Source organism: Peromyscus maniculatus, chromosome 16 (assembly GCF_049852395.1).
Source record: "Peromyscus maniculatus bairdii isolate BWxNUB_F1_BW_parent chromosome 16, HU_Pman_BW_mat_3.1, whole genome shotgun sequence".
NCBI lineage: Eukaryota > Metazoa > Chordata > Mammalia > Rodentia > Cricetidae > Peromyscus > Peromyscus maniculatus.
The window spans coordinates 6,697,935-6,770,023 of NC_134867.1; the positions used below are offsets into that span (position 1 = coordinate 6,697,935).

Consider the following 72,089-nt stretch of genomic DNA (forward strand, 5'->3'; position numbering starts at 1 on the left):
TTGACTCTTTTGGGTGTCTAATGACCCTTTCATGGGGGTCACATATCAGATATACTACATAGCAGATATTTACATTACAGATCATAACAGTAATAAAATTGTAGTTATGAAGAAGCAAGGGAATAATTTTATGGTGTGGTTCTCTACAATATGAGGAACTATATTAAAGGATTTCAGCATTTAAAAGTTTGAGCAACACTACCCTAGTCATTCCTGTAGACACCAGTACCAGGGCAGTGGACATGGCTTCATACAAACACAGGAAACAGGGTGAAACTGCTGACATAGAACAGAGTCAGTCCTGGCACAAGAATAAAATGAGCTACACACCATGAAGGTGTGTCCATCCCTGTCAGGTCCACTGCAACACGGCAATAATGTTGATAAAATGGTCTTAAACCACTTAGATTTTAAGATATTGTCCCAAGTATTTGAGGTGAAATTTATATACTTTATATTTAATTTTTTTGTACTAAAAATTAAAAAGTCATAATTTTTTTACAAGGAGTAACTGGGGCTAGATTTGCCCTTCATTAAACATTAATCACTAGGGGGAAAATGAATGCACTTGCCGACTGCAGAGAACTGACATTTGACAATGACTAGATGTGTTCTCTGAGAAAAGAGAAAGAAGGTGGAGGCTTCTATTTCCCCAGAATTATACCTGAATTATACAGACTGCACGGGGAAGGAACCCAGCAGGAAAGGGTGTTCTCATCCAGCAGAGGTCATTGAGCCAGTTCAAGGAGGTGTAGATGCACAGATTTCTGAAGCAGAATGTGAACGGGACAAAAGGAAACAGCTCAGAGGTTCCCTTGAACTCCACTCATGAGAGGTCAGAGGTCAGCTTCACAAGTGTGAAGAGCATCTTCAGGGGGCACCAAAGTGACAGCAAAGAGCCCATAAAGAGCAACTGGAGGGCTCCACCCACAGAATTGTAATTCTATCAACAAGAGTTTGGAATAATTTGAGAATACCTACTCAAAAGTAGTGTGGCTAATTTGCCTAACAAAGTTTAAAAAAATATTTTTTTCCTGTTTCATGGATACTGTACATAGTGTGTCAATTAGCAGAGGAGTGAAGACATTGCCACACCCTAGTCTCCTACGGCAGTGTGTCCAGCAGTGGACCTGCTAGGTGCATGCTGGCTCCATCTTTAACTCCATACTTCCCTCCTCCATGTCTGTCAGGTCTCTAATTTTACACCGTTTCTAAGGACAAAAATTGTGGACTGTGGATTCAAAATCGATGTGAGTGGAAGTGTACAGCATCTGACTTACTACAGTAGACTCGCTTCTCTTGTCCTTCGATATCATCTTCTCCCTCTTTGTCCATCTCTAACGCTCTCTAAGGACAGATTATAGTCCAATAAAGAACAAGAAAAAAAGCCTACCAACAGTTACATCAATGAGGTTCCTTTGTTGAGTTCCAGATGAATTCATAGTCCCATTTGGTACTTTACCACATTGTTAAAGACCTTGAGCTGAAGAGACCCAGGTAGATTATTCCTATTAGGTAAGTCAAAGGATACTTGTGGATACATAAGATATAAGATGAAGCTCATGTTCCTTTTTCTGTCTAGATATAAAACACATATCTGTTTGTATGTATTAAAAATAACAGGTTTTATTGAATTCTTCAATGCATTTAAGTCCAGGGTGTATAATTAGGAATATGGAGGAAGATAGAGTCCTACATGAAGAATAGTACTTCAGTATTTGCTTGCCTTGGAAACATGTTGATAAAAGTCGTATGAAACAGTAAGAAAGTTCAGATATTCATTAATGAGAAATTCCTAAGCATCAAGTGTGGACAAGTGTCAAGGTGTTGGGTCTCTGTGGGTGGCAGACATATGGGATTCATGAGCTCCTTTGTTCTTTTCCTCTATGAACATTACTTGACTTCACAGGGAAGCTGTGTGAGCATCTGTTGAAGGAGCTGTGAGAAGCATGTAAAAACTTCTAAAGCTCCACCCCGCAGCATCTCCTTTGCCTCTGATACTGCATGCAAACTTGCTTTGTAGAAAGAAGTATGACAAAAGGTATGATATGAGATTACAGGTGTGTCCTGGCTAGTCTTACATCAACTTGACACAAGCTGAAATCATCTGAAAGGAGGGAATCTCAATGGAGAAAATGCCCCCATAAGATAGGCTGTAGGCATTTTCTTAGTGACCCATTGCAAGTGGTGCCATCCCTGGGCTGGTGGTGCTGGATTCTATAAGAAAGCAGGCTAAGCAAGCCATGATGACAAAGTCAGTAAACAGCCCTCCTCCATGGCCACTGCATCAGCTCCTGCCCTTAAATTCTGGCCCTGTTTGAGTTCCTGCCTTGTCTTCCTTCAACAATGAACTATAATGGCAGAAGTATAAGCAAAATAAATCCTTTCCTACCAAAGTTGCTTTTGGGTCATGGCATTTCATCACATCGATAGAAGCCCTAACTAAGACAAGATGGAACTGGACTGTAGCTGGACCTAGAGAGTTGTACTGTTTCTCCAAACCCTCTCAGACCCACCTTCTCCACTCCTACTAAGGAAAAAAGAACTTATCTGTAAGAGAAGGAAATAAAATGATACAAGTCCATCAGAACTGAGGAAAGGAAGGGATATGAAATCCCTAAAAGATGAAGCAAAAAAAAAAAATGGTGAGGGGTGCTGGAGAGATGGCTCAGAGGTTAAGAGCATTTGTTGCTCTTCCAAAGGTCCTGAGTTCAATTCCCAGCAACCACATGGTGACTCACAACCATCTGTAATGAGATCTGGTGCCCTCTTCTGGCCTGCAGGGATATGTGCAGACAGAACACTGCATACATAATAAATAAAATCTTTAAAAAATGGGAAGCTTATCATTATATTCAGAGCAAACAAAGAAAGGTGTGTGAGACTGGACAGATTGCTCAGCAATCAAGAGGACTTAATGCTTATAGAGAGGACCCAGGTTTGGTTCCCAGCACCTACATCAGGCAGTTTTCAGGGAACCTGATATTGTTTGGTAAATACAGACACCTGCAGAAACATAGGGCACATAAATTCGTGCAGGCACACACACATAAAATAAATAAGAAGACTTGTCAGGGTCACAATTCTGAGATATACATGGTACTTCTCTAAGAGTGAGGGACTTCATCAGAGTTTGACAGAGTGTCCCCAGCCTTTCTGGGCCTACTGTGCTAACTCACATAAAAATCAACTGTGGAATACAATGGAGTGCTGCTTTCTGGGGGAAGCATAAGTAAAAATCAACAGTGGAATACAATGGAGTGCTGCTTTCTGGGAGAAGCCTAAACAAAGGGCTCAGGTGGAGAGGAGACATTAGGAAAACTCCTCTGAAATTTTCCCAGCTTAAATTCAGACCTTGAGTGAAGAAGGATTTGTAGGCTTTGATGCACTGCAGTGAATAAACTTCAAACTCAGCTCTTAACCAGATCAGCATAAACCATTACAGTGAAGGTCTAGTAGGACAGATGTGCTTATCTCTATGCACAAACTGTGTTTATTCATTATTATTTTATTTTTTGTGATAGAATCTAGGTACATAGCCCTGGATGACCAGAAACTTGAAGCCATTCTCTTGCCTTTGCCTAGAGAGTGCTCCCCTGAATAACTCTTAAAGCTGTATTATGTTAATTACATAAAGTCCATCTTCCTTTTCTTCTAAAGAGAATTTTCTTATTACTCACATTTCCCCACATCCGGCATATTCTAATTTAACACTGACCATTGAGTATACTACATTTCAACTATGGATTTTGTCTTCCCTTGACAGCTGTGGAGTTCGTGGGTCTGACATTTCTGAGTTCCGCTCACTATCTAGCTGATCTCATTCTGGGACTCCTTAAAATTGACAGGTCATCAGAGAGCAGTGGTTACTCTTGCCTAATAACACATAGAAAATTCTGAAACCTGGTCATGCCCAAGATAGTCAACTTGCCCCTCGGCTGTGCCAATCTGTGACTCATACATCTCAGCCCTGGCCAGTCCTGAACAGCCCTACAGCTGCTGTTCTCACCCTTGCTCTGTTTCAGCTGTCTGTCCTGGGCAGGACCACCACACACATCTTCAGACTACACTCAGAGACTCAGGTTGGCCACCTGTGGATTCACATTGTATCCATGGAAGTTCTTCCTCTCTAATATCCTTTCCCTCAAATTCAAGTGGGCTCTGAAACCAGATTCAACCCCAGCCTTGCTAGTCACACTGTGTTATTGCTCTCTCTCCCCACTTTATCTTCTCTTTAAGAAAAAACCTGGGACACACCTCCAAGAACAACATGGAAGTAACTCATCCAGTTTTTTATCATTGTCTTCTGGAAAAATCATATTCTAATGTTTTACGCTTCATTTGTAGGATTTAGTTATTCATTCTCAGAGGCTATACCCAATATCAGGTATCAGTAGAAGCAGAATTTCACTGCTGAATGTTCTGAATGTTAAATTCTGTAATAGTATTTCTTCCTAAAATTTCAATTCTTAAAGTAACTGCTGTGATTTATTTTTTATATCCTTTTTCCTGTAGATATGTTCACAGTTTAGTCTCCTGTTTTCAAATAAAATTTTCCATTCTAGTTACTAGGGGAAGGAGACAACATCAATAGAGAACTGTGCCTGCCAATGCCTTTTCTGTATTTATGGTGTCTTCCATGCTTGCAGAATTAGTTCCTCTGCCTGCTGCTGATTTAACTTGGCATGTGATTTCTGAGACTTTCCGTTCTCTAGGACACTAATAGATTTCTTCAGATATGATTCATGTTTATGCCAAAAAAGATGTAGAGGAAGTATTAACCCAAGTCCATCTAAGTTACATTGAAGGGTTGAGGTTTCATTGATGAGAATTTGATGTAAATTATGTGCACAAATCTGTGGGGTATCATTTAGAGTACTAGTGCCAGGATAACCCCTGGGAACTCATGCACACCTCAGCACACAGGTGATTTCTTTATTTACACTTCCACAGAGGCAGGGGAATTAGTTTTCTCTCTGGACCACCTCACACCTCAAACTGCTTCTCTTTTGTCTTCTTTTCTCAATAGCCCCTGGAGTTCTGTGAACCCCAGCTTAAATTCCCTAGATTTTGCAATTATATTCAAATCTAAAGCTTAATTTCTGGTTTTCTCTTTGGCTCCTTGTTTTCACTGACAGTTTTTTCTATATCACATTACCAGCTTGTACTTAAGGTCTCGGGAAAAAAACGCATTTTGCTTGACTCCAGGATATATATATATATATATATATATATATATATATATGTGTGTGTGTGTGTGTGTGTGTGTGTGTGTGTGTGTGTGTGTGTGTGTATGTATACATATATATTGGTTTTTCGAGACAGGGTTTCTCTGTGTAGCTTTGCGCCTTTCCTGGATCTCGCTCTGTAGACCAGGCTGGCCTCGAACTCACAAAGATCCACCTGGCTCTGCCTTCCAAGTGCAGGGATTAAAGGCATGCGCCACCACTGCCCGGCAAGAGTATTTTTTTTCTGAGATGCTTTTATATAATAAAACATAGCAAATGTTTTGCCTCATACTTTGGAGATTCATTTAGAACATAGAAGTTGCAGCATGAATGAAAACATCAAGTTTCAACTCATAATGAATTACTGTGGGAGTGTGCTTCTTTATGATATGGGAATATAGTCTACAGAACAAAGGATAGAGAGAAGTTAAGATATCTTACCTATATTCCCAATACTGTTGAATATGACATTAGTTGAAAGAAGGAATATTTAAAATGCAGAAAGATCATAAAAATAAAGAACCCAAAGTACTTTGGTTTCAAAAAAAAAGTGGTGACATTTAGGAGAATATAACAAATCTTGGAGAGATATGAGTATCCTAATAAAAAACACACTCAGATAATAAGAAAAAAATATTTAAAACCATAGAGGGTGTGCTCTCAGGACCAGGTTCTGGGTGAAGAGGCACGTTGAACACCAAAAGTGTATTGCAGGAGTAAAGCAGAGGAATTAAATACATTTTATAATTGATTGATACAGAAAATTGAAATGGTGTAGATTTAGTTAAAATCACTATTAATTAAATAATAACCATAAATAACCCTTAAGATTTTCAAAAAGGGGAAATATAAGCATGTTGAAAAATTAATGCTATTAATCATAAGGCCCAATTTTAATTACATTCAAACTTTTTGAAATCAAAGACATTTATAAAGCTAATAAACAGCCAAAATATGAATGTCAAGTAAATACTAGGATTTGGAATTATAACAATTACACATAATTTGGACATATAAAACATGTATAAAATTTACGCATGCATATCTACATACATTTTGAAAAATTACATACCCAGTAATGTAATTGCTTCTATATAAAAATTGCATAAAATTTGACATCATGAGATTAAAACACACAAAAATAAGTAGTCTTTTGATAAATTACTTAAACATAAATGTTGACTTAATGAAAACAAAATCCTGTCTTCACCACATATTGAGATTCTGAGTACTTAAGGAAGAAGTTTGGATAATCCGAAAATCTACTGAAGAAAGCTAAACAAACCAAAAGGTAAAGAATTTATTAACTCATTACCACATATATAGTCCTCCATCTAAATTGACAAGAACTTGTGGGTTTATTTTAAGATGTCTATTCAGAAATAACAATGAAAGAAACCAATGTGGGTCACTGTGCTACTACTTAGGACACATAATTTTAGAGTAACCGTCTTGTGAACTCAAAATAAAAATGAAAATATTTAGCATAATTTAGATATGGGGTAGCATTGCACACTCAAGGTGAACAAAAACTAACCATGATTCAATGCTAACTTTTCTTTCAACTTTCTTCTCTCACTCTTTATCATATAATTCTAAGGTTAAAAACTTAAATTTACTTTTACAGCAAAGATAAACAATTACAAAAATGTAGGCATAAGTATAAGCTGAAAATATAGCTAAAATATTAGAATATTACAGATACAAGAAGCAACACAAAATATATACATCAATATGGAAAAGTATATCTTCAGTTTAGAAACCTCTTCACTGTGCACTGTACTATAAAATCTCTGAGTAATGTCCTATTGAAAAGGATCCAGACACAAAATTTCAAAGAAAGGCTAAAAGTAAGATGACAAGGACAGATTTACAAAACCAATGTTAAGCAGCAAATAGGTGTGGTAAAATCAGTATCGGGAAGAATAAAGGAGAACGCAAAGGGAATGTACTGGGATGCAGAAGAATAGTTTCCTATTGACGAAAAGATACAAACCCACAAAAAGCCTGCAACGATCATGAACCTTTAGCTGACAAATTACATTTCATGAGTGTTGTATAAAGCAAAATCTATTAGAAGCAAAAAAGGAAATTGATAAAAACACAATTGTCATCAGAGATTTTAGCACACCATTACAGATCCATGGCAGTTCAACTCATCCTAAAGTAGAAGTACACCACTTCAGAATGAGATAATAAATGATGTTACAATAATTCCAAATGTTTTCTTCCCACAAAAGCCTCCCGAGGAGAGTTTGTTGTGTAAGCACCACACTAAACGTGAAGCAGCATTGCTGAAGCAAGGCTGGCACCATGGCATCTCCTCCTCTGCCTCTTTGTTCTTACCAGAGAGGGGAAAATGTGTAATCCTACAAAGGAACGGCATGACAGCTGATAGAGTGTCTGCTCAGCTCATGACCCCAACTTCTTTAAAATTACCATTAGAAAGGGCCAGCCCCTAGCTACAGAAAAATTGCATGACCGTCTACCTAACAGTTGACTGCTTTATACTTGCCCCCAATGATAAGATATGGGAAGCCAGGTGCACTGGCTCATACCTGCTCTTAGCCATGAATGTCCAGGGGAATATGCCAATGATCTCCAACACTTTCCCAGTGTTATGAATCTAGATAAAACTGATCCACTGCTGTTAGCATGGGCTTTAAAGTCCAGCTCCTGAGCTGTATTCAGATTCCAACACTCAGTTGTGTGTGTGCATACACACATACATGTATGCAAACCCGTAGATACATGTATGTGACCATAAGCATGAACACCCCCCCCACACACACACACGCATACACATGCTGACCCTATTTGATATTCAATATTTCTCTTCTTAACTCACTAGAATTTTCCTCCCCTTTAAATATCATTAGAGGAGTGGATAAATGGCTAAGCATTTAAAACATGCACTCCTCTTGCCATGGTCATGAGTTCAGTTCACAGCACCCATTGCAGGAAGCTTACAATGACTTGTAATTCCAATGTCAGGCAATTCTCACATTCTATTCTGGCCTGAACTGGCACCTGCACTCATGTACACATACCCCCACACAGACACAGACACATAATTAAAAAATAACAATAAATTTGAAAATCTTTATGAAAAATACTTTAAATTCAACATAATTAAACATGCTTCCATAGATTTTTTCTTATGTATTATGTTGTACATAATTTGAGTCACACCAAATGAAAGTTTGCATGTGCACAGTTGTTTTCATTTGGTAGTGAGTAAATTATGAATAAATTATGAATTGCACTTGAAATTCATTTTTGTTTATGCTAAGCTAACCCTAATTTTCTTTCTTAGCAGTACTATGATATAAACTCTATAAATATTATTTAGATATTTTGCAACAGGATGTATTTATTTAAAAAAGTGTGAGCTCCAGTAACACCATTGTCTTCATTGAAGATTGTACTTCTCAGTCAGTCATTACCAGATTCATAACCTTTCACTCCTTTGGTTCTATCTACATTAGAAGGATTCATGTACTTTCAGTTCAGTTTGCCTAAGAAATTTCCTATAGTTCTTTTATTAATTTTTTTTGGTTGTTAACAATATGCTTATGTGTCCAATATGTACAGATAGATAATTGATGGATGATACATAGATAGATGATAGATCTTACGTTATTTGTGTGTATGTGTGTTTGTGTAGTGCATGTATGTGTGCTGAAAGTATGGAAGCATGCAGGTGCACATGGTTGGGTTATTCTAGGCCAGTGCAAGATGCTAAGTGTCATCACCAATTACCCCACCTTATTGTCTTAAGACATGGTCTCTTACTGAACCAGAAACTCTTCTTTTTGTCTAGGCTGTATAGCAAGTTGTAGGGATACAGTGTTACTGTCCCCAGTGGTTAAATATTAGTGTGGGTCCTGGGAATCTGAATTCAGCCCCTCATCATGCTTGCGGAATAAGTGCTCTTGCTACTGAGCCATCTCGCCAGCACTCAGTTGTTAATGGAATGATCAACCCTGTATTCCTGAACTGACACTAGAATTTCACTCTAAGTTGAAAGTCTGCCTTTGTGTTTAATGTGCTAATGAAGTTCATCTCATTATATACCATTAATTAGAACATACTGATCACTACTTTTATTTGACTTGATTCTGTTTCCTCTAAATCTATTTATTCAATTAATGTCTCTCTGAAAGCATTCTATATCATGATTCTACTTCAATCAATTTCTGAATGTCTCTAAATGATGACTATCTTGGTGGTTAAACACAACATGATAGGACTAAAGGTGAGTACGCAAGAATCACTTTTTATTGGAAAAATTTGCAATACATTGTAGTTTTATCTCTACTGATTTCCCTTTCCCCTCCTCAATCAGAGCCCTGCATGTTTCCATCACTTTTTCTTTTATTATCAGTTGATTCCTGCTGTCCCCCACTCTAGCAGCACCCATGAAAACGGTTTACTGTCTCGGCTTCTGTAGTTATTTCAGGCTGTATATTCATAACTGAATACTTGGATTTAGGAACCACAGATGAGAGAGAATAAGTGATGTTTGTCTTTCTGGGTGTGGATGACCTCACTAATATAATATTTTTTTATTCCACTCTGCAAATTTTACTTTATTTTTCTTGACAGCTGAATAGTATTCCGCAGTTCATATGTACCATATTTTCATTATCTCTTCATTTGTAGACGGACACATGTACTTTAGACAAGGACTCAGGGAGCAGAGCAGGATCTGACCTGATAGCTTCCTCCCTGAGGACCAGATTTTACAGTACTGGAAGCTGCTTTGCAATCTTCCAAGGGAGGAAAGCAACCAATGGTATCACCCAACTGTGAAACCGATGAACCACGACAACACTACCCAGCATGGCAAGCTTTGCCTAAGAGTGCAATAACATCATTGATAGCTTGACAATAACCCACAACTGTCTAGTTGCACTTAATACATGCTCAACAGGAGAGAAATTATCCTGGTACTGGAAACTTCATCAAATACCCAGGGCTAGTGATTTCATGGATCACAGAGGAGAATCTACTACCATCAATTTACTAAACCAGCATGATTCCTAACTGCATACTAAATATTTGTCCTGATACCCACATGTAACTATAGTCTTCAACACTCATGAAAAAGGCTTCTGTTTGCAACAGACAGAGACCATCACAAAGCAACAAGAAATTCACCACAACTGGTCAAAATGTGGAGAAAATGGATTACGTGGTACCCAGCACCAGTGGATACAACTAGAAAACAATCCCTACCTCTAAGACTCAAGGAACGTCATGGAAAGGGGGAGGAGTTAAAATTGTAAGAGCCAGAAGATCAAGAAATCTGTAAGAGGGTGTCTTCTAAAAATGACAGTGAAGCTCTGTCAATAATAGCTCAAAAGTATGCCTGCCTAAACAATCACTGGACAAGGACAACATGGATATTCAACATTGACATACAAACATGGAAGGGGAAAAGCTCACAGAGCCCCACCCCATGAGCTAAAGGCAAAGAAAATACGCTGAAAGTGGAAGGAGTAGTCTTCCCACTGAGGAGCGTTTGAATTGGTTAACCAATACCAAGCGTCAGTCCTGAAATCATGCACATTCAACACTAAAAGGACTCATCAGCTTATACCCATATATCTATGTGTATATATACAGATACATATTATAGATACACATATTACATGTACATGTATGTACACATAACAGATAAGAGAAGGCCATGAGTTTGGAAGGGGATGGGGCATAAGAAAATTGGATTAAGCCAAGCAGTAATGGCACATGTTGTTAATCCCAGCACATGGGAAGCAGAGGCCAGCCTAGTCTGCAGAGATAGATCCAGGACAGGCACCAAAATAACACAGAGAAACCCTGTCTTGAAAAACCAAAAAAAAAAAAAAAAAAGAGAGAGAGAGAGAGAAAGAGATAGAGAGAGAGAGAAAATTGGATTAAAAAAGGGAGAGAAAGAAATGTTGTATTTTGCGTATATATAAATATGTATGAATATATATTTGAAATTGTAAATTAATTGCATTTCTCCCTTCCCTTTCCTCTTTCAAACCCTCCCACATACCCCTCCCTGATCTTCTTAAAATTCTTGGCATGTTTCCTCATCAATTATTATTGCATGTACATACTTGTATATGTATATACAATCCTAAATATGACCTGTTGAGTCAATGCAATGTTACTTGTATTATGTTTCCAGAACTGACCCTTTGGTGCTGGACAGTACATTAGTGCACTCCCCCCTGGAGAACATCACCTTTAACTCTACTTTATTCAGTTGCCTGTGGTTCTTCGTGTAGGGTTTTGGCCTTGTGGACTTCTTCCTGTCTGTTTTGACATTTTTGTTGGTGTCACCCTTGTTCAGCTCATTATTGGGAAGTTATGGGGGTGACAATTTATAGGAATAGCTTCTTATGTTACTATGAGACACAATCTCACAGAAAATTTAATACAAATGTTGGTTATAAAACTCTTAAAAATACATCTTATCTAATGATTTACTGATCCCCAGGAATAGTATGTGAATACACGTTTTTTTCTTCTTTTCTTTGTGTGTTTATCAGTAGATGGACATTTGGCTAATTTCTACCTTTGTCTGTCATGACTAATGCTCTTCTAAACTCTCATGCATAAGTGTTTGTTTCAATGTGCTTGACTAAACATCTGTGAGTAATGTTGTTCCACCATAAAGCAATGCTTGTCTAACACTGTCAAGAACTGTCACACTATTTTCCAGACTGGTTGCAAAATTTCAACTATCTTAACATTTCATAGACTTCTAAATTCCCCAGATTGTTTTCTATTTTTCTCATTTACAGCTAATGTAGCAAAGGGTTTCCCTTTGCATTTGCCTAATAGCTAATGATGTTAAACATTTTTCATATGATTACTACTAAATGTATGTCTTCCCTGAAATTCTACTTTATTCTTTGACTCAATTTTAAATTAAGTGAATTGGTTTTTCTTGTTGAATTGCAAGAATTCTTTATATAATGTGGATATTCAATTCTTTCATTTATATGATGTGCAAACATTTTCCTATGGTACATGGTTATCTTCTGAATTGATTAGTATTGCCCATTGATGAACAAAGGAGTTTAATTTTAGTGAAGAACAATATATGCATCTTTGTTTTATAGCTTGTATAAGTAGTAGCATTTCATTTTTTGCTGTTGTTACCATTGTTTCCTTTTGTTTTTTTTTTAAGTTCTACTCCTCAAACTAAAGTCATGAAGTTTTTCTCCAATAAGTTTTACATATATAGCTATTGCAAGATTTTGAGTTAAGTTTTTCATGTTTTCAAGTTTTTCATGAGGTAAGGGTCCAAATGCATTCTGTCACCATGGGAGTCCAGTTGTACCAACACCGTTGACTCCTTTTTCACAATGAATAATCTTTAAGACCTATTTTGAAAATTATGAATTATTGAATTTTGGCCTTCCTCCTTATCTCTTGATCTCATTGTTCTATGCAATAGTTCACTGTTAAGGTTTGAGAATAGTTCTAAAGTAGGTATGGTCCTGTTACAGGAGGTGTATCACCAGGACCAGGCTTTGAAGTTTCAAAAGGCCCATGGCATCTCCCATTATCTCTCCATGCTTGTGATTTAAGACTCAAACAGACTCTGTCTTCTGTAAGGTGCTGGTGCCTTGGTCTCAGTGTTACACAGTAATAGAAATGTAACTGAGACATCCACATTGCTTCCCCACGTTTTCAATTAATGCAAATATGCAACAAGATTTGAAATCAGATGGTGAGGTTTTTCCCAACTTCGGTTTTCCATTTCAATATTCTTCTTGATAGAATAATTGAAATTCAGTGTAAACCTTAATCAGTTTTTCCATATCTTAAAAAGGACAGCTTTTTGATGGGGATTAAAGATATTTTAGTATCAGTGATCTTGATAAACACATGATGGATTTCCTTTTACTGAGGACTTTAAACTTTTCAACAATGTTTTCTTCTTGTTAATGTATAAACCTTATAGTTCCTTAAATTACATATTTCTCTTTCTTCTCCTCCTCCTCCTTCTTCTTCCTCTTCTTCTACTACTACTTCTTCTTCCTTTTTGTTTTTTTTGAGACAGGGTTTCTCTGTATAGCTTTAGAGCCTGTCCTGGAACTCACTCTGTAGACCAGGCTGGCCTCAAACTCATAGAGATCCACCTGCCTCTGCCCCCCAAGTGCTGGGATTAAAGGCCAGAGCCACCACTGCCCATCTTTTTCTTCATTTTGATTTCATTATAAATTAAAATTGCTTATTTTATTTATAGATTGGTCATTGATAATCTACAGAAATATAAAAAGAACTTTCATGTTGAATTTATATCCTGCAGCTTTATTAGATTTATAGATCTATTTTTTTTTAATTTTTGCTTTTGTTGATTCTTTGTGAATTCTCGTATCATGCATTTTGATCCCACTTATATCCCTGCCCCTGACATCTGCCTTCTGTCCTTCCAGCCTCCCTTCAAATCAAAATCAATTTAAAAAATCGAATTGAAAAAAACCAAAACCAAATTTAAAAAAAAAAAAAAAAAAAAAGCTAAACAAAACAAAACAGGAAAAAAAAAAGAAAAGAAAGAAAGAGACAGATTCTTGTCATGGAAGCCGTGAAGTTGCTAGTTGAGAGACAGTTTACTCTTTAGTCCATTCATCTTTACCTGCAAGTGTCCATTGCCGAGTCAGAGTCATCGGTCTGGTTCGAGGCCTTGGTTCAGGCTACACCACTGCAGCTCCTCTCGGATATCCTGTTGCTGTCCTGTGTCATGGAGATCCTGCTGCTTTGGATTTGTAGGTTTGTCCCCTTCACACGCTCCAGTAGATCATAGATGAGGTGGATGCTGAGGTGGGCCAACTCATAGCCCTGGCTCTGAGCCTGGGTGGTAGCTGGGTTGGTCAGCTTGCCACCTTTCACTGGTGGGCTGAGCTCTCCAGCACTGCCTCTGTTAACTCACCCAATGCAGCCCACAGCAAGGAGAGGGACCAGTTCTCCTGCTCTCGGATCCGGGTCGCCCCCCAACCCCACCCCGCGCCCCCCACTCATACCACCACACCAGCTCCACTGCTTTGCCCAGGCAATGTGTAGAGTCCTCTCTTCCGATTGCTGTAGGAGGCATAGGAGGGCAGATAGGGGCAGCTCTCCTGCTCTCAGCTCCCCTGTGCTGGCTCAGCTGCACCCCTGACAATAGTCAGCTGTAGTGTGCTGCCTAAGTGGAGGGCAGGATCCACTCTCCTGTGTGCTGCAGCTGGTGCGGGGCAGAGCTAGTTCACCTCACTCTCATGACCCCAAGGCTTGCCTGCCACAAGTAGCAAGGGGCAGAGGGGGGAGGGCAGCTTCCCCTCACCCATGTCACCACACATGGCAAACAAGGTGGGGAGTTGGGCCAGCTCTGTTGTTCTCATGCCCTCAGAGCAGGCTCTCCTGTGTCTTCTACGGGGCAGCATGACGCCCAGGTGTCAGCAGGGTCCCAGGTGGCTGGCCAGACCCGGAGCATCTACAGAGCAACTGGAGCCACGGACACCATCTCAGAACCCAGCTTCCACAAGGCCACAGACCCAGACATGGCCCTAGGCAGGGCTAGTGCCTGGATGTCTCTATGGCTCCAGATGGCAATACATGCCACCCAGATCAGCATGACCCTGGGAGCAGTATAGTCCTTGGACACCGATATGATCCAAGGTGGCCGACCAGACCCTGGTCATCAACATGGCCCTTGGTGACAACAGGAACCCAGAACATCAACTCAGACCCAAACATGGCCCTCTGCAGCAGCCCTGGCCCGGATGACCCCATGGCCCCAGGTGACAGTGCATGCCACTTAGATCAGGATGTTCCTAGTGACAGCATGGCCCTCAGATGCCCTCATGGCCACAGGTTGCAGCCCAGTTCCCTAGGCATCTATGTCGCCTTTCGTGGTAATACAGGTCACGGACATGAATACAGACCCTGGCTGTGGTGGAATCACAGACCCAGACATGGGCCCTGATGTTACTTACCATGGTCCTGGGTGGCATTCCAGACTCCTGTCATTCGCATGGTTTTTGATGGTATCAGGAGCTGCAGAACCAAAAGTCTAGGGGTGGGGGAGAGCACAATCTGTGTCCACTGCTGATTCAGACATGATCTAAATTTTAAAAAATATTTTATGTCAATTTACATACATGTTAGAGCGAGTTTTGCCTTTCTTTGAGTTTATATGGTAATTTTTTCTTAATGCTTTCCTGTCAGATCTCCCAGATGGAAAGGAGTGAGAGCAACTTAACCTTTTCTATTATTAGGGATACTTGTTATCAGGTTTTAATGTTAAATATGGAATATAATAGTTTTCATGCAAAATTTCATATTTCTTAGAATATTTCTTCCTAATCCTATTGCTAAGTGTTCATCACAAAGATTGTTCATTTGGTCAAATGTTTTTATATGCTTATTGAATTTTTTAATTGCTCGTTGTTTTTGAAAACATGACATCACACTGTAGGTGAGGCTGTCCTGAACCTCACTATGCAGCTCAGGCTGACCTTGAACTCTTGACAGTCCTGTTACTCTAACCTTCTGAGTATGGGTTGCAATTAAAACATTTGTGTGAACTTCATTGTCCTTATGTAATCAATGATAATGACTGATTTTCTTATTTTGAACTATTACTCTGTGGCTACAACATGTGATCATTTTAATTTATTGATGTGTTCAGCATACTAGTATCTGATGAAAACTTTGCACTTGTTTTTATAAAGTATATTACCTGTAGTTTTTATGATATGGTTTTCTGTTATTAGAAAAAAATTAATCTGAAACAATAAATTAGGCAGTATCCTTGTTAATGATTTTCAACTAGAGGCACAGGTAGTAATTCTTCATTAAATGTTTGTAGAATCAACCAGATAATAATTAGCAGGATTTTTCTGGTCTTTGTCTTGCTTTAAGATCAGTTAATTTTTGTTGTTGTTGTCAATAATAATATTGTTATTCTTAATTATTACTATTTGTTTTTTTTTTAAGTAGGGCCTCATTATGTAGCCCTCACTGGCCTGCAGATTACTGTGCAAACCAGGCTTGTTACCACTATAAGGAAGGTATAACCTGGGAGAATAGAACCCATAAATGAGGCAACTAAATTCTCATGCAATACCCAACTTTATTTAGAGCATCAGACAGTTTGTACTCGGAGGGTTAAGAGAAATCACTTGAGTAAAGTTCTCATGAGTTCAAGCTGTATACAATCACAAGGACAAGATGCATGTGGCAAAAAACATGTTTTTCCATAGAGGCATATTGAATAATAACAGCAACAATAATGAGTAATCTGAAGTAGACTCACTCCTATCCACTGCATCTAGGAGAAATGAAAAAACACATTCCAAAAACAATTCCATGTTTTGAAGAAACTGAGCTCTCAACACTCTTGTCTTATTTTCTTGGAATGTTCCCACAAGCACTAGGAATTCTCCTCACATGACTCCATTCTTAGAATGTGTTCTGACACAGGCTGACCTTGAACTGTGGCAGTATGTCTGCCTCTTCCTTCCACATGCTGGAAGAGTAGATGTGCTCTAGACCACATCTGGCATTCTTATTCCTTTTATTTTGTTATTGTATTTTATTTAATTTAATGAATCTATTTGATATAGAAGATTCTGAGCATACATATTTTTTCAGTTGTGTCTGGGCTTGCTTCAAAATCCTAGAGCAAGTAGTGAACTTGAAATTACATTATCAAATATTCTTTGACTGCTAATTTCTTCCTCTCCAAACCTTAATGGACAAATGTAAAACTGGTGAACTTTACTGAAAAATAGTTGGGAATTCTTTTATATACACACATACACTGAAGAATTTAGGCAAGGAAAGGCAAATATCAAATGAAGTTACTCACTTCCAGAACATAAAAATTATAAATTTGATCTAACAGAGGTTGAAAGCAGAATTGCAGTTACCAGAAGCTACAAGTGGGAACAAATGATTGTGAAAGACAGGACAACAGGGACAAAGTTCCAGGTAGACAAAAGTCAAGTATTGTGTTTGCTACATATTAGAATGAATTGGCTAATGATGCTGAATTGCACATTTCAAGATAGACATGGGAAGGGAAACTTGCATGCGTCTACTGCAAGGAAACTGTGGGAGTAATTGGTTTGCTAACTGCCCTGGATTGTTCATCTTATAATGCATGCATATACTGAAACCTACACGTGGTATGCTTCGCAGAATGAAACATACTGTGGTACATTTCAAAATATGTGTAAGAATTAAGTGTCAACTGTAATGAAAACTTACCTGTTGTGGACTTTATTCTGGTTTATTTGGCCAGTTAACTCACAGTTTTATTTGAAGAAGTGAGAGAGAGATGAAAAAAAATATTTCAAAGTGAAGTGGTTGTTATCTCTGTTGTGCTGGTAAATGGTGGTTTGGTAAAGAGCAGGGAGGAAATTCACAGCATTATAGTACCTTATCAGTATTTATTTGGACAAAGGCCAGTGGCAGGCAGTAATGGATTAGTTTTACCACTGTTCTCTCCTTTGAAAGCAACTTCTATGGGATCATTAATTTTATAATTTAAATTGTTTGTCTCCAGACATTGCTACATAAAACATACAGCAAATGCTCAAGGCCCAGAACATAACTTCTGGCTTGACAAAATGTTATATGAACTTCATTTGGCTAAATAAATTAGGTAGAAATTGCCATATTGCTGTTCTATTCTTAGACCTCAAGATAGTTTTTTGGTTTTGCTCCTCCTTTAAGTATGTCAGTGACCTTTGATGAGAAACATCCAGCTTAGCGTAGAGTGCTGACTACCCAATTAATCTACAGATGGGTAGCATAGTTAAGTAACAGACACCCAGTGGTTCATTAAACTCAACTAGTTACCAGAGCCAATAGGGACATTATATGTACTAACCTATACAGAGATAACCTAAAATAGAAAACAACAACAATAGAATCAAACCAAACAAACAAAAATGTGAATCACATGCTAGGTGTGTGTGTGTGTGTGTGTGTGTGTGTGTGTGTGTGTGTGTGTGTGTGTGTGTCATACAGAATCATAACCGAAAAAGTTAGGCAACAAGGCAAGCAACTGCAACCTGATACTCAAAATAATTAACAAAAGGAAATTGAAATACAAAATTGGAAAAAGAGATAATGGTGGCTCAGATGTAGCTCATTTCAGAAAGGACATCATTGGAATGAAGAGGACAGAAAAAAACAGCATGAACAGCTGAATGAGGTGGTGCAAGCCAGAAATGCTGGGTTTCTACACACTGAGGCAGGAGGATTGGATGGCTCATGTCAGTCAAGGCTACACTGTGGGATCAAGTTCACCAAAAATACAAAAAGAATAATAAATCAAAATCAACAAAGAAATTATAAGTAGAAAAGATTATATATTGTACATAAGGATGACACACAGATGATGATAAAGATGAGTATCTGGATAATAATATAAATGATGCCACTTTGAGATAATAACCCAGAAAGTAAAATAAATATAGTTCTATACTAATGTGAATAAAAGGTTAAAAATCAGTAAAGTATAGAAGGAGCTGGAGAGATGGTTCAGCAGTAAAGATTGAGTAATGCTCTTGCAGAGGACACAAATTCAGTTCTTAAAACACATGTTGGTTGGCTCACACCTGCCTGTAACTCTAGCTCTAGGGGATCTGACCACCTCTTCAGGCATGTGTACTCATACACATACACACTGATTTCCTCTCTGTGTCTCTCTCTCTCTCTCTGTCTCTCTCTCTCTCTGTCTCTCTCTCTGTCTCTCTCTCTCTCTCTGTCTCTCTCTCTCTCTCTCACACACACACACACACTCACATACTTATATACATACTCAAGCTCACTCACATATGATTTAAACATAGTACAAATGAACCTTAAAGAAAGGTACATAAAAGCTTTAATGAGTACAGAAAAGAAGAAAAAAAATAACCAATGACCAGTTAATGTTACAATAATTGTTGAAACCCATACCAAAGGTGAGTGTGAATTCTAATTAGGATATAATCTGAGAAGAAACACAGTACTTTCATGTCTCAATGTATGTATACCAAAGTATTACATTCAAAGCTAAAATTAAAATTTACTGTTGAAGAAATCTGGTAGGCTTTGCTTTAAGTAAATGATGAAGGTCCATCATCAACAATGGGGCCATTAACATCATATGTAGATACAATGGGTAAAGAAGGGCACACTATCTGAGTGCTAATCTTGTCAAAAATACATACCACAAACTTAATAAAATAATAGTATATGAAGAGACAATTCTGGAGAAAATAGAGTCAAACAAATGTTGACTTATGACATTAAGTTGAACCATCAATATAAATGAAGTTATGTTTACAATAACAATCATGTAGAACAAAACATAATGACAGGAAATCTGCAGTTTATAAGAAATAATTACCAGAAGCATGCACAGCTGCAATGTTAGAGGTGAGGAAAGAAAGCCAAGCTTAACCCTGGCCTTTGGGTCCATTTCTTCCCAAGACTCTGCAAAGCTTTAAGAGCTGGCTGAGAGAGTGAGCCACTAATTGAAGTATTCTGCAAAGATGTGCATCTCGAAAGACAGAGGCAAACAGTGCAGTGTTCAGCATATGAGAGGAAGGGAAGCTCACAAACAAACAGGCTTTGAAGGAAACATAAAAGCTTTTGTTCTCAGAAAAGTGTGAATTGGAAATGGGCTGGCTCTCACAGGGTGAGAAGCCCAGCTTTGTATGATTTAATCATCAATGTTCTGGGTTTATTAACTCCTCCAACTCATCTGGTGGTGATAGATGAATGGTACTTTTACACAATGTAGTGTGTCGCCACAGATCTCAAGTTCCTTCTAAATTTTTAAATATGCATTGTTTGGAGCCCATCCAAAGAGGGCAAGTTCTAAAGGACACAGATAACATGATAGAGAATAAAGGTAACAGGCCTGAGAGCTGTCAGTCATGAATGAAACATTGCTTAAACTGATGTGTGGACAACAATAATCGATGAGTTTGAAAATGTCTTAAAGTGCAGATATAGTCTAGAATTAATCTAGTTGCAATAATTTCAATTATTAGCTCCCATTACCTTGAAAATACCTTATATTTAGGTATGCCAAGGCTTCCTCTCTGTGAGCTCCTTTTGTGCTGGTTTTCCTTTTGCACTCACCTCAGTCGGCTTCACACAGATCTCAGCGGTATTCTGCTGTTGTTTTGACTGGACACTGAAGAGTATGACTTCTGTGTTGATGGTTTGCGGTGACTGACACTCTTCACTGCTGTTCCTTTCCTTCTTTTAGCCATGGCTGTGACACTACCACCTATTACCACTCCTCATGTAAGTGGTTTTGTTGTTTGAATATTTCCATTTTCACTGCTATCAGTCATGTTGGGAGACATTAACACTTCTGTCACAGTTACTGATAGGAAACTGGTGTGTATGGTAGGATGGTAATTAGAAAATACAAAGCTCTGAATAGCACAATAAAGACTCTCAACCTAACTGAAATAGAAAACACTCAGCACAAACATAATGCTTCTTTTCAAGTATGTTTTAAACATTTACTGACATAAATCCTTAGGGTGGGTTGTAAGCAAGCTTCCACCAACTTTCAAAAGAAACAGATTCATGCAGAGAACTAGGTAAGTCACAAGTACAATTATTTGGAAAATATTTTAGTAGGATAAAACTCAATCTAGATGATGAGAATTTATATGAAAAAACTAATGGTCTATTAAAACTTATTTCCTACACAGATGTTTTATATCTAAAATCTAAAATATGTCTATATCTAAAAATGTTTTCAATATATATGACAAAATATATTTCACATACTAGAATTCAAAGACATTTAAAATCATTCTTTTGCTGTTGTTGTTTTTCCCTTTAAACCACAGTTCATATCCACCTTTTAAACCAGGAGCCTGAGTGTTCTCAATACAACTAGTGGAACAAGTGCAGTGGAACATGGCTATAGACTTGTCAACCTCCCTTCCTGTACTGCAGTCACAGCTGAAATGGTTGTATTCTTTCTATCTCCCTCCCTTCCTCCCTCCCCACTCCCTCCCTCTCGCCTCTCCCCCAACTCTGTAAATTCTTGTATTCTCAAAGCAATTGGAGGACATTATGCTTGGTACAAAGGGAATTTCAAGCAAATAGCTTGGGATTCATTTCATTTAACTAGAAAAACATATTCTAGAGCTCCCTGAAAGACATTTGTGGTTCTGTGTTATTTTTTCTTGTTTTAATTTTGTATTTTGAGACACGGTCTTACTGTGTAGCCCAGTTTATCCTGAAGCTATTGAGTCTTCTGCTTCCAACATCTAAGTACAGGGATTACAGGTGTGCCCAACATGCCAGACTGAAGACACAATTAATTTTATTCTGACACAGAATTTACCATTTCAGAAGGAAAACATGTTAAAACTGCTAAACAAGAGATAGTTTGCATTTGATGTGGAATTATCTCCTCTCTTATTAGAAGTTTAGGTAGATAAGTGAATAACTTCCAAATCCATACATGCGCCAATTTTGTATTTATGATGCAAGTTCTGGCGAGTTTCCATAAATTACTTAAAACATTAAGAATATGGATGACTGTGAGATGCTTTAAATTAACAAAGACCACACAAGCATTTGGAAAAAACCTCACTTTAATTCTAGTTCATATGAAGCAATAAAAGCCTATTTTAATTCCTGTAGTTGAATTTTGAAGATCACAATATTTGACTGAGTTTTCCAAAGACTCACTTTAAAAATAACTCTTTGCTTATTTGAAAACAACATCTCAAACTTACCTACTTGTAAAGCTATTCTTTTCAATATAATAACAAACTAAGAACAAGTTACAAAAGCTCTGCAGCATCCATTTCTGACACTCATTTGATTGAAGAGCCTGGCACAACAGGATTTTTAATAGAAGTCTTGGATATTTTTTTCTCTTTGAAGAAGAACATACTATCAGCAATGTAACAATCAGAAAAATACAGTGGTGCCTCCCTAATAAAAAGATAAACCATTCATACCCATCCTTCAGTAAATACAGTGAAGAGGTGTTCTTCTATAATTTTCAAAAGAATTACACAATTTATTGATTTTCATTTTAGAAAACATAGCAGTGATTGAAAAGCAAATTCCTTAGGCTGTGGTGTGTGAGAAAATAAACAAAATTAAAATAAATGTGTAAGAACTCAAAGTTTGTCACATAAATGAATAGTGACTTCTACTTAGGAATGACTATATGATTAAAAACATAAGGATGAGTATCTTGCTTTACAAATTATCACATCAATAACCAATGCCAGTCTTTCTGTAATTATCTAAGCAGTTAAGAAAATGTACTGATAAATTAAGGGCATAAATTTATTCAAATATATCTTAAAATCGTCTTAAAAATTGGTGCTTATTTTAAGCATGAGAAATTTAAAAAATAATAGTAGATACTATTAAATAAACTGTATTTCTTCACATAAAGCACCACTGATGAAACTTAATAGCTACCTTGTATTTAATACAGTCTAAAACATGAAAAATTAGTATAGGTTTAACATCCTTAATAATTTTAAATGCACTTCAAGTTCAGTGTTTAGCTTATTATCTCAATTACTTTCTTTCACATATTATATTGAAAATGAAGAAAAATTAATCAAAGTACTCACCTGAATATTGTAAATGTTTGTAATTCTCTGAATGATCCAGAACAGTTTCTGAAAGAAGTCAGAATTAGGCAGATCACAGGAACACTCACCTTGGTGGTAATGAAGGAAATCTGAGAGATAACTAAATAAATATCACTAACAGAATTGCAGATGGAATCCAATGTTCGCAAATAAGCTTGTGTTACCAAGCCTACTTTGTAATTGTTGGAAGTGTCTGTTTCCCAGATCATTGAGGGCGCCGCTAATTGCAGCAAGAGGTTATGTGAAGAACAGATAGATCTAAGTACATCCTATCACCACTTTTCGATGAAACTAGAAATTTGAAGACATTTCAGAGACCAAAATCACATATCCAGTGAGATAGAGAAAAACCAATATTTTTATTTAAAGCAGGTTAATTATAAATATGATCTCTTTCTAAAGAAGATAAGGGGATAGTATAGAGGTAATAGGATAAAAGGGTAGATTAATGAACCTACTTTTAAAGAGCAACAACTTGTTTAGAAATGTTTTACATTGGTATAGATTTTAGTTTATTGATACAAGTTTAAACTTAATTTTGTTATACTGTATATATATTTCTACTCTCATTTGAGGTATTATGTTTATGTAACTCATTTGGATTGTAAAGGATAATTAAGAAATGCAGATTAACAATTAGTCTTCTATGATAGTCAAACTTATAGTCATGTTCAGTTTTCTAGATATACATAGATATAATTCAATTAGGTAGGTAATCTTCAAACACTTCGAAGACCTACAGAATATGACATTTAAAATGTTTTAAAAATTTAGACTTTCTGGACAGTGAGACATGTCTGTTCCTGGCAGCACTGATTTACTTCAGAGAGGAGGATGGGCATTGAAGACACTCTATATGGAGTTTATCTTCTTCTTGGCAAAAATAGCCATTTGGGCAAGAAACTGTTCTTGCCTGGACTGCTTGATTGACTGGACATGCAGGACCCATAGTAAAGTGACCACTGAATTTTACTTGGCAAAATGGTCCTTCAGGTTCCTGCTTCACAGAGGAAACTGCCAGACATTCTACAAGACACAGAGAGAAGTGACTGAGAGACTCTAGGCCTGTAGGCTGAAGACAGATGCCCCAACTTTACAGAGGAACTCTGGATGACTGTCAAGGCTGCCAGCTGTCTCTGTCTACTCTCGCAAGACTCCCAAAAGTTGCTTGCATCCTTCTGCCATTTCTCAGGTAATACTATATTCTTCTGAGATCTTTGATGTAGTTGAAGACTAGATAGTTATAATTTCCTTAGTTATAATAAAAGGTAAATTAGATATAAAACCTTAGACTCACAAATATATGACAGATAGGATATCTTCTTTAATTTTGCCAAATACAAATAGACTAGATATTATAACTATAATTCTTGCTTGATAATTGTTTTGTTATATGTAATTTTACTGTGTTAAAGTTAAAACCTTCCTTTTTTAAAAAATAAAAGGGGATGTGCTGGGGATATCTTTCTGTATGCTGTGAATGTGTTGCTCTGAATGATGGATAAATAAAACACTGATTGGTCAGTAGCCAGGCAGAAAGTATAGTATAGGCAGGATAAGCAGAGAGGAGAATTCTGGGAATTGGAAGGCTGAGTCAAGAGACGCTGCCAGCTGCCGCCACCATGAGAAGCAAGATGTAAAGATACCGGTAAGCCATGAGCCATGTGGCAAGGTGTAGATTTATAGAAATGGGTTAATTTAAGATATAAGAACTAGATAGCAAGAAGCCTGCCACAGCCATACAATTTATAATTAATATAAGTCTCTCTGTGTTTACTTGGGTCTGAGCAGCTGCAGGAGCTGGGTAGACACAGGAAAGCTCCAGCTACAATCCTGAAAAGCAAAGATGCTAAGACTAGCCATAAACTTGTCAGTCCTAAATATTAAACTGTGAAATAAGTTTGTGAAGAATTGAACAAATAATGGCTTTAAACATAGAAATTATGCTTATTCAAATTATAGTTTAAATTGACCATGCATACATATTTTCAGGTTTAATATATACTTTTGTTGGAGTTTTCTTCAGTCCTGCTTGGGCCTGTAGGTCTTTGAAGTGTTTAAAGATTACCTACCTAATTGAATTATATCTATGTATACCTAGAAAACTTAACATGATCTTAAGTTTGACTATCATAGAAGACTAATTATTAATCTGTATTTTTTAATTGTCCATTACAATCCAAAGTGAGTTACATAAATATAATACCTCAAACGAGATTAAAAATATATATATAGTATCACAAAATTAAGTTTAAACTTGTATTAATAAACTAAAATCCATAGCAATGTAAAACATTTCTAAACAAGTTGTTGCTCTTTAAAAGTAGGTTCATTAATCTACCTTTTCATCCTACTATCTCTATACTATCCCCTTTTCTTCTTTAGAAGGAGATTAGATTTATAATTAACCTGCTTTAAATAAAAATATTGTTTTTTCTCTGTCCTACACCAGAGGGCTCTTCTGATATGAGACAGAAAAATCTCTCAATTTTTTTTTTTTTTTTTTTTTAGCAATATGCTTGGGTTTAGAGAAGAAGTGAGCCAATTTCATCTCCAAAGCCAGCTTGGTATATTTGGGAATATACTACTTCTTGCGAAATGAGGGTGCTGTATTCTTATGGGGACACAAAGAAAATTTTAGGATTATGGAGTATTCCCTGAGGGTGTATTGTCTAAGCCAGATGCCTTGAAATCATTCTGGATGTTGGATCATTTGGGCCATGGTGTCATTGGAGACCTTTCAGAGGGTCTTGGTTGCTCAAACCTGATGTATGTTAATCTGGAACAAATCCATAGCCTCTGGCTTTCTGTGGAAACAAAAGCAGAGCCTCCTTTCCAAAGCAACATATCCTTAGATCCAAATTTTGAAGTCAAGATACCTTTAAAATATACATTAACTTATCTTAACTCACCCGCCTTTACAATCAAATGTCTCTTTGTAGTTAAAATTCCAGATTCTCTATATGATATCCATCTTTACGTGGCTTATTTTTTATATATTACTTTTACTTTCTCTTTAAAGACTTTATTTTTTAAAACTATCTATTTCTTTATATAACTGCATATATTACTCTTTTTTCTCTTCCAAGTCTATGTACATTTTTACACACAGTGTAAACCATTTAAAGTCTTGTTCCATCTGAATTTGTCCTATTGTGAACCTATTGCTTTAAACTGCAGTGGTTAGTACTGAATGACTCCGCCCACCTCAGATTCCCAACATGGAGGTAGTATGTCTACTGCCAGCTCTGGATCTGGGAGCTGTGTATACCATCAACTCTCAGAAGCAGTGGGTCTAAGCCTATATCAAAGCAGCATATAGCCCAGAATTTTTTTTTTTTTTTTTTTACTAGCAAAAGTTAAATCTGCTAGTAGTGTTCTGTGCAGCTCGCAGAAACCTCTGTGTACGCGGCAAGAATGTGCCATGCTGTAGCTCCAGCCTCCACATCACCATGAACCCGCTATAGAGTAGCTCAAGCCTGCATGCTGTGGTGTCTAGCTGCCCACATGAGACATGAAGCAGAATCTGGTTTTGGCTCCATTTAGAATTGGTTATTAAATATTCTCAGGTTTCAGGTGGAAACTTGAGCCGTTGGGTGCCATTTGTCCTTGGAGTTTTTTCCAGTCCTGCCTGGCCCACAGCCGCTCAGACCCAAGTAAACACAGAGAGACTTGTATTACTTATAAATTGTGTGGGTGTGGCAGGCTCCTGCTATCTAGTTCTTATATCTCAAATTAAGCCATTTCTATTAATCTATACCTTGCCACATGGCTTGTGGCTTACTGGTACTTTTCATTTAACTTCTCATAGCTGTGGCTGGCAAGTGTGTCCTGACTCAGCCTTTCACTTCCCAGAATTCTTCTCTCTACTTATCCCATCTATACTATACTTCCTACCTGGCTACTGGCCAATCACTGTTTTATTCATCAATCAAGCAGAGCAACACATTCACAGCATACAGAAAGACATTCCCAGCATACTTTAATTAATTTAGCTTTAAGGACCATTATTTTGGATTTTGTTTTTTTTTGTTTGTTTGTTTTTGTTTTTTGAGACAGGGTTTCTCTGTGTAGCTTTGCGCCTTTCCTGGGACTCACTTGGTAGACCAGGCTGGCCTCAAACTCACAGAGATCTGCCTGGCTCTGCCTCCCGAGTGCTGGGATTAAAGGTTTGCGCCACCACTGCCTGGCTTATTTTGGATTTTTAAGATTAAATATATATATAGTCTTCTTACAATGAAGTGAAAGATTATCAAAGGCACAGAAAATATAAGGCAGATAAACAGAGGTTTGGGAAATGTTAAATATTTCCCAATTATGTCGATAGTTGCTGGAGATGGCATGGTCATCAAGCCTACCTGAAAGCTCAGAATGCTGAATGAACCCCATCTATAACAGCTGCTGCCAAGTGCAAATAGTGAGGAATAGTGAGGACAGAGCTGCCTCAGAACTGCTTATTTCAGCTGACCATTTAAGGTTTTTTAGTTTAACAATGACAGCATGTCCTAAAGCCTTCAGAGGGAAAGAAAAATATTTTGTCAACCATTTTTTGTATGGGAGTTTTAAGTTATGAATTTTTAAAACTGATGTAACTTTAAAAACAATATACTACTTTTATTAATTCTTGGGGAATGCAATACAACTTACTTTGATATTGCTCAGCCCCTACTCCTCTCAGATCTACACCTCCTCCCTACCCTCTCTCCATTCCTCCTATTCTTTATTTTTTTCATTATTGAGAATTTCATATATTATATTTTGAGAGTATTCTTCCTCTCCCAGATTCCTCCCAGAACCCTCCCTACCTAAAATCTTACCTTTAATTGAAAAACTTGACAAAATGGTTTTTTGATTTTGATACCCATTGAAACAAAGTTTAATGAGAAAGGAAATTATACCAATAGATATCTAAAATTGTGAAAAACATATTAAAAATCTAATGCATAAAAGCAAAGGCATATAGTCAAAGCAGTTTGGGAAAAATTCATTATTTAACTATACTCTGTTTAAAATAATGTAAGTAAAGATTTAACTTACCCTAAATTAATGGCATTATATAATATTTATACTGGACCTAAAATTATTTTTATATTTATTTGTCTTATTTCATGTGTATGAACTTTTGCTAGCATATATACCTGTGTAGCATATGTGTGACTGGTATCCACAGAAGTCAGAAGATGGCATCAGACACCCTAAAAGTAGAATTATGAATTGTTTTCATCTGCCATGTTGGTGCTGGAAATTGAACCTGCATTCTCTGTAAGAAAAACAAATACTTTTAACCATTAATCTAGGTCTCCAGACTAAAATCTAAAAAAAATAAACATTATCTTTCCTTATTTCTAAGAAGTGTATGAGTCTAGGAAGCATTATTGATTTGATTAACTTCTCTTGGAAGAAAGACAAAATAACAAAACCATGCATTAGATAGGTATACAAATGGAATATGGACTCAAATTGCATTAGAATATGGAAAGAAGTGGTTTCAATGGGAAGAAATTATCCACTCTCTTGAAGCTCAGAAAAAAAGTTGAGAATCTTCTGTTTCTACACACTGTTGTAATAAGTATCAAGGCTGGAAAATAGTAATTGATTCTCACATTCACAAACACACTAACTATGTTTTTGACAATGAATCTGTAAAAGTTCAATAAATGGTTTTTGAATCAAAAGGAATAATGTTGCTATATAACGGACATAGATACATGGCATATAATAAAACCCTTAGTTCTACATCTTTAAAAAAGATTAAAACTAAATAATAATAAGGGTTTGATTGGAGGTATTCTGCATGATTGTATAGATTACTCTCAGAAATCAGAGGGTGTTGAGTGAAATTTTTAGTGCCATGGCTACCATCCTGTGAGTGGTCACAGAGGCTCTTGAGGCATATCAAACAATACAGGCAATTGGCATTGGTGTTTGTTGCCACCAGAACTAGATGGTAGGACTATACTATTAAAGACGCCACACAACCTGGCCACAGACATAGAGACATCATCTGGACCTAGGGCAGATGCTCTATGAAAACTGTTAATACATCAATACTCATACTCAGCTATGGACCCTGTGAACTGTAGAGGACATAAAGATCTTGTGCTCATAGACAAGTAGTATGGACACCAGGAAGTTAAACATCAAAGGTTGTCTCTTCAAAGAAAAAGATGTATAATTTGTTTTCCACACAAAAGGCTGGGAACAGACATGGTTAATAGCCTGGTGAATTCAGCTATTGGTATTGTAGGGTAAAAGGGCCACCCAAAGAAATGCACCCTGATTCTGAAACCAGAGCCTGTGAAAAAAACACTTTGGCCTTGAAACTAGAATCAAAGAAACTTTGGCCCTGGAACCAGAACCAGTGAAAGAAACTCACCCTGGCCCTGGAACTAGAGCCAAAAGGCTAAAAATTGCCAGTGAAAGAAACAGACTTTGGCCCTGAAACCAGAGCCAACTCTGCCCTTGACCAACTAAATATGAAACTTTGAACCATTTCCTAAGCAGGAAAACCAATCAATCCCTGAACACAAAATCTAGCCATTCTGAGCTCAAGGGTATCAAAGTCTGACCAATTCTATCCCTGAAAATCTCCCTGGAAAAACTCAGCCCCCAAGAAGCCCTGTATAAGCCCCTCTGCCTGTTCAGATGGCAGTTATCCTTCTGCACCTTGGCAGAGGCAGCCACTCTCCTGGATTCCTCCTTCCCACATAAATCTCTTTCTTGAAAGAGTTTTATGTGAAGATCTTTCACTGGTGCAAAGCAGAATCTCTGCTGGGGCGCTCCCTTAGGCAGGGCAGAGCAGAAGACATGGATACCTCTGCTAGGACATTCCCTTGGGGTTGGGAGGGGGTGGAGCACAGCTCAGTTTAGTGTTTCTCTCTGGGAGAGAAGCAGGACTGACACAGCCTATGGAGAGATTATCTCGTACCATACCCCAGCTTCAGGTGTAGCCTGACTTCCCAATAAGTCAGGATACCTTTCTCCTCACAGCTGTAGGTATCCAGGATACCTTCCCTTCATAGCTGTAGGTATACCCTGATTTCTCAACAAGTCAGGGTACCTTTCCCTCCACAGATGTAACACCTGCAGATATAGCCTGAATTCCCAACAAGTCAGGATACCATATCTTACAGAGATGTAACACGTGAAGGCATGGCCAGGTCCCTTCCCCCCCAGACCCTTGCAAACAGAGGTGGAGGTGGTTAATAGCTTGGGTGGCCTCGGCACTATCTGTAGGGTCAAGACTATACTAGATCCTTCTCTAGGACCTTAAGATGACACATGTAGTCTATCTATAGAGCCCATCTTCATGGAAGAGGTGTCATGTACTTTGTGTTATGTACTTTGAAAAGAGTGTCAATGTAATTCTGCCTGCTCATGGCCATGTCAGAGGAGCAGCAGGTGGCAACTGACTTCAGGGGATCAGCCCACCAGAATGCAAGGCACTGATGCAGGAGTCTCAGTTAGGCAAGGCCCCAATAATAGTGTTAGCTAAAATAGAATTTCAATGATGAAGGGTCTTTAATAAATGCAGTAAAGGATTATGATAGAGGTTAGCTTACTGGGAAAACAGATAAAAGCAAGATAATTGTATTGCCCCCACCCCCGATAAAGCAGGAGCTACAGAGCACAGAAAGGGGGCAAGGCAATGTCGCAGTGAAAGGACCCAGCAAACGCCATAACAGGCTGTCAGTCTTCCCTCGGAGATCAGGCCTCTATTTCAGTTTCCTGAGACTTGAGCAAGCAGTTTCTGGGAGGGCCATGAACAAAAGTCATAATGCAGTAGCTCCCTTTCTGCATGTACTCTGACCGTTCAAGGTTCAGTCAATTGTTTACTTTCTGAAACCCCTCACCAACTTAGAGCTACATACATGGGTCAATGTGAATGTGCTAGGCCAGCCAGCTTCCATGGCAGTTCAAGGCCAAAGCCTGGGACTGCCCAAAAATGGTAACTGTAACCCCCAACTAACCCTAGCCAATTAAAAGTTACTAACATGATTTCCACTCATATAAACCAATCCCGAGTCGGTTCCTATGAAGTCTGTAGACTCCAAGCCCCCTTTGCTTTAAAGCCCCTCCCCCATTGCAGACCTATTAGGGGTCTCTCTTGCTCTGCTGCTGCTTCAGAAGGGCCCTGAGTTAACTTGTAACGACACAAAGACTCTTTTGCTTTTGCATCGGATTCCATCTCTTGGTGGTCTTTGGGAGACTCTGGGTACAACAGCAGGACTAGTTTCTCTTGAGAAGCCATATAGACTGTGGTTTAGGTTAATGGTTAAGAAAAACATTTGAGTCCCAGAAGCTAAGTTAGTTCAAGATCTTTTAATTTTAATATTGAGAGATGTGTTCATGGCTTTCAGTGTGCATTTATAGCTGAAGCAAAGCTTTAAAAATGACTTACAGTTAGGTTAAGATGTTTTTGTTAGTAGTTTTGAGGTAAAAAAAAAAAAACCTTGAAAAGCAACTTAAAGGCGTACTTTCAATAGCCAAGTGAGGGGCACATTGAGGTCAAGAAACAAGTGGGACGACAGCCTGGCTATGGCTGGCTGATGTATCTTTCTTGCTAGGATGCATCACTGATCAAAGATGATGATTCCTTGTGCCCAATTCTGCTCTCAGCTTTCCGATATAAAAACTGTTGGAGAATGGATATGCACCCTGAGGATTTAAAGTAGAGCTGTCTGATTCTTTTTAAGGTATAAAAGTTTAGATTTGCGATTCTTCTAAGATTTCTTATAAAATTACCTTTTGAGATAAATAATAAAGTGTTTGATCCTTTCTTTGTAGCCACAAAATGCAGCCTCCCAGCAAAAGAACTAGCTGAGAGAAATACCTTGTTTGCTTACACTTTTCTAATCTATGACAAGTTGCTTGGGATTGAATGATTGTGGGTTCTTGGGACAACTCTTTTTTTCACCTGTAATTTGTAAAAGTTTTAATCATGTAAGAGATATAGAAAACATGTTTGTTTGTTTTTTTAATTGTATTCATTGTAATCATTCACTGGAAAAATAGAATGTAACCACAATGTAATTTTTATACTGCTTGAAAGATTTTACTGGAGTTTATAAGCCGTAAGGGAAAAAAATTTAACTTAGTTAGAAGGAAGACATCAAGAAAGACAGAAAAGATACCTCTGGATAAGAGTAAGAAAAGAAATGAAGAGCAAAGAGAGATGATGATAGATATACCATAAAGGGGTATGAGTGAGTGTGTGTGTGTGTGTGTGTGTGTGTGTGTGTGTTTCCCTTTTTTTTTTGCCATCCCTAGAAAGTTAAGGTTCACTCCCTTAGATAGAAAAGTCAAGTTGAGTGATTAGATCACCCCCTTAGATCTCCTTCAAACCCTGAGCTACTGAAGGCTGGTCCTTACGTCAGCAATATATGCCTTAATCTTTATTGTGCAAACAGGATTCTGTTAGATCAGGACACCTTTTTCCCAAGTGGTACTGTACTTAAATTTGCCAAATCTGAACTGCCCAGTGTTTGAACAAACACTAGCTACCGAGTTGTGTTGAACTGGACTTCTGTTTTGCATCATGTGGAACCAAACTGCTGGCTATAGTGTTTGCAGAGACCCCCACAGTGTATGACACAATTCAGCTGTCAGAGAACATGTGCCCAGTGTTGGAAAACTAGCAAGGTTATCAGGCACTTTCTAAAGAAGATTTGAGACCCACTTCATGGATAAGAATCCATGGCTAGTCTTTCAGACATTGTCAAAGACTATTCCGAGGAAGTCATAAGCTTTAGCAGTGAAGCTATCCATGCTGTTTTTTTCTAAATGTCCACGATTTATGCATCCAGTTGCCTTTTGAACAATTATGATTATGTCCATATATTAACAGCTATCAGCTTCACCCAGACATGCTTCTATTTTGTAGTGGGGAAATGTTACAGAACGATGAGAATAAGTGACTGTGGAGTTCCGAGTACTAAGTGGGCTATCTCTATCACCCAGATCAAGGCCCAGGGGATGTTGCAGAAGAGGAGATGGAAAGAATGTTAGAGCCAGAAGAAGGGTGAACTCCTAATCATGGGAAATATGGAGCCTGAATTGGCCATCTTCTGTAACCAGACAAGACTTCCAGTGGAGAGATTGGGCCACCAATCCAGCCACAAAGCTTTCACCTACAATTTTTCCTGCCTGCAAGCTGTGCTGAGAAAAAGTGGTGAAGAACTTGTGGGAGTGGCCAATCAATGACTGGTCAAGCTTGAGATCCATGCCACAGAGGGAAGCCTACCCCTGACACTGCCTGGGGGTCCAAGCACAATTCTTTTTCTTTTAAATTACATGCATATGTGGATTAGAGATATCAGATGTGTGTTTTATGTGACTGTTTGTGTGAAGATCAGAGGACAACCTCAGGTGTTTTGGGAAGAGCATGAAGTCTAATTATATTTAACACTGTACTGACCTTCCTACAGGAGATACAGAGTTGCTGTAGACTTCATTTGCTTATGGCAGTTGCCACTATATGTATCCTCAGAAGGTTAAAATAAATGAGATAATTCTGGGTTCTGTAACTAACTGACAATCCTCCCACCCCATCCCAGAGTGGCAGCAGGTTCAGGTCCAGAGGTGTCTGGTTACAGGAACACTAGGAGATCACAAACCCCACATTTGCCTCCGTATGTCTAAGTCTGAATTGTTACCTTTCCTTCTGTCTAGCTGCATTTGCCCCTCCGGACCTGTCTTGTTCAAATCCTGAAAAGGAAAATGCCAGTCTTTACCTGCTTGAGGAATGAAGGTATGCACTGTTTCTTTTTTCTGCTCATAGTTAAACATCAAGCATATTACTTTAGACCTAATTATAAAATTGCACTCAAGCATGGCATACTAACATGTCAGTTAAAGGTAGATGCTGTGATCATAGGTGGCACACAAGCTAGTCAAAGAATTGGAAAAAGAAAGAGGGATGAGGAGAGGAAGAAAAGAAAAAATAGACACTGGAGAACAAACTTGTAAGCTACATGGTTGGCCATCTTTGGGAACAAATGTGAAAGAAAATTTTCATATTGAATAATTTAATTTATTTCTCTTAAAATTTATTTAAAATTTTCAGATTAAAAGTTATAAACTTGCCTCTTTTGAGTCTTGGCTCCAAGATGACCAAAAGAAGAAGAAACATTGGTTGTGAAAAAATGGGCCACGGCGTGTGTAGCCAGTTCGCTGCATGAACTGCGCCTGATGCTTGCCCAAGGAAAAGACCATTAAGAAGTTCGTCATTTGGAACATTGTAGAGGCTGCTGCTGTCAGCGACAAATCCAAAGCAGGTGTCTTTAACGTTTATGTGCTTCCCAAACTCTGTGTCAAGCTCCAATACTGCGCGAGCTGTGCTATTCATAGCAAGGTAGTCAGGAATCGATTTCGTGAAGCCTGGAAGGACCAAACACCCCCACCATGATTTAGACCTGCTGGTGCTGCACTAGGACCTCCACCAAAGCCCATGTAAAGAGGTGGCTCATAAAGATAAAAGAAAAAAACACCTTGGAAAAATAAAATGGGACTTATACTTTTACAAAACAAGTCATAAATTTATGAATAAACAAAAATAAAAGGAAGAAGTGTGCATAAATTCCATAAGAAACAAATCAAAATATTCATATTTATTGTATTTCTTTATTATACCTTTATTTTCAAATCCATATGTTTGTATTTTCAGATGCTTTATTTGTTAAGAGCACATATTCTAAAAATGAATCAATGTAATTTTCTCTCTCTGAAGGTGGACGAGGAAATGAAAAAGAGGAATTCCAAGTAAGTACAAAGAAATGAGAATATTATGCAAAGAATTTGAAGATTTGATTAGCATGGGATGTCAAACATAATAATCAATTAAATAGAATTTTAAAATTTAATTCAAGATAGTTTCATCAAATATTCCAGAGGGATATTTCACAAATTGATTTGATTCTATACCATCTGAAAACAGTTAGGTCTGGAACTTAATGTTAACTACAACAATCTGTCAAACTGAAACTGATAGAAAATTAACAGTGCAATTCATGTGAACAAGAACTGGTGGATAATACCAGGGATGGAGCTGAAAACGGGGAGATGTACGCGAGGGAAGGGACTATGTCACTCCACTGCATAAACACTGGATGGTGTGTATCTGCTGCTATCATAGTAAATGTGATAATCCTCCAGCGTACTCAGGGCTGTCATGAACAAAACAATACACCAGTTTGGTGAAATTACAAATCCTGTAAGTGTTCTTGTGATTCTGGGTTGTCACAGTTCTTTTTTCAACTTAATGCAAACCTCAACACACCTGGGGAGAGAGAAACTCAAATGAGGAACTGGCTTCCTCACCTGGGTGTGTAAGCAAGTCCAAGGGGCGTTTTCATTGATTGCTAACTGATACAGAAGGGCCCATCCCACTGCGAGCAGTACCACCCCTGGGCAGGTGGATCTTTGCCCTATAAACAAGGGAGCTGAGCATGTCAGGGGAAGCAAGCCAGTGAGCTTCAGTTTCTGTCTTGAGTCTCTACCTCAGCTTCCCTCGAAGGTGTAACCTGTATAATGAAATAAACTCTTTCTCACTGTCAGCTCCATCATGAGGTAACAGGGGCTATTTTCTACATGATAGAAAAGAATCTCCAAGAGACAAAAATCATTTCTCTACTTACCACCAGTGTTGAGCCCACATATCTGCACATTTGTGTGTATATATGAATGGGCTCTAGCGCAGTTAAGTTATTTTTCACAATATATTACTTGATGCTCAGAAGAGAGGTTATATGTGGCTTTGTATTGGAGACACTCAGAAAAGAAAATGACTGGCTAAAATCCCTATTGAAAGAAGATGCAAATGTCTTGAACAAAACCCTCACGCATCAAATCCAAAGGAGTCTAAACATGGAATTACAATGTGACTGAGTTCCCTGAGAAGGAAGGGTATCAAAGTAATGATTGTAATGAACCACACAAATAAAATGGAAAATGAAAAGCACGTAAATGTTTCAATTGATACAGGAAAAGTATTGCATTAAATCCAATGCTGCTGCACCCTAAACTCTCAAAAATAAAAGATGTATCTTACCTTAAAAAACAATAGATATGCATAGTTGCTCAGGATTATTGTCCTACTTGATAATGAAAGTGGAAAGCCAGTCTTACATGACCAGTCACACAGCAAGGTTAATACCCTCACCAATTCTACTCCATCCAGCATCTGAAGTCCTCACCAGAGCAAATAAGCAGGAAAAAAATGTCCAAACCAATGAAATAGAAGTGAAGCAACATGTTTTCCTGAGAAATCTTATGTAGAGAAACCCAGAAATGCCATAGGATGCTTTTACAGTGAATTTTAAAGGTCAGCAAAATTGCAGTATACAAATCAGCATATAAATTCATTTTCCTTTATTACATTAACAACAAATTGTCAAAAAAGAAAATTAAGACAAAAAATCTATTTTTGATAACGGGAAATAATAAGGTAAACAGGACTTAACATTTTTAAAACATACAACCACTCCCTAAAATCAATACAATCCCTCTCAAAATCCTTTTGACTTTTTTTGCATAAAGGGAAAATCCTATATCTCATATGGACTCAGAAAGAATATTAAGGAGCCAAAATAATCTTGAGTAAGAATAAAACTACAGTATTGTAATGAACTGACTTCAAACACACTATAAAACTACTAATTAAAGTAGTGTGGTGGTACTGATATTAAAAACAAATTTGTAACTGATGAGAAGACTGGAAAAAGCCCACCCTAAAGTATCTTCTGACATAAGTTCTAAGAACACACAATGAGAAATGGTAATCTCTCTTTAAAAGTTTGCTGGAAAAACTGTTCATTTACATTCAAAAGAATGAGGTTAGACCTTTAGTTGACCTGGCAGAAAAAGTCTACAAAATTAATTAAACATTTAATTTGTAACTTCAAATTATAAGACTAATATAAGATAAACAGGGGAAAGCTTTGGAATATTGGACTTGGCTAATTATTTGGTGAATGACGTATCAGAATCACAAGCTTAAAGAGCAAAACCAGACAAGTGCAAATAAATCAATCAAAAACCTGCACAATAAAGGAAAAAGGAAACAAAGTCTCAAAACAATCATTACTGAAAGAAAATATTTGGAAATTGTATTCAAAATAAATTACTAGCAAGTTGAAAATAACGGTTTAGACAATGGATGTGTTGGTTAGGATTTTGTAAACTAGACACCAGATAAAGTTATTTGAGAAGATGGACTCTCAATTGAGAAAATGTCTCCATCAGACTGGTGTGTGGTCAAATCTGAAGGTCAATGATGATACATGTTGGAGGGCCAGCCCCCTGTGGGTGGTGTCGCCCTGGGTAGGTGAAAGCAGGCTAAGCCATTAAACAGCATTCCTGTATGGCTTCTTTTTCAGGTCCTGCTTCTAGGTTTCTGCTTGAGTTCCTGCTCTGACTTCCCTCCATGGACCACACACTGTAAGCTGAAATAAATACTTTCTTTCCCATGTTGCTTTTAGTCATGGTGCTTTATCACAGTAATAGGAACCAAACTAAAAGAATGGGCAAGGGAATTGAATAGATTTTTTCCTAACACATTTGTAAATGAACAATAGGACATTAGGACATTGATGCACAACAATATTCATCATCAGAAAAATGAAAAGCCACAAGGAGAAATCATTACAGCCTTAGATTAGCTGTAATCCAGGGTAAAATTAAACAAACATTTCAAACTCTAAAAAGAATAAATGGGGATATGGAGAAATTAGGACACTACACTATTTGTCACAACCACAATACAAATAATATGGGGGGTTTTGAAAATTTAAAAACAGAACACCATATGTTCTAACAACTCTATTCCTATGAACATATCAAGAAGATTGATATCATGATCCCCAAAAGATGTGGCTCTCTATACTGTATTTTTAATAATAACTAATATGTAGAACAACCTGTGGTCCACATGTACATAGAGATAAAGGCAATGAAGGCATATACAGATGTGACTATGATTTCCAACATAGATGCCAGTCATATACATGCACCAGAATGTACTACTAAGTCTTAAATATGAGAAAATCCATATGCAATAACGTGATTAAAACTAGAGATCATTCTGCTACATAAAAAGGCTTATCACAGAATATTGCTTTATGATTCCATACACATGTGGCATCCAAATTGTACACCTATGAAGAGCAGTGGAGTGATCAGTATTAGAACTTCATGGTTAAGAAAAGAAGATAAATATTAGACTGGTGTATAATATGTTATATAAAATTAGTAAATTGTAGTAATGCACTGGATAGCACAGAATAGTTAACAATTCTGTGCTGTGTAATTACAAACCTGTTTCTCTAGTGGATGTCATGTGTTCTTGTCATGGAATTTTTCAGGGGAACATGCTATTATTGAGTTGCCAGCCTCACTGGTGTTTTTGTTCTCTCACTTAAGAAGGTAATTATGAGTATATTCAATTTGCCCTTATCTACTTTGAGATAATTTATATCTGACCTGGTCCCATACTTTTTTATAACATTGTGCAGCTATATTTAATAAAGATTAAAATAAAAGGTTAAAAAATAGGCCCATTTTCTTTAATTAATTTTCAGGTGACTCTAAGAGAGAATTACACACTTGTTCATATTGTGTTTTCCAGATTGTTATCTCTTATATTTTGAAGCTAGAAAAACACTAATGTGGTGATTAGAATAAAATTAATGTTATGAAAATAATTCTAAAGTAAAATGAGCACATTGTGAGAAAACAGGATTTTGAATTAGCAAACCAATGTATGAACAAAACTGATGAAAGAAAAAATACTCAGATCTATGATAGAGAATAGATAGAAGATACAATAAACACTTTTAGTATATTTCATAGAGATAAAAATGTCCCTGGACCACAAAACTTGAAGACAATAATTAACAAGACTTAATGAATACAAGTGTGAATCATCATTACAATCAATAAATTGAATCATCATCAAAACCATATATACTTTATTTCCATGGCAGAGACAGTGTTGTCTTTCTGAAATATTGATGAACAATATTGATGCATTGATGTTGATATATTTAAAATTACAACCCATGTGAATGTGGAAAAGGAAGTTACCCATGTGTGAACATATAAAGTAAGGAAGTCAACCTAATGGAGCTGAGATTAAGATCCTGGAAAACACCTTTATATTGTGATACGAATTAACCCTAGAAAATTTTATGACAGGACAGAGCAAATGGCTAACAAATATTTTTCTTAGATGACTAAGCCAGTCAGAAATGTGTCATTTGTCCTGGCGTCACACTTGTAATGATACCAAGGGAGAGATGTAATTGTGGCATAGGGGAGCTTGACAGAATGAACACATCTGGAGCCTCTGGCCCAGGAGCTCCCACATGCTGTGTGGTCACATCTGTATTGGGAACAGGAGATCAAACTCACCCTGGGATTGCCCAGGCTAACGTCAGAGGTCACAGAAAATGCATCTTCAAACCCATCTTCAAAGGGTCCCCTTTACACATTTCACTATCATATTCATGCCTTATCTAAACTGATCCTCCATTTATTTGCTAAGTGATTTTCTATACTTGAGATAACCAAATTTCTCCTGAAATTTGCACTTTAAATCCTTTAAAGGGGTATTTGAAATTGAACTTCAGCCAATATACATAACACGTAAATGCAGAATCCAAATTAATTTTGTTTAATGAAAGCAAAGTCCAAGAGAAGCTAGGAACACTGTAAACCATGAATCTTAAAGCCATAAATATACATGCACCTTTTAAACAAACCTAGCAATGATACTAGATATAGTACATTCAGAATGAATCTGTGCCAGATAAACATTTTGCAAGAAATGTATCTTCTTTTATACTGCATTCTAAAGTTGTGAAAAATCACTGTGCTTAAAATAATAGCAAAAAAAGGCTATCTGGAAATAAAAACAAAGCATACAGTGGCTACACATGATAATGAAAATAAAAGAAAATATTATGGTTGCTGAAAACTTACATAAACATTTATAATGTGTACATTAGCCCTGCTCAAAAAACCAAAGAAATGAGAAAAAAATGACCAAATCTAAGTAAAAAATAGAAGCCTTTGAGATGCCACTCAGCAACAGGATAACCCCATTTTTAAGCCACAGCAAAATCAATCATATGTATTAAAATTAATGATGTACAAAATATTCTACTTAATTCTTGATAAATTCTAAAAATTGTGAGATGTTTTATGAAATCATGTAAATAGGAGGCCTTCCAGCTTGGACTTTGCAAAATTGCAAAAATATTTATTATAATATACCCAATATTCCTTAAAAGAAAGAATTCAGATGTATTATTCTACCAATACCCTCACAACCAATCAATGGATGCTATTTTATTGACTCAGTACTGATGTTTTTCTGTATTGAGAACTGAACCTAAAGCTAAGCAATATGCTTGGGAAGCACTCTGCTAGAGATGGGTTCTCAGCTCTTTGTTGATAGATCTTGAAATAAAATGAATTTTCCTGTTTCCAGTCTATCCTTGAAGGTATAGGTAGAAACAAGAATTTAATATAAAAATGTTTTCTTAAGGAAGATGAATTCCATGGAAAATTTTGGACTTTACCATAAAATTTTATTATATAAGAAATCATATCCTCTAATATTTTATGACACATTTTCCTTAAATTCACAGTGTGTATTTGTGTCTGTGTGTGTGGTGTGTGTGTGTGTTTGTGTGTGTGGTTCTGTGTGTGGTTCTGTGTGTTTGTGTGTGTGTGTGTGGTGTGTGTGTGTTTGTGTGTGTGGTTCTATGTGCTTGTGTGTGTGTGTGTGTTTGTGTGTGTGTGTTTGTGTGTGTGTGGTGTGTTTGTGTGTGGTGTGTGTGTGTTTGTGTGTGTGTGTTTGTGTGTGTGTGTTTGTGTGTGTGTGTGTGGTGTGTTGGTTCTCTCACTCTACATTTGTGTCTCATGATCCAGCACAGTGTCAGGAGTGTGGCAGGACCGTGTATACATTGATCCACCTGTCTCAATACAATCACAGTGATTAAAACCAAATTAGTTTTTTAGTCTTTAAAGTTACTCCCACTTGAGAATAGTAATGTTCTCTTAAAACACACAATTTTCTCAAGAAGGAAATAAAATAACAATAAGGATGTCTGAAAAAGTCATAAGGAATCATACTATTAATCATCTGCCCAAAATACCTATAAACATACACATACACTAAGAGTTTAAATCAAATTTTCCCTTCTGGGCTGAGTGTACTCCCTACAAGAGTCAAAGATAATCTAACAAAAACCCCAACGCTAAGCATGGGACCCTTTTACTAATCCCTAACTAACTACAGATTGATATGGGCCACAGTATTCCTGAATACTATAAGAATATTATAAGAACTCAGCTGGTTTTGGCAAAGCCGCTACCTGAAGGGATCAAGGAATTCCTTCAGAGGAAGCCAAATTCCAGGGAGCATTTGGTGTTATTTGGCTTCTTATATATCAGCTGTCTTCTGTTATGAAAATCATGTGTGCCTTCATAGCTTTCCCAATTATTTTTTTTCTTAAGAATTGCTAATGTGTAGACTGATCACTGTTTGAACATATGCATTCAAGGTATTTGGAGAACAACCTCAGGAAAGACTTCCTTCCCTCAGGCCCATCCATTTCTTCTCCTTCTAGCACTGGAATCAGATATCTCTCTTAGCCACATTTAAGGACTAACAGGAATAACAGCCCAAACCACCACATAATAAGTCTCTTGAATTAAGGTAAATTCCACACAGAGACACTGCCTAGGTCAGGTGGACCTTAAGCAATAGCTTTGCACAATTTAGCTCGGACCCTTGTTTTCTTACAGCCTTACTAACTTTATAGACCTCTAACTCCTTACCTAACCACTTTTAGGAATATTTAGATAACCTTCTGTACTGACAGCTATGCACAGCCAGAACCCCAGTTCAGGCCTCCCTGTAATTACTGTTATTGGCAGCATCTGGCCAGGTCCATCCCCAGACAGAGGAAAGTTCCTTATCAGAGATACCTCTGTAGTCTCTAAGAACAGACTTAAGTGTCCAGACCATCTGTTTGAGAAGGCCTGGTGGATGTGCTAATTAAGCTTAACTTTATCCTTTCCAACGTCTTATCTCCAGTTTTAGATCCACCCTTAACAATTAACTCAGAACTAAAGGGTTCCTACTTACAGACACATCTAGCTGTGATGGAAGTTGCCTAGCCAAGTTGCCTAGCAATGGAGCACATTTGCCAGAAATGGCAGGAGCAGAGATACCTTGGAGAGATAAGGGTCAAAGGGATAAAAGGGCAGTTTTATTTTCAGAGAAGGACTTAGAGTTATAAGGAGATGGAGAGGAAGAGAGGAGTAGGGAACTTGAGGACAGAGAACTGAGAGGGATAAGGAGGTTTTGACTAGAGAGAACATGTGGATGAGATGAAAAATGAGGAAGAGCCAGATGGGGAAGTACTACCTGGGTAAGAACAAGATGAGAAGGAACTAGATGAGGCAGAATCAGGATGAGAGAATTAAGATAGAACTTAGAGGGAACAGTAGATAAATACAGGGAGAAATCAGGCAAGAAAGGAGCTAGGCACAAGAACAGAACTGAAGCTGTGTAGATAGGATGTTATGCCAAGGAATAAAGTAGACAGGCAAAGAACATGCTGTACTTGGATTCATTTCCCAAAAATAGTTCTTGCCGTCCATAGTTTCTCTTCTGAGCCTCTGGGAAGTATATTATTAAGGCTGGTCCTTTTAATAATATACAAGAACAGATAAGTGTAATTCTTACCACACATCAAGAACCCTCTTTGTAAAAGAAGTAAACCCTTATAGAAAGCCAGGACCAATCAAGTGAAGAGCTGTAGAACCCAACCAACACATCTACAACACAGCTCTTTCACCTAAAGACCAAGGATCATTGCATACTAGGGAGATGAAAGATTCTAAGAGCCAGAGGAACAGGGATTCTGCTGTGCGATTGTGTCTTCAAGTAATCTCAAGAGCCACACCATGAAGGCATAACTGCCTAAACATGACCTGGACAAGGACAATAACAACAGACACGTCAAAGTGAGAAAGCGCGCAGTACTGAACCCTACACAAAGATCTACAGGCAAATAAGGGAGGCTGAGAGTGGGAGAAATAACTTGTCCACCACCCTGTACACAGAGACTAAAACTGTGTAGGGGAATGAAGGGCGCTAATTGGAGGAAGTACAGGAAAGAAGGGGGTGGCAGGAGATAGGCGGAGAGGACGTGGTTGGAGTATAATACAGTTCAATAAACAGACACCACTAAAATATTTTCAATAATATTTGGAAGCAAAAGAGAGTAAGAATCCTTGCCTTTACATCTTATCCTTGATGTTCTTTACTTCAGTGTTTTAGTTCCACAAACATTAATGTCAGCTCAATATTTAGTGAAATATCGCATATTGATAATTCTTTTTCCTAATTTAAGTAAAAGTGTTTAAGCTAAACTGACTTCCTCTGATGCAGCATATAACTGTTCTAAGTAAAACTTGGTAAGTGATGGCAGTATTCATGTTTATTTTCCATTCCCATCATTTCTTTGTATGTCCCCGGAGCACATCTGGATAGCTGTCCTTAGACCACGGAGTCCTGCCTGAGCATAGTGCCCTTTAACTCCCTGTTGACTTGGATAAAGTAAAGACATTCACATGTTTCTAAGACTATCTAGATTCTAAGACAAAACAGAATTTTTCACAGTGTTAAAAGTTTTCTGTAGTGTCTACTAAGGACTGGAGTGTCCAGCAGCTCCTGTGGGATCTCTCTTTCCAGCCAGAATTGTTTCAGAAGTGACAGGCAGGAGCACACTCTTACATGATAGAGATACAAATAATAGACATTTTGATTATCAGATTTTTAGTGTATCCATTATCACCTCCATCCTTTTGCAGTCTCAAACTTAGAACTAGATGTATAGGTATACTGCCCAGGAATCAAGGAAGCTGAATGCGGTGGGGGCGGTGTAATTGACTGCTCCACTCTTGTGTCAGGGATTTGGCCTCCATATTATTTTATTTACTCACACAAAAATGGGGAATAAAATCTCATGCCACATTTTACAGATTCCTCGGGAAATTATGTAAGAAAAGATTTTTTTGATGTAGGATCATGAACTGCAAGGTGGTGAAGAAATGATAAATTTATTGGTAGGTTAAAAAAAATTAGTGGATTACTACTTTCAGGCAATGTGGCAATTTTCTCAATACAAGCACAAACCTACATGCAAGTGAATCCTAATGTTATTCTACCCTGCTCCGATTTAATAAATTCAGCAGCCTTTGTTTTTATACAAACTAAATTCTCAGCAGAACTGAACTTTTAAAAATCCACACATAAAAATACACAAGCTTTTCAAATCTCACACAGAAATTAGATTTCATCTTCAGGTTTGAGATCTATTACTCAGTATTTATTGAGATGGACAAATGATTTAAAATTGAGATGAGAAAGAAAAGCAATCATTATCCATCCGTTTGACATGTCTGTGGAAGTTATTATGACATATTTCATTATACTTTTCATCATGCTACTTACTATGCTAATCCAAGCTCTGTGAAGTCTGAGATATCAAAAAGATTGCTTAAGCACATAGCATATACCAGAATAAATCCATTGAGATACTGCATTTTAAAACTCATAGTTATAATAAGAGGCAGATTTACACATGGAAACCCAGAAAGTAAAGGTAAATGGTTGCCCTGTAAGGAGAATAGAGAGAAGTGACCAGCATATCCCCTTCATACATATCCCTAGTTTAAAACATACTTGTTGATGTCATAGTTTGCTTTCTGCTACTGTTATAGACACTATGACCACAAGCAAGTTGGTGGAGAAAAGCATTTATTTGGTTTATTGTTTACAGCTGTCCATTACCAAGGGAAAGTCAAGGCAGGAGCTCAAAACAGGAACCTGGAAGAAGGAACTGGAGCAGAGACAATAGCTTACTCAGCTACCATTGTCACAAAGCCCAGGTCCATCCACCCAGGGTGGCACAATGCACCCTGGCTTAGGACCTCCTACATCAATTGCAATCTAGAAAATGCTCCACAGACATGCCACCACGCCAACCTGATGGAAGCAATTCCCAAATGGTGGTTCCCTCTCCCAAGGTCTGTCAAGTTGACAACTAAGATTGTCCATCACATCAGGTCAGTATGCATTCCCTGAACCAAAGCCCTTATTTGCAGGAAAAATAACCATAGTTTTCCTACACTGGAGACATTTTTGACCCCTGAGTATTGCAATGTTTATGCTTGATGTCAGAGTGTTGAAAGATAGAAGCTTTATTTCACAAATTAAATTGTTTCAAAGCACACATTACTAATTTATTTATCTGTGTGCAAATCTGTATGAGTTTTGACACATGAATGCCATCATGTGCATGTGGAAATAAGTTAAGAACTTGTGGGGTCATTATTCTTCCACCCTGTGAGTTCTGGGGAACAAACTCAGGTTCCCTGTCTTAGCAGCAGGCATTCATACCAGCTATACCATCTTTCCAGACCTACTTTTTTTCCCTTAAAAAATTCATTGAAAATACATTTAACTATATTTTGTAAAACATTTTAATTAAAAAAATTAAACAGTAATATTATTTCCAACTTGTACCATTGGAACATGACAGCAGTCTTCCTAGGTGAATGCAGATTATGAACAGTTCATGCTGACAGAGGTATTTCTTCTTCAAATGTTACACTTCATGGGAATAGATTTTTAAATAGGTGACTAATGTTTTTGACAAGCCTGAAATTTCTGGAAATGTTCTTTCATTCATTGGAACAAAATGATTAAGTATGAGCCTCTGGGTCATGATACTCATAAGTATTTAGCAGGAAAAAAGTTCTAAATGAAACTTGCTAACTTATTTTTAGTTGAGGTAAACATGCTTAGGTAGAATTAAGCAGGTCTGTCTTATGTTCTAAGAATGGGTGAAATATCTGGAACTTTATTTCTTACTTTCAAAAGACTTTAAGTCTTAATAAAAATAAGCCTCCCTCCCAGATGTTAACTTCAGAATACCACACACATGCTCACATCCTTCTTTTAGGTGAGAACATGATAATAAACAGGAAAGGGCACAGATGTTTTTTCAGGTTAGATCAGGCTCATCGTCTAAAATAAAACTATGCCTTTCATACTAAGTTCTCCTAAGCGGAGAGAGGGTGGCTAACAACTGCTAACTTTTTCATTGAAAGTTTACTGTGGACTCAGGTTTAAGATATATTTTGCATTGCAGGAACATGATAAGTAGTTAATCAGGCAATTTTTAAGGTACATGATTTTGTATCTTGCTACCACATCAAACAGAGTAACGTAAGCTTAGCTCTTCACAGCTAATCTTCTGCAAAATGTCAAAAAATACACACACTGTATATCTGGCCAACAGCTGTCTCTAAAGATAAAAAAGTTCTAAATTATATTTCAAAGACAATCCAACTATATTGCCATTTCTCTAAACTTAACTTAAATAGTACATTAAAACTGTCAAATTCTATATTCAAGGAAATAAAAACAGGGATTATCTGCCTAAATTTAGGAGTAGACACTGAGATCCGATCTTTGTAGTGGTGTATTCTAATTTGGTCATTAGCCACAGGTATCTCTGTACTTTCCATGATAATCATTTCATAGCAACATAACAATATTTGCAGAGGAAATCACCCGAAAGTATCAATTTTGAGGATTTTATTCCATGTTATCAAGCCCATGATAAATGATGTATTCCCTTTTTGTACATTGGGCTACCAACGATGTGCTGGACATCACACAGATGGCTTCTGTGTGTAGAAACAATATGGTTGTGTTCCTCAGTGGTGAAGCCTTTTTTCTTTTTGACTTAACAATATTTAAGCCCAAATACTTAGCTTCAAATAATTAGAACATGCTGCTATGACTCCACAATTACTACCAGCCTCATCAGGCTCCTCACCTGCTGTGGAAGTAACAGTGGAAAACTGTGAGGACCAGTCTTGCCTTGTCTTTCACTAAATATTTTGCAATATGACTGTGCTCCCCAACACATGGTTTCTCGTGGTTGCTGTGCCCCCCCCCCTTTTTTTGTCTGCATGGACCCTGTCTTGTGCAAGGCTCCAATGTGTATCCATTTTTTTTGCTGTGTACACACAAATGGCTTTTCTTCCTTAAAAATACCTGCTATATGTGTGTCACAGCAGTAACCACAGTAATTTACCCCCATCCTCCCCTTCTCTTTCTGTTCCAGTTGTGTATAACGTTTGTTTCTTTTTCTTTGCCTTAGTTCTACCCTTCTCTTTTCCACTAGGATTACCACTAAAGCACCTAAGTATCTTCATCTACGCAGAATGGTGTCTGAGAACTCTGCATGGTTCTTTGACTAGGAATTATAATTAATCTTTCCATTACAGATATTGAGGAACTAACACTCGGAAGCTTAATAAACTTGTGCTTAAGCCATATGTGGAGGTAGGACTTAAACCTACATCAGCCTAAAGAAATAGCAGAAATTCTTCCTACTATATTTTAAGAAACATCAATTCCTGTGTATCTTATGTTTTATTGTTTCAACTCAATTATCTTTTGCAATCTAATCATCATTCTTAAATTTACAATTGAGACCAGGCTGATGTTTGGGACTCACCATCATTTTGAAGCCGGGGAAAAATTAGTAGAAAAGCACATCTCCAATTTTCACCAAAATACCTTGACCCAAAACACCAATGGGCTAGAGACCCTTGTATTACACCTGCTTCATTATTTGAATTTGAAGACCTAAAACTTTCAAGCATTTTGTGTACTTTGCTCAGAATTCTGTCACACTTAAGCATCATATGAGAACAAGGCTTTGATCTTCCTACAAGCTACAGATACCCACTCAATGTAATATTATAAGAAAATTCTAATTTAATGCTTACAAAGTTCACAAAATTTTATTCACAATATACATTATAAATCTAATAGCTGAGCTTAAAGATAAATATAACAACAGAAAATTAATATAAAAACATGAGTCTGAAATCAACATTCTTGCCTTATTTTTAAGTTTTTCACTCATTTGAGCAGTAGAGTATCAAAAATCTCAAATATTAGTACTTTATCAAAATAACATTATTAATATTTTATTTTTCAACACATATTACATTTTCTTCAAAGACCAGCAGTATATACCCATATTATGCACTCATGTGAATAAATACAGAGAGCAGATGTAACTACTGTTATACAGTAATTTAGATGTTAAGAAATCCCATCCTGTATACAGTGCCTCAAAATGTCAAAGACAAAGCAGAAAAGACGTGATTGTGGCTTTCGGAGAAGACGTACTCTAAGCTGGCATGACAGACAGACATGCTCAGAAATCGTTGCAGACTTTCTAAAGTTCCTTCCTGCCCTCAGCTATGTGAAGCCAGTTCGTTCTTCACCTGACAGGTCCTGCACAATATTGATCTATAAAAACACAAGATGACTTGTGTGCCTTTTCAGCGTTAATATGGCCAAATGGGTATTATGGATACTTCCTAAAAACATAAACTTTATCTGCTGTGTCCATATAGATTATCCTATGCAATCTTTACATGCATTACCCAGTGCTTAATAAGTTATTGATTTTCAAAACTTATTATACCAAGTCAAAAAGGAATAAAGAAAACTAACATTTTTCATCAACCAACGGAACATTTTTTTAAATTAAAATCTTCACTGTTTGGTTAAGAATTTTCATGATTTTATCATTAAGATTATCACTATAAAGATGAATATTCACATCTTTGCATACAATTTATTCTTATAATAAGCTGTAGTGATGACATTGATGCCAGAAACATTTAAAAATACCGTAAATATCCCTTTCAATGCTTTCAAATGGTTGCATTCATGGTACAGTTAAGGATAGGGCTGTAGCTCAGAGGGTAGAGTGGTTGCCTAGTACTGCAGGGAAATCGGGTGTGCTTGCACAGCATCCCTCCCTGATGGATGCAGAAGGATCAGGTCTTCTAAGTTATCCTCCACTACAAAGTGAATTAAGGCCACCCTGTGTTATATGAATGAGACCATATACTAGAAACAAAAGTAAGAAGTATTTATATAATAAAATATTTTTTAAAGGTTAAGACAACAAAAGTCAAATAATTCAAAAACTAATTTGTAGTTGTTAGCTGGAGTCTCAGGTTTCATAACTAATTCACACAATGTGCAAAGTGAACCGGCACATAGGAACACAGTGGCACAGAGTGGGAAGTGGTGGCCTAAACCGCAGCACAGTGAGTTTTCTTTAAGGGCCTTCCTGCCTGAAAGAGAGGAGTCTGTTGTCTGAAACAACGTGGCACTGACTTGTTTTTCTCCATCTTGTCCACAAGGCACTTTAAAGACATCAGAGGCATACTTTATTTTAAGCATAGTCACATGCAGACACAACAGGCGTGCTACAAACATTTAGGTAGTATTTTACAGCTAAAATTGTTTTAAACTACGCAACATTTATTCAATCACATGGCGAAGGGCCAAAAAGAGCTGTGTCCAGGAGTAGCTAATGTTGACGCTCTCCAGATTCAGGAATTAGTCCCAGCTACTTTCCACTGCTTTGGGATTCACACACCTGCCAGGTAGAATCCAGAACTCTCAGCACAATGTTGCCAAAGTAGCAAGGAGAAGTAGTGGGTTCCCATGTCAGAATTCCCTGACTATTCAGTGGACTCAATCAGGTCAGATATTCAACTTTAAGTGAATCTGATTACTTTGGTACCATAACTGACCATTACAAACCAAAATCCAAAACGCAGTTTTGTCTCCATAACAAAAATGTAACTACGTCATCTAACTGTATGAGTTCTTCTTAGTTTAGGTAATAGATCAATAGATTTGGCACAAGGTCACATAGCTGGTTCAAGACTGAGTTCTTATTCAGAATTCCTTGTGTTATATGTGGAAAACATAAAAAACATTTTATATTATGGAATACATCATTCTGTTTTTTCACATTTTTCTTATTAAAATAATAGAGGGTTTTACATGTAAACATGTAATGAGTATTTCAAAACAAGAGCTCTTATTATTTTACCTGAATTTTACAAAGTAAAGCTGTGAAAAATTACATTATCAGGGCTGGAGAGATTGCTCAGCAATTAAGAACATACACTGCTTTTGCAGGAACTCAAGTTCAGTCCCCAGCAACTGCATCCGGACACTCACAGTTCTCTGTAATTCTGGCTCCGAGGGATGAAGTTCTCTCTTCTGGCCCCCAAAGTCACTGTTGTCACATGCCCAGACACATACCAGGCAAGTACATATAAACATGCTAATTTTAAAAACTATTTAAAAAAATAACATTACCTTTGCATTGTAATGATTCAGATTAGAGAGTGTAATTTCATATTACAAGTTATAATTCCCATCAGAAAATGTGATCAGATAGGTAAGTTATTGATATGGTACAGTGTGATTTTTATAGTTCTATTAAAAATGTCTAGTTATAAGCTTGTTTTGATTTAAACACATCCATTATTTAAATTTAAAAACATTAATAAGTGGCTGGAGGAACGGCTCAATGTTGAGTGCTTGCTTTTCTTGCTGAGGACCTGGTTCAATTCCACACACCTACGTGGCAGCTCACAACTGCCTGTAACTCCAGTTTCAGAGTGTATGACACCTTTATCTGACCCCCTTGATCGCCTGAATGCATGTGATACACATAAACTCATACAGGTATGCACACAGTGATATAAATAATAAATGTATATTCATATATTCGTGAATAATTATAATTTATTAATATTTTATATGAAATCTTGTTGATAGAATATAATGATTTCGATATTCTCTTGAATTTTATTAACTTTCAATAATGCTTAAGGAATTTCCAGATCTATATACACTGTGGTTCAGTAACAGATAGTAACCTAATGGTGAAGAAATGCCTGTATTCCAGTCCAGAATTAATGAGATTTATAAAATAATATTCATACTTAGGGTGAGGAAGAGCCAATTTAGAGAGGCTTTAAGTCACATAGAACACAATTGACTGTCACAATCAAATAAAGTTGAAACCAAGAGTGCTAATCCACACAGCGGCTTATGTGTGGAAGACAGATGATGCTGTGTGTGTGCATGGAGACAGGACACGGGCCACATTCATAGAGCTAACACAGTAATCGCAAGGAGCACAAACAATAAAAGTAAATAAAGTCAGATTAAAATCCTTTCCCCAAAGAAATCAAGGGTAAATCTATTGAAAGGAAGACTTTTGGGTAACAATTATAATCAATTGCTTTATGAAGATACGTTCTTCAATGCAAAGAAAAATCTAGTAATAGGCATCACTCCAACTCATGAATCTTTTTAAGAGAGCTTAATGAAGTTTCACAAGGTAATTTACAAATAAATTAGCTTAAATGAGAGAAATTATTATTTAGCTTAGGGGTGATCTTATTGACTAAGAAAATGAGAATATATGTGGTAATAAAGAGGGATAGGGATATTATTTGAGGACATAATGAGTCATCTTGCTTCCTAAATTCTCCACAATTTTCTATAATTAATATATTTTGAAATTTTACATGTCTGGTAATTTCATATAGGTACTATATATGCGTCACCAGAATAGTGTGCATGTACACACACACATGCACACTCACACACATGTGCACATGAGCATGCGTGCGCACACACACACACACACACACACACACACATACACACCCCTCTGAAAATAGACTCTTGCATACAAATATACAGTTAGTTATATTGATAACCAGACTAAGGTGTGAACAAACCTTCAGTAAGTGCTGAAAACAGAGACTGGTTGCAAATATGTACATTTGTTAGTATTTGGTATTTGGTACACAATAAATTAATAAGACAAAACACAACAAAATATGCATTATCTGAAGAAAATGTACATATATGTAAAGCTGAGAATTTAAAAGAGACATAACTGAAGGCAAAATAAAAGTTTTAGATAATGATTACCATAAGGTAAGAGTGTTTCTTAAAGATCATTCTCAAATATGCACACAGAATATCAGTAATTTTGCAAGACACTGAGAACTCTTTTGATATTAAACATAACTGTGATATTTATCATCTCATACTTCATTCTTAGAACTCATAATTTTTATTACCATGCTACAGTCTTAAGCCTCAAAACCTGTATTCACCCAGCATTAATAATTTCAACAGGATTTTCCAAATCGATGAGGAAGATCAAGCACGCACAGGCACTCTGAACACTTGGTTATTCTCTGTATTTTAGTGTGCTGTTGGAGAAGGGGAAGAGTTCGAGACCTCACCGTGGAGATGACTGTCAAGAGGCAAATTTCTTTTGTTTGCAGAGAATAAAGGCAAATCTGGATATTATAGACAGGCAGAGATACAAGCTACTTCAACATAGAGTTCGAGGGAGCTTCTGGTCAGGTCCAGTGAAGGAACTGCTGGTCAGACTCCGGCACTCACTCACCTTGTCTGCTAACTCGCCACCTCTGTAGTGTTCTCTGTGGGAAGCAAGCAGGAATCTCCGGAGAGTGAGGACTCTCTGAGGTTAGATAAAGCAAATTGTTAAAATGAGTACGGAAGAACAAACAATGTATTTTTAACCTTCCAAAAGTACATCAAAAGTCAATAGTAAAGTAGATCAAAAGTCATAAATAAAGTAGATCAAAGAGCTTTTTATCAAAGATGCAAGATGCTCAGATCTCTCCTGGCAGAACTTCCCTGCATTTTTCACAGCCGTGACTCGGGGTTTTAGGTCTCATATGGACTTACTCAGATTGGTAAATAGATTTCCCTGTGACAACTGTTGCTGCATCACCACCCACTTTTGTCGCCATCTCTCCTACCTCTTTACTCAACTAGTGAGGATAAACTTCTCCAGAGGAATTCAAAATCTAATCTTCTGGCTCGGGCCTCTCTGCTGAGAATGGGAATCCCACGTAGGACCCTGTCCTGTTTAATCCTTCAGTAAGAGCTCACATAATAAAAAAGCAGCATTTGGGAATATTTCTTTTTTTTTTTTTTTTTTTTTTTTTTTGGTTTTTCGAGACAGGGTTTCGAAAACAAGCAAAGACAGCTTTGCGCCTTTCCTGGAACTCACTTGGTAGCCCAGGCTGGCCTCGAACTCACAGAGATCCGCCTGCCTCTGCCTCCCGAGTGCTGGGATTAAAGGCGTGCGCCACCACCGCCCGGCTTTTTTTTTTTTTTGGGAAGATTTCTTAAAAGTAAAGAGAGAGTCAGAATTTTTCTATTTTTCCTTTGTCAATTTTATTTTTGAGATTATAACTGCAATATTTCTCCTTTCCTTTTCCTCCCCCAAACCCCACATACCCCTCTGTACCCTCCTTCAAATTCATGTCAACTTTTTTCACTACTTCTTATTGCATGAATATATACGCACACACAAACACACGCATATATGTACCACTTATACACACACACACACGTGCACACTAATGTGTGGTACATATGTTTGTGTGTGTGTGTGTGTGTGTGTGTGTGTGTGTGTGGTGTGTGTTTGTGTTTATGTGATTTTATGTGTGGTATGTGTTTATGTGTATGTTGTGTATGGTGTGTGTTTGTGTTTTTGTGTTTATGTGTGTGTGTATATGTGTGTGTGTTTGTGTTTGGTGTGTGTGTTTCTGTTTATGTGTGGGTTTATATGTATGTTTGTGTGTGGTGTGTGTTTGTGTGTGTGTTTGTATGTGGTGTGTGTATGTGTTTATATGTGTGAGTGTGTGGTGTGTGATTGTGTTTTTTTTTTTTGTGTGTGTGTGTGTTCCAAAATATAACCTACTCAGTCTGTATAATGTTTCTTGTTTCCATCTTTTTTTTTCCAGGCTAACTCCTTTTGTGACTGCCCAAACATGAGCTGAACAGAGACAACATCAATGGACATGCCAAGATGAATGAGGAAAAGTCCAGGAGGCCTCAACCTTACACAATGAACCTTAGGTAAGTGAGGAAACTTGGGAGCAGGAAATGTGATTTCCCAGGGAAGAGCACACCAATTGATTGTCCATTCCCAAACAGTCAGAATGGTTCTTAACCTGGAGTAGGAAAGAGTTAATATGAATAAATATTCTTAATAGTTACAAACCTCACATAAAGAACAAAGAAAATGTGAGTAAAATACCTCACGCCATGGAGCAGCTGAAAGCTAATGGAGGGACAGCTCTGCACTCTATCTGAAGAATTCCATGAAAACCTGGAAGACATGCATACATCCCTGGGTTGGAAGGATCGCTAGAAACTGTGTTTATACAATATTAATGGCTGGACTTGTAGCTTGAACGTGATTGTATCTGAATATGTGTTAAGAATCAAAACGTTAGATCAAATTAAAGCAGCTAAAACAGCTTCGTGAGGTGCAATATTCCTTGCCAGGCTTTCATCAGGATGTCCATTTCCCCCAAGCAACTGCCAGAGAAAAATTAATAAATAAAGTAGATCAAAGAGCTTTTATCAAAGATGCAAGCTGATGTGCCATCACCTCTGTGATGAGAAAGGCTTTAGCTGAGTCGTGTTCTTGATGTGTCCGAGATTCCCGTTTACACCGAGTTGTGAGCAGTGCCGTTTCAATTAACCACGGAGAGAACACCCCTTGAGTTTTCGCAAAGGTGCAAATAATATAGGAAATTTTTTTTTAAAGAATAATGTTTTTGATGTACTTTTAGAAGGTTTGAAAATACATTGTTTGTTCTTCCGTACTCATTTTAACAATTTGATTTATCTAACAATATCTCAACTTCTTTCACAATGGGGATGGTAGTAGATTCTTCCACTCATATGCACTTAGCCTTGGGCAAAAAGATAAAGGCAGCCTCGTGCACTGTCATCTATAAAAGTAGCCTTTTGTTTCTTTCTTGAGCTTTATGGGGTCAACTGAGGATGCACGCGGTAACTTTGTAGGGACTGCTGGTCCTGACTCCAGCTCTCTCTGATTTCAGGAGCCCTGGTCTGGAGGGTACTGACTTCCATGTGCTGAGACACTCACTGACCCCCTTCCCACAGTTCTCAGTGTTGCAAACTGTCGCATTTCTACAACTGCTCTATCAAAAATAGGAATTTGTATACAAATACAAATTCACTTCCTGTTTCTGGCTGTTTTCAAACAAATGGTTCTCTCACCTCATTTACGGCACCTGCTCAAGGGAGAGCTGCAGATTTAAATTAATTACGACTCATTTTATTTTTATTGAGTATTCTAATACCTTCTGCGTCTTGAAGAATTTTTTGAAAAGATTGACTAGAAGATTGGAAGATTTCTCATATATTTTCTCTAGCTCGTGACAAAAACATTACACATTACATTTACAGTTTCTGGCATGATCTCTTCAGTGGGACATGCTAGCCTCTCAGGGTTTGAGCTTCTGTGAGGGGTCAAATAAAATCTATTATGAATTCCCGTATGGTAAATCTTCCAACATTTCTAGACCAAGTCCTGGATTTTACTTTTTATCTTTTTGCATCTGTGCTCCTTTCTCTATCTTTTCTTGAGTCTGTTCATCTTTTCATCGTATTTCCAGCATGTAGTACTGCCCTGCGTTATATAAGCACTAGCATCAAGTCCGTGGGACAAACGGAGACTACTTTCAGTTTGTGCAATGAGGCATGTATTTTATTACTGGTGGTATTACAAAATTCATATCTGTTTATATGAATCTAGAACCTCTATCTGAATGTTTAGATAGACCAACCTGTACTAAGAGACCCAATACTGAGGCATCCAACAGAATAAATCTTTTTCCTTAAACACCCTGACCAAGTCTTTCTGAAGAGGAGCTAAATACAGTAAAGGACAGGGTAAATTCCAGACAAGAGAATCTTAAAACCTACAGAAGTAACTCATATATATTTTTAATCCCAAATTAATAATAAACTTATATAAGAAGACCTTTTCTATGTCATTGGCATATTCTACCTGGTTTCAATGTATTCTTTAAAACCTTTAAGGAAAGTTCTATTTCACTTGATGTAAATAACAATCTTCAGGGGAAAAAAATGAGACTATGAAATGTTCTCAGTCTTGTTACATATTCACCTCTGCAAATATGTCACATGAAAATTGTCTAACATCAATCAACAGTGAGCGGTTTGTATGTTTTTTTCCATAAATAAATAAATTCATATTTGCAAATTCTGTGTGTTTTATATTATATAATTTAGTTTTATCCATTACAAATATACTAGCTACAACACTACTGATTTCAAAGGTGAACATATATCAAATTGGATGATTTATACAGACCAAATCTTAAAATTTCCTTTTATATTTAGTTTGGTAAAAAATAAATTGATTTCTTTTAAATAAATTCAGCCCATTTCTAAGCAAAATGCATTATTCATGCATTGTTTTCATATGAACAAATAGATAATTAGAAAAACTCAGAACTGACACCAATGTTATATATATACCCAACACTGGTGTCTTTAAACAGTTATCATCTGGCTTGCTTGTCAGATAGAGCTGCATGCCCTGGGCTATCTACTTTTTAACCCTCTATTTCCTTACCAGGAAAGTTAATGTGTTAATTTATGTGTAATAACTAAGGGTGAATCCTGGGATCTCTATTCTAAATAGACTCTGGAGGGATTTCCAATGTACCTATATTGAATTGAGTACTTTAGTGGGTACTGGAATCTACCATCCTCAACCAACCCTGTCTTATTAAATTGTGTGTGTGTGTGTGTAAAACAGATATAGTCACTATGAAAACATGTTAAGAAGTATATTATTGTTAAATGCTGCACACAGGAAAACAGTAAATGAAAATAAACTCCAAGCAGAATAAACAAATGAGTTTGTTCTTTGTACCCAGCTTGTCTGTAAAGATTATTCTTCCAGAGTTGTTGATCTTTATTTCCACATTTACCTTCTTTCTTTGTTGTTAGAGGACCACTTACATTCACAAATAAAGAAAATATAGCTTGATTGTAGTGGGGGATCAAAATATGAGCAAAGTACATGGCACACATATATTAAAATGTCATAATGAGACTTCTTTGCTAGTTCAAATGTTTTTTGCTTTGCTTGATTGTTTTGTTTTTAAGAATGAGGCTAGAAGAATGGTTCAGGTAGAGATTGTATTCAGGGGACTGGAAGTCAATGTGCTCTGTAGTATTGAAAACTTAAATACTTTGATTCTGTATGTTACATTGACATGGCAATCTACAGGTCCTAGAAATCCAACATAAGTATAATGCCAGAAACAAACTTGATAAAGTATACACTAAAACAGATTCTTCTCATTGATTAGTGGGGATGTTAAAAAAAAGTTCTCAGTAGAGAAAGAAACAAGTTATTAGCTTTGGGAGAAACTGATAACCCAGACGTGTAGGTGATATGACTTCAATCTTAGACATCACTTGGAAGAGGACATCAGTTCAGAGATTTTTGTGCTGAACTGTGACTCTTGAAAGATGACCCACGGATGAAGAGAGCCAGCATCTACTTAGTTCCACAGTGGGTGTGACAGGCCTGTGCTGTTTTGTGGGAGTGGGCGTGAAGTGGCATTCTCCTTGTGTTTCTGTATGACACATTTAGAAATGTGACATACTCAAAATATGTAAGACCATAAAAATCGCGTGGCTGATTGTAGCCTTTTAGTTCTTGAAGGAAAATGTCACACAGAAAAACATCAAAGGATGAATAGCAAAACAAGAAAAACACTTGAAGCATACTAATGATTACAGATCACTTTCCTTGGTATCAGATTAATTCTTTAAGAAATAAAGGGGAAAAGGTTAAAAACCTAATCAAAAAAATTTAAAAACATGAAATCTTTTAATTATATCCAGTAGTCGTTATGGGGATTAGTTATTAGGCATAAACTTCTTAGAACAGAATCAATCACATGAAAAGAGGTGTACAGAAACTAGTAATGATAATGCAGGGGTCCTGGAGTCCAAGACCATAAATTAGTATCTGAACATTAGGCATGAGTGAAGGTTATGTCTCAGGAGCAGTGTTCTCCATAGCTAATGACAGTGATTCTCAGCCAGGATGTGTGTGACATCAAACTCATCAAGAAGGTATCGGCACTACCTCCTGCACAGGGGGTTCCAGTCACAAAGGCTGCAGAAACAGTAAGCATACCACAACTGCAAAGAAATAGCAAGCCCTTTGCCCCAACAGAACCCAGCCTCACCCTTTCTTTCACCAAATTAGAATAATGTTCTCTTTCAAGTGGGCTTGTTCTAACTGAATGAAGATGATATAAAGAGAGTAAGTGGTTCATTCTTCACAATAAATAATAAATATTACCGTTTTATTTTTGTAAAAGTTTAATAATTACAGATAAGAAGAAATGGAACATTTCCAACATAATTATAATATATATATTATACTATATGTGATTATATACATCATGTAATCTACTATGCTATGTTAATGAAATCTATAATTTTGGTAGAATCTCAGAGTCTACTTTTAAGACCAATTCCTATAAAATATAAAGAAAAATAATAATCACCTATTTTCACAAAGGTAATTGAAGGTCTTGGTACAGTTTCAAATGATGGATTCATGGGCTGCCGTGCACACACAAATGAGTGCCCTTGTGAGCTGAAAGATATTGCAGTATGTTTATTGTAGTAAGGGCTTGCACCTGCATACTGATCAAGCCCTCGCTCATTAGCATACAGGCCTCCTTGTCTGAGCGTTCATTTGCATGCTCCTCTAAAGCTCTTTTTTTCTTCACTGTTCAAACAGCCAATGACCTTTATAATCAACAAGAAAATTAGAAGCAGGTGGAAGCTTAGTTTTAATGATGCTGAGACCAAATTGAGCAACTTAAATCTGAACTTTTTTCTTCCAATCCTGTTTAATGCCTGACAAATATTAATTATGGAAAGGTAGACAGGGACTCCAGCTTTCGCTGTCTCTGATCAAGCTCTGTAACTAACCCTTTGCTTTTATGTTTAATTAGTATGATGAAAACATCTCTCTTTTTCACTCTTTTTCTTTTGCCTGGAGCCTTCAGTACAAGCATCTCATCCTCGGGGTTTAGCTAATGTTCTTGCAACCTTTACAAATTTACCTAGATGATTATAAGAGAAACCGATTGAGGACATTTCCTACAGGAATGTAGTTATTTATTTTAATGAGAGAATATAAGTAGATCAGAAATAAAGTTTTAACATCGTAAATGGCAAGTATTATTCCTGTTTTCTGTTTATTTTCCTTCCTAATAATCTTAATTTTATTTACTAGAAATAAGTAAGTTCCAAATTTTACATTGGCCTTATTATTCAAGTTTATAATGAATTAAGTAATAAAAAGTGTCAATTACAGACACATCTAGATTGATTATAAAAAAAATGCGCCTTGTGATTCTTCTGCAAAATGTGTCCCAGGCCAGGTTTTTTTTTTTTTTTTTTTTTTTTCTAATCCTATTAAATATGCTCTCTGCCATCTTCAAATAGTCATTAAAAATATGTTCAAAAAACTAAAATCATCTTTATATATATATATATATATCACCAGGTTCCTTCAAAATAAAAGGAAGCTGACTTTATAACAGTTCCAAGTTCTATATTCACCAGTGTTCCTGTCACCAAATTTGAGGAATCTAATGCTCATGAAAACACATTCTTCAAAGCACCCAGCTTTGGGCACTGTAGTTATGAATGAATGACAATAATAATAATAGGGTTATCCTCTAGCAAATAAAAGTTTATTCTAGTGTTTAGAAGAAAAGACTGTCATTAAATGTTCCACTTTTCATTTAAAATCGTACACGGTGGAGTAGGTGAAGTCTCCTGGGGTAGAGGGGCTTGCCGCCAAACCCAACAGCCGGAATTCAACCCCTGCAGCCACGGTGAAAGGAGAGAACCAACTTCTGCAGGCTGTCCTCCACCCTCCACTTGTGTGCTACTTCACAATAAATAAATAACCATAAAAACATACAAAATGTGCCGGGCGGTGGTGGCACACGCCTTTAATCCCAGCACTCGGGAGGCAGAGGCAGGCGGAACTCTGTGTGAGCCTGGGCTAGTGAGTTCCAGGAAAGGCGCAAAGCTACACAGAGACACCCTGTCTCGAAGAACCAAAAAAAAAAAAAAAAAAAAAAAAAAAAAAAAAAAAAACAGACAAAATGCATTGTAATGGGTACTTAAGGTTTACCACTATTTCCTACAAATGTTTTCTTTATTGGCATTTTATAGAAATGACAGATTTTTTTTCTAGCCATTTGGGAATTTGAAGAAAAAACAGTTGGTGCTATTTTAAATATTTGTTCTTAATATCAGTGTACATATTAAAAAACACACCACACAGGTGTTGTTGGAGAGGTTTTTACAAGCTCATCATTTAGTAAAAGCCCGCCTAACAGTATGTTTGCCTTTAAAAACAAGAAATCAAACCCACAAATCTTGTTTATTATTAATTGTATTTTATTCATTTATTTACTAATGAACAAGTAATCTGAGATACCTTAAAATGAAAGACATTAAAGTATGATATTTGATTGCAATGAAAAAATCAGATTTCAGAAAAAAAAACTAAGAAAATCTGCTTATCTTAGAACTATTGTTTCAGAGTTTCTGGAATATATGAACTTTCTTATATTCAGAAAAAAATGAATGGAATACATTAAACAACATAACTCTCACACTGAAAAAATTAGCAAGAAAACCAAAGTTAGAATCTGTATCTATGAGCATTTACATCTAGCATCAATCTCAACTTTAAGCTTAATATTTAAAAAGCACATTTTAAGTTAATGTCAGAGATGTTTTTGTATGTATGGATTAGTGCTGACATCATCTGCTGTACTACGAGAGTCACAGACAGAAAAAAAAGAAAGAAAGAAAAAGGACTTCCTTTTATTCTGTGGTCTTTTTATGCTTTTATAAGCTTGGGGACATGGAAGAATTTGCCACTCAATTAATTTTCCTTGTAGTATTAACTCAAATAGTGAACTCGTGGACAGAATATGAGTTCCAGGATAGATGAGAACTTAGTCAAAGACTGCATATGTGCTTTGAGCACTCATGTTTTATTGTTGACACTGCTTATTATAAATGAATCATCAGTGTATCAAGAATGCATGGAGACTACTTAGGTAGCCCTTAGGCATCACAAACTAGCTAGATGCTAAAATGGAAGGGATCCAGAAGCTAATGGATTCCTTGGCCATTTCCCATTAGAATCTTCTCATACCACGGCTCATGTTTTCAAAGTAGAAATGGGAAACAGTGCTTAGCAATCATGCAACATCCTGAATGGTGTACTTACTATATGGTTCTCAACCCTTGGACTTTTTTTTTAAACAGTTAAATGATTTTGGTACCGAGGAAGCTCAACATGTTATGAGACTAACCCTGATCCCAAGCTAACACTAGCAAAGTCCAATAAACACAATAGTAACTCAGTAACAAAGTTTTCTGTTTAGAATGGCAGAGTTACAATAAGAAATTGATTTTACCTAAAGTTGTCATCAGGAAATAACTTCCTAGGGGGAGTTATTTTCAAAAACACATGAAACACAAGAGATAACATGACATTCAAATTTACAGGAGAAGAACATTCCAGAAGAGTAAGAAGGAATACAAAGACTTAGAGACAAGAGGTATAACTTGCAAAAATAGTAAGTCAGTCAGAGTGGGCAGAACCAGGCCACAGACAATAAAGAGTCAAATAGATAATCAGAGTGGTTAAGAGGGCTAGGATAGTACTTTTTAGTCCACTCAGGATTAGAATTTTATTTATGATAAGATGAGGAGTCCGTGGTTGATTGCAAGCAAAATAGAGACATAGTATCCTTTTTGTCTTACTAGAATCATTTCAGATACTGCTATGCTATCTACTTTTAAAAAAGGAGCATCATAGGACTTAGAGACTATCCTAGCCATCCAGGAGATAGTGAGGGGTAGTCCAGACCTTCAAGATACAAGGATATAAGCAAAGGTAGTAGAGAGTCAAGGATCTCTGGGTTGCCCTTAGTGACTACAGTCATCCAGGTGTCATTGTAAAGGGAGAATTATTCTCCAAATACTTGTTAAAATGACAGAGATTTTATTCAGAATACTGAAAGGGGAAAATAGACTTCTGTATGGACTTTGTTCAGTACCACTCTCTTAGTCAGGGTTTCTATTGCTGCGATGAAACACCATGACCAAGTTGGGGAGGAAAGGGTTTATTTGGCTTACACTTCAGCACTGCTGTACATCACTTAAGGAAGTTAGGACAGGAACTCAAAGAAGGCAGGAGCTTGGAGGCAGGAGCTGATGTAGAGGTCATAGAGGGGAGCTGCTTACTGATTTGCTTCCTCTGGCTTGTTTACGCACCTTCTTATAAAACCCAGGGTCACCAGCTCAGAGATGGCACAACCGACCATGGACTAGGCCCTCCCCCCGTTGATCACTAAATGAGAAAATGCCTTACAGCTGGATCACTGAGGCATTTCCTCAACTGAGGCTCCTTCCTCTGATGACTCTAGCTTGTGTCAAGTTGACACACAAAACCAACCCGCACAACCACACAAATTAAAGGCAGAATGTGGTAAGAGAAAAGAGCAATACCAGAGGATTAAGGGGGAGTGTCCCATGCGAGCAGGTCACCTGTATTGGTTAACTGCTGATTCTGAAGTTAGATCCCTACCCTCCCAGGAAGACTGGCAGGTGTGTTTTAGCTCTCTTAGTACTGCCTGCAGGTCCAAGAAATAGTTCCTAGGTACCAGAGGAAGATGTGTTGCTATGCTGTAGAAGATAAACCTAAACAGAAGGAAGAAAAGATCAGGACACGCACATTTTCTAAAGCATTTCCAATCATGAAAACAGTCATGGGCTGGAGCATTGAACATATTTTTGAGTTTTTGTGGATAGGTATTTTTACCAGGTGGTCCTCCTGGGAACATGGTCTTGGATCAGCAGATGCTGTGGGAGGATTTATTCAAGTCTCTTGCTGTGTGTTGTGGATGAGTTAATGTGTGCTGTGGCTTTCATAAGGCTGAAGTTGAGCCTACATTGCTAAGAGAAAACTGAGGTGAGTTTGATCAAGGACAGTCTCTGTCATCATAAAAAGATAAATTTCCATTCTGCTTTCATAAACACTTCTCTTAGTCTGGGAATTACTGCCAATGTCTATCTTGATAAGGGAGTTATTTCTTTAATGTTCTGAAAGGCTCTGATTCTCTTGTCTTTATTTCACTTAAAAGTATGCATATACTTTTCTTAACAGAAACAAACATTAAATTTAACATGTCAGTTTAACTTTATTTTTTCACACCTTATTCACAACCAAATTATCTGCATCTGATATTCAGTCCAAAGGACAATTTTAATTAGCTGATATTTAACACTTTAAATTTGCTTAAAAAAATGAATTGCATTGATGCTTTTTTAATGTTACCTTAACAAAAAACAAAATTAAAATTCATGCATACTGAACACACTAAAAATCACAACAGCAGCTAATATATTTTCTATTAGGAGGAAAATTACCATAATATGATAAGCATATAATTTTGCAGGAAAATGAGTAAGCAGTTTAGTCGCAAAAGAGCTTAATGGAATTTCTGTTTTTTTCTAAATCCTGTATACTGCCTTGTAGAGGGACCCCTTTGTTGAGAACAATGTAGCGAATAGCTAGGGGAGCATTCAGCTACTCGGTTCCTCTTAAACAACGTGAAACAATAAAACAACTTTTCAAGTTTTGTTTTCAGAACCACAGTGGCCTACCTCCCGCTAACAAATTAAGAGGCAAACAAGCCTGTGCACATTCAAAGGAAAGGTGTTGAGACCAAATGTCAAGCATTTTCCTGGGAAACACAGTTTGCAATTACAGTTTCAATTCACATGTAATTAGGGGGGGGGGGAATACTTATTCAAGACGTATGGATAATGTGTTTTTATTTTATTTTTAAGTTGTTAGAGAATTTCACATATGTATCTGATGTTTTTGTCAACTCCACTCCCAGCCCCTTCCCGTTCCTTCCCTGTCTTCCTCTACCATTTCTTTCCCAACTTCATAAACTCCTTTTTAAAGTGATATTTTTATTTTTGTGTATTTCTGTACATTACAGACATGTACAACTGGCTGAGGAAGCAAAATAAAAGGATGCTGTATCTTGTGAAGCTAGAGTCACAGGCTGTTATGAGTCCTCAGAAATGGGGGTTAGGCTCTGAACTCAGGTCCTCTGTAAGAGCAACAAGCACTCCTAACAGGAAAGCCACCTCTCCAGCCCACATATATATATTTTTTAAAGATTTTCCATTATTGAATTTATAATGAAAGAGCCAACTATGAAAATAAACAAAATATTTGCAAAATATGTCTTATTAAAGACTTGAATCTAGATTTGATTTTATTTTATTCATTTTACATACCAACCACTGTTTCCTCTTCCTCCTGGTTTTCCTTCCCCCCCCCCCACACTGTTCTCCCATCCTACCCCTCATCCACTCCTCACTGGGGGTAAGGCCTCCCTTGGGGAGTCAACACAGGCCGGCATACCAAGTTGGGGCAGGACTAAACCCCTCTCCCCTGCATGGAGACTAAGTAAGGCAACCCACCATAGGGAATAGGCTCTAAAAGGCCAATTCATGTACCTGGGATAGGTCCTGGTCCCATTGCCAGGGGACCCACAAACACATTAAGCCACACAACTGTCACCCACATTCAGAGGGCCTAGTTCGGTCCCATGTAGGCTCCCCAGCTGTCAGTCCAGAGTCTGTAAGCTCCTACTAGCTCGGCTCAGCTGTCTCTGTGTTTTTTTCTGATCATGAATCTAGGTTTTATAAAGAATTATTACAATTTAACAACATAGATAGAGTAAACAAATATTTGCAGAAGAATATAAATGGTTACAAGAACCTAAAAATACTTTAAAAATCATTAGCTATTACACAAATGAGTACTCAGTAGCATTTCATTCATACCAGTGTGACTGTAACGAACCAGGGGAAAACCAACAAATGTGCCAAGTGTACAAAGATGGACTCAGAATCATTAGTAGGAATATTATAAAGCCCAACCATTGTAGAAAAGTTCGATATTCTCTCTGAAAGTTTAATTTAAAGGATCATATCTGATCCAAGATACTGCATCCATACAAAGCTTTACATGTGAGTCAGATTTTATATATATGGCTCATAGTAATATTAATCAAAATAGACCCTAACTGAAAACTACCCAAATACTCATCACCCAGATAATGAGTAGCCAAAATATAATGTATCCATATCATGAACTACAATCCATCCACAACAAAGACAGACAACTGACAGAGCTACATCTTAGGTGAGCTCCAGAACGCAATGCCAGGAGAGAGAAGCCAAAGTCATATTGTATGATATAATTTATGTGAAATTGCCAGAAAAGGAAAACTCGTATAAACAATAAGTAAAGTAGTAGCTGTATTGGATTAATAGTGGGATAAAAACATGTACATGTACACTAGGAGCCTTATGAGGGAAGGGTGTGAAAACATCCCAAAAAAGAAATACAGTGATGATGGTTATATCACTCGATGCAATAGTCAGCTTTAACTTTCAACTTAACACAACCTAGAATCACCTGGAACCAAAGTCTCCATGACAGATTGTCTAGGACTGTGGTAAAAATCAAGCCCACTGTGGATGGCACCATCTACTAGGTAGGGGATTCTGAACTGTATGATAGTGGAGAAATCAATCTGAGCACAAACCAGCTGTTAAGAAGTGTGAATGCTTTCTTCCTCTTGTCTATGGATGTGATGTAACCAACAACCTCAAGCTCCTACTGCTATGACATACTGGAATGATAGACGATAACCTTGAATTGTGAACTAGAATAAACTTTTTCTCCCCAAGTTTCTTGCTATAATAATATGTCATCATAGTATCAGAAATAAAACTGTCATATGTGGTATGAAGCAATATTAAGGCATTTAGTTGTACATTCAAAATGGATGGATCTTTTGTGTAAAATATACCTCAATAAAGCTTTTAATATTTTCATCTATTTATATGAATTTACATAAATAGACTTATATCTAAATAAATCTATTACTTTTATGCCTATTTTCCATCTAATTAAATAAAGAAATTAAGTGTGTGGCCAGTATGCATTAAATTTTTTAATAAAAGGAAATACGTCTTTTTTTCTAATAGTGAATAAGCTAATTTAGTTCACTGATACAGGTAAGTGATTGCAGTTAGGTTTTATGTGTGGCACGGTATTTTTTATTAACTGATCTACAAATCTACAGGTTCAATTTTGATGAAAAATGTAACATGAATGCAGAATAAAAATATATCACATAACTTTATCTGTAAAAAGCATGCTTTCAAGTGAAAAAGTACTAATAGAATAAGACCTCATACTTTGACAAAGGTTCACACAGTCCACCAGTCTCCTCCGCAGCTCTGTAACAGACTATCTGCTTCAGCCTCCCTTCCCTCCTCCCCCTTCTCTAGTGGATCATATAGATCGTTCCCTCCTAAATTCTCCCCCACCCAACTCATTGATTTATCCCAGCCTCCAGGGCTAGCAGACACTCTCTGAGAAGCCACAGACTACTCCCTTCCACCAAACTAGGTAGGCTAACAGCAAATCTTCATCTCTCTATCCATTCCTCTAAACCAACTACCCAAATCTTATTCTTCCCCATGAGACAATGCTTACAGGACCACAGATGCTGAAAACTGTTGCTACTGTCTGTAATTTCACATGTGCAAAACCAGCTCTGGTATCTCCCCAATACCTGCACTGTAATGTGTAATCTCATGTATATATATAATCTCAGGACTACATCTCAATCTTATGGGCATATATATCTGTGGATGGTCAGAAAGATGACTTCTCATTAAGCTGTATAATTTTAATATAGAGAAAATATACTAGGGTATGCTTTATAACTAGATCTATTGTTCCATGAGGACTGTAAGACACTCAGAAGTCTGTTTTGTTTCTTTAAATCAGACTAATATAAGAATATAACAATTTTGCCCCAATCTAAGACAAGCCACATACAATTAACTATTTAAAACTCTAGAGCAAATTCAACCTAAACTAAATGGCTTTGCAAATGCCTCATAAAACTAACCTCCACAAAAATACACAAGGATGTATTCCCAAATGTCTACTTGTAGAACTAAGAACAGACACAAAGCAACCTTGGTGCCAGTTCCCCACTTACAAAGTCTGGCTAATAAGACTTACTCCTGCCGGGTGGTGGTGGCTCACGCCATTAATCCCAGCACTCGGGAGGCAGAGGCAGGTGGATCTTTGTGAGTTCGAGGCCAGCCTGGTCTACAGAGCGAGCTGCAGGAAAGGCGCAAAGCTACACAGAGAAACCCTGTCTCAAAAAACCAAAAAAAAAAAAAAAAAAAAAAAAAAAGACTTACTCCCTGCTCAGATTCCTCAGTAGCTTATCTCACTGGGCACTGTGCCCCAGGCCTCAGGCCACAGCCTATACAACAGCAACCTTGAAGCCAGGCATTGCCATGGTTACTCACTCCCCTCAGATATAGCCTTTGCAAGTTTTTTTATTTCAAAAAGTTTGCTGTTGAATGTGTATACAAACTGTGGAGATTTGGAGCAGGACAGACTAAAAAAAATAAGTAGAATTAGTGCTGAAAAGAAAATTGGTAGAATTGGAACCTAGAATTAGAGCTGAAAAATAGCTAGAGAATTAGAGCTAGAGAAAAATAAAGAGAATTATTGTCAGTACATGTATGAGTCTTATTCCCTAAGATACATGGATACTTATTTCTAAAGACCATCAGATAAAGAAGTTTCATAGATCCTGCTACTCTGAAGGCATTCTATTTGCAACCCTGGGTGCACCCCTGGGAGCTGGTCTTTCAGGCTGCATTACTACAGACTCAAAGAGGTAGCAAAAACCAGTCTAGACTATTATACCCAGCAAAACTTTCCATACATGGAAAAATAAGACATTCCATAATAAAACTAAATTTAAGTAATATCTATCAACAAAGTCAGCCCTACAGAAGGCACTAGAAGAAAAACTCCAATCTAAAAAGTTAATCACAAAAGTTAACAGGAAAATGCAAGGATTAAATAAACCCTGACTTGCAAATGAAAAGAGGGGAAACACACACACACACACACACACACACACACACACACAAAAAAAAAAAATCAGGAATCTGGAAACACTCTTTATTGATATTTCTCAACATTAGTGGTCTATATTCCTCAATAAAAAATAGACTAACAGAATGTAGGTGAAAACAGGATCCATCCTCCTGCTTATCCATATTTTAAATCAATAATAGATACCACTTCAGCATAAGAGTATAGAAAAGTATATTCTAAGCAAATGGATCAAAGAAGCAAGTTATATAGCCATTTTAATAACAGACAAAATAATATTCAAACCAAAACTAATCAGAAGAGCTAGGGAAGGACACTCCATACTCAACAAAGGAAAAACCCACCAAGATAACATTTCAATTCTTAACATCTATGCACCAAACAGATGGGCACACACATTTGTAAAAGAAATACTATTTACAGCTTATATTACATATTGATTCTCACACATTGAATGTGGGAGATTTCAATATCTAACTCTTGTCAATAGACAGGTCATCCAGACAGCAATGAAAGAAAGACATGTTAGAGCTAAAAACAGTTATAAAACAGCATGGACTGCATGGTGTCCATAGCTGTGTGACAAAGTTGCAGCATTTTTACGTTGCAGGCAACAATTCTCCAGCACCTTGGAACTTTCATTTTAAATGATTCTCACTATGTGTTATAAGAGTTTTCTTGTGCCTTTTACTTTGGGAAATTTTGTGTGGACTTTGAAGGATGAAAATGTATAAAACATCAGCATCTTTAAGCAAAATAATTCTTTGGAAAAAATTTTCCACAACTGAAGAACCAAGAATTCCATTGTGGAAACCTAATTACACCAAGAAGAGAAAAGTTAGAGATTTACTATACACACCTGATCCCAAGGATGAAACACTTATAATCCAGATCCAGGATCTAAGGCCATTAAGGGCAAGAGTTCATTAATAAGTATAGAAAAATCAGTGTGCCACAGTATAATGGGAAAAGAGTAAGACATCAGGGCCTTCCCTTTTGGGAACATATGAGGGGGACAGGCCCGTATTGTAAGACTAAGACACAAAGGAACACAATTAGGGAACCACTCAGTGCTTATGCTGTATTATACCCTTTGAGGAATGAAAATTGTTCTTAAATTTTAGTAGAGAGTATGGTCCCCAGAAGAAGTCCTTTTCCCAAGGTCATGCATTAGGATAAGGGCCTCCATTCCTGCAGCAGCTTGAGGAAAGTTTCTGCTTGCTAAAGCAGTCATTCTCCTTATCTATGGCATGAGGAACTTGTGGCCCTTCCTTGGTGTAAGAGAACTCCTGTTAGAGTTACTGAAACTTTGAGAATAATAGGCATTTGGACACTCACTAAACTTAGGGCTTTTGTCTCAGGAAAAAAAAATGCTATAACAAAGTTAAGGGCTGCTTTTCATCCCCGAGTCATTGAGTTTGCTTTCAATCTATGGCTAAACTACTGAGTACAAAAGGTGTATTTCTTTTTCAATAAATGGTGCTGAAAACCATCCCCATTCACTCTTAGATCATGTCCATCTCTCTTTCCCCTCACCAACTCTAGTCAATCTCTTTGGGATCTGAAACCTGAAGAGGAAGATCTCTGACAATATAATAAATGGACCTAACAGAAATTCATAGAACATTTCACCCAAACACAAAAGAATGTACCTTCTTCTCAGTATCTCATGGAACTTTCTCCAAAAAGTGAACATATATTCATACTCAAAAACAAAATAAGTCTCAACAGATAAAAGAAAATCAAAATAACACCCTGAATCACAGATTAAAGCTGAATAGCAGCAACAGCAGAAAGCTTACAAACTCATAGAACCTGAATAACTCTTTACTGAATGAAAAATGGGTCAAGACAAAAGTTAAGAAAGAAATAAAAAAACTTTCTAGAATTGAATGAAAATGATACACAACACACCAGATTGATAGGACATAATGAACACGGTCTTAAGAGGCAGGTTTGCAGCACTAATCCCTATATTAAGAAAAAAAATGGAGAGACTTCATACCAGCAACTTTACAGCACACTGGAAAGTTCTGGAATTAAAAGAAGAAGTAAAATAATACCCAAAAGGAGTGGAGGACAAGGAATAGTCAATCTGAGGGCTGAAATCAATAAACCAAAGAAATACAAAGAATCAATGAAATAAAAAGTGGATTTTGAGAAAATCAATAAGATTGACAAAACCCTTATCCAAGTTACCCAAAAGACCATGAGAGAATATACAAATTAATAAATTAATAATATTAATAAATTAATAAATGAAAGGGGGAGCATAACAAAGGACACCAAGGGAACCTGGAGAATCATAAGGACATACTTTAAAAACTTGTATGCCACCAAATTGGAAACTGAAAGAATGGATAATTTTCTCAGTACATTCCAGTTACTGAAGTTAAAATAAGATTACATAAGCAATTTAAACAGAAGTATAATTTCTAATAAGATAGAAGGACTCATGAAAAGTCTCCAAACAATAACAGAAAAAACCAGAGCTAGATGGTTTTAGCACAGACTTCTACCGGACTTAGAAAGAAGAGTTAATGCCAATACCCCTCAAATTAGTCCACAAAACAGAAACAGAGAGAGTATTACCCACTCATTTTATGAGGCTACAATTACCCTGATACCCATACCACACAAAGACCCAACAGATAAAGAGAATTATAGAACAATTTCACTTATGGATATAGATGTAAAAATTTTTTCAAAAAAATACTTGCAAACTGAATCCAAGAACACATCAAAAAGATCATCCACCATGATCAAGTAGACTTCATCTCAGAGATGTAAGGATGGTTCAACATACAAAAATTAATAAATATATTCTACCATATAAACAAATTAAGAGACAAAGAACACACAATCATCACATTAGAGTAAGAAAATATCTTTGCCGGGCAGTGGTGGCACACACCTTTAATCCCAGCACTCGGGAGGCAGAGCCAGGAGGATCTCTGTGAGTTCGAGGCCAGCCTGGACTACTAAGTGAGTTCCAGGAAAGGCACAAAGCTACACAGAGAAACCTTGTCTCGAAAAACCAAAAAAAAAATAGAAAAAAGAAAAGAAAAGGTCTTTGACATTATCCAACACCCTTTCTTGATCAAAGTCCTTCAAAGTCCTTTAGAGACTAGGAATACAAGGGACATACCTCAGCATAGTAAAGGCAGTTGACAGCAAGCCAATTGCCAACATCAAATTAGATGGAGAGAAACTCAAAGAAATTCCTCTAAAACCAGGAACAAGACAGTTTGTCCACTCTCTTCCTACCTATTCAATATAGTATTTGAAGACTTGGCTAGAGCAATAAGACAACTGAAGTGGATCAAAAGGATACAAATGGAAAGAAAGAAATCAAAATGTCTTTATTTGTAGATGATAGGACGATATAGATTAGAAACCCTAAAAAATTTATCAGGAAACTCTTACAGCTCTTTAGAAGTTTGCTAAGTGACTGGAGACAAAAATCAGTAGCCCTCCAATACATAAGTGACAAGTGGACTGAGAAAAGAAATCAGGGTAACACACTCTTCCCAATAGCCCTAAATAATATAAAATATCAGGGTAATTCTAACCAAGCAAGCAAGTTAATGTCTTGTGTGTGTGTGTGTGTGTGTGTATGTGTGTGTGTGTGTGTGTGTATATATATATATATATATATATATATATATATATATCTTTAAGACATTGAAGAAAGAAATTGAAGAAGATATCAGAGATGAAAGGTCTCCCATACTCATTGATTAGTAGGATTATCATAGTAAAATGAACATTCTACCAAAAATAATCTATGAATTCAAGACAATCCCTATTCGAATTCCAACATAATTCTTCACAGATCTTCAGAGGGCAGTTTTCAGTCTCATATGGAGACACAGAAACTCAGAACAGTTAAAAATAATTCTAAATAATAAAAGAAGAGGTGGAGTATGGCTGCATTCTTCCTGAGCTACTCCTGGCCTGGCTCCAGAGAGCAGCACCTACCCATAATCCATTCATTATTTAACCTAAACCTTTTGTTTCTCTTATCACCCAATGTGAATCTAGTATGAGAGTCTCCAAAGGATCAAAGGCCTATGCAAAATTTGGTTCAGGAAACCTGGAAAACTGTGGCACCTGATAAATCAAGGAATTTGCACTTGGCATTGTATCTTTGGGAGCTCCTTTTAGTTTGCTTTAAGCATATGGAAATCAACTGGCCAAACTGCAAATAGAAAAATAAAAAT

The 72,089-nt window shown here is 37.0% G+C and overlaps 1 pseudogene; it reads left to right on the forward strand.

Moving 5' to 3' along the window:
• Positions 1–33,978: 33,978 nt before the first annotated feature.
• LOC102923637 (small ribosomal subunit protein eS26 pseudogene) lies at positions 33,979–34,325 on the forward strand (annotated as a pseudogene).
• The last annotated feature ends 37,764 nt before the right edge of the window (positions 34,326–72,089 follow it).